This window comes from Lactuca serriola, chromosome 3 (genome assembly GCF_051521515.1).
Source record: "Lactuca serriola cultivar US96UC23 chromosome 3, Lser_US96UC23_V15, whole genome shotgun sequence".
NCBI classification, from domain to species: domain Eukaryota; kingdom Viridiplantae; phylum Streptophyta; class Magnoliopsida; order Asterales; family Asteraceae; genus Lactuca; species Lactuca serriola.
The window spans coordinates 306920960-306993048 of NC_136410.1; the positions used below are offsets into that span (position 1 = coordinate 306920960).

General features: G+C 38.7%; 1 protein-coding gene across 1 annotated transcript; it reads left to right on the forward strand.

The window, feature by feature from the left end:
- Positions 1-21606: 21606 nt before the first annotated feature.
- LOC145096331 (uncharacterized) lies at positions 21607-22554 on the forward strand. Its single transcript, XM_079034079.1, has one exon. It carries the CDS (start codon positions 21607-21609, stop codon positions 22552-22554), a length of 948 nt encoding a protein of 315 aa, XP_078890205.1.
- Positions 22555-72089: the final 49535 nt, after the last annotated feature.

Consider the following 72089-nt stretch of genomic DNA (forward strand, 5'->3'; position numbering starts at 1 on the left):
GATTTCCCAAAATACCCTTACATTATGTGTTATGAGATATGTTATGATATGCTATGTATGCTAGAGTAGGCTAGGTATTCATATTAGGACTAGAGTGGCCTGATTTATGATGCCTTAGCCTAGGAAGGATTTTGCTGCTATGTGATGCTTGAGAGCGAGTACGTAGCAGTGAGGAGCTGATGAGAGGTTACCAAAGGGTAGCCTATGCCAGTGAGATATAGAGTGCTTGTGATCTGGGATCCACGGAGGAGGACCTAGAGTGAATGTTGATGTGGTGTGGACGGTAGTATAGGGCCCGTACTACTGAAGACACCGGAGCAGTGCGCACCCTAAGTAAGAATCCTTTGGGTACCAAGGAACAAGTGGGGTGAGTTATCTAGTGCGAGTTTACTCGAGCGAGTCTCTGATATTGTTTATGAGACATCATGGTTGGGACACGTCACAGACCTGAACCGAGTGGCGTGAGTGACCAGGAGCTTCGTCAGATGATCCACGATGAGGTGGCGGCGGTGATCAGGGCCGAGATTCCGGAGATGTTTGGGTCTATCAAGACCACATTGATTGGGACTTTCGATGAGCGGTACGCCGCAGTGACTGAGGCTACTGCTGCTATAGCTACTGCAGCTGTGGCTGCTGCCAGACCTCAGGGAGGTGACTCATTGTTGCTTCGAGAGTTCAGCAACACGAAGCCACTGGAGTTTGATGGGACGCAGGATCCGATCACTGCGATGAGATGGATTGCTGATATCGAGGGATGCTTCTACACGTGTTCATGTCCGGAGCATCTGAGGGTACGGTTTGCATTGAACCAGCTTCGATTGGGAGCGAAGGATTGGTGGAAATTCGTGACAGCGCGCTTCACTCTTGCAGAGATCTTAGCGGTAACCTGGGAGAGGTTCACCACCATGTTCAGAGATGAGTATGTTCCCCCGGTGGAGAGGGAACGGTTGGTGCAGGAGTTCTTGACCCTCAAGCAGGGTATTGATTTGGTTACTGTGGTTACCAGGAAGTTTCATGAGAGGGCGATGTTCTGCCCTGAGCATGTGTCTACTGAGCAAGCACGCATGCGCCGGTATTTGGGCGTTTTGAGGAGGGATATACGGGATTTTGTGTCAAACTCGACTTACCGGACATTTGTTGAGCTCCAGGTAAATGCCCGGAAGAGGGAGATTGAGTTGGAGACTCAGGCCAGGGAGGAGCCGAGTCTCAGAGGATAGATCGGCGACCGTCACAGTCTTAGCTGGCAGCCAAGCGGGCCAAGTCCGCTGATACAAGATTTGGAGGCCAGAAGAGCCGCACTTGTAGAAAGTGCGGCAAGGGACATGATGGGGCCTGTTGATCGGGTGCTTGCTACAAATGTGGCAAGGTGGGGATATCGCCAAGGATTGCCCCAAGGGATTTATGGTTTGCTTTCATTGCAAAGAGACTGTCCATCGGAAGGCCGAGTGCCCACAGTTACATCAAGGATCAGCACAGGGAGCTACACATGTTGCTAGGGTTACCGAGCGTCGGCCAGCGAAGGCCGAGGCACCGAAGGCTCGTGGGAGACCTTTCTAGTTGATAGCGGAGGAGGTCCGCGCAGCGCTTGATGTAGTGGCTGGTACTTTTCCTGTGAGTTTTGTACCTGCCTTAGTGTTATTTGACTCGGGTGCGAGTCGATCATTTGTGTCGATAGCGTTTAGTCGGCACATTAGTAGCAGACGAGAGGCGTTGAGTCGATCTCTACGAGTTTCCATAGCTGACGAGCGAGCAGTGTATGCTATGGAGGTGATACGAGGATGTTTACTCGAGATCTTCGGCGTTGAGTTTTCGATAGATTTGGTCCCGATAGCGATGGGGGACGTGTGTGTTATAGTGGGCATGGATTGGCTGAGCTGATTTGGGGCTGTTATAGATTGCGAGCGACAATTGGTGACGATACGAGACCCTAGTGGTGGAGTACATACGGTGTACGGTGAGGGTACTCGTTTTGAGTCAACATTTTGTTCGGCTGCCAGAGCGAGACAGAGTTTACAGCAGGGATGCAGCAGGTTTGTAGCCTATGTGATGGACACACGAGGGGCCGCTGAGGGGCCAAGTTCAGTGGATGACGTTCCGATAGTGCGTGAGTTCCCGAATGTTTTTCCCGAGGGGTTGCTGAGTGTGCCTCCCGAGAGGCAGGTAGAGTTCCGCATTGATTTGGTTCCGGGGGCAGCGTCTATCGCCAAGGCACCTTATCGCATTGCGCTGCCAGAGATGCAGGAGTTATCCTCACAGCTTCAGGAGCTGCTGGGGAAGGGTTTGTTCGACCGAGTAGCTCACCATGGGGAGCGCCGATCCTTTTTGTCAAGAAAAAGGATGGTTCACACCGGATGTGTATTGATTACCGGGAGTTGAACAAGTTGACGGTCAAGAACCGTTATCCATTACCGAGGATCGACGATTTGTTCGATAAGTTGCAGGGAGCGTCTTGGTTTTCCAAGATTGATTTGAGGTCTGGATATCACTAGATGAGAGTGCGTGATGATGATATCTAGAAGACGACGTTCAGGACTCGTTATGGGCATTACGAGTTCGTGGTGATGCATTTCGGGCTCACTAATGCACCAGCAGCATTTATGGATCTCATGAATAGGGTGTGTAGACCGATGCTAGACATTCGGTGATCGTGTTCATCGACGATATACTGGTGTATTCGAGATCTAGAGAGCGGCACGAGGAGCATCTGAGAGAGATTCTCAGAGTATTGAGGACAGAGAGGCTTTATGCCAAATTCTCCAAGTGCGAGTTCTGGTTACGAGAGGTCCAGTTTTTCGGGCATCTTGTCAACCAGGATGGGATTTTGGTCGATCCAGCCAAGATTGAGGTGGTTATGAGTTGGGAGGTGCTGAGATCTCCCACCGAGATCAGGAGTTTTTGGGATTGGCCGGCTACTATCAGAGATTAATCAGAGACTTCTCCAAGATCGCCTTGCCTCTCACCAGGTTGACCCGGAAGGGTGTTGCTTTTTCATGGGGTCCAGAGCAGCATACCTCATTTGAGACACTTCGCCAGAAGTTATGCGAAGCCCCTGTGTTAGCCCTCCTAGAAGGGATGGAGGATTTTGTGGTGTACTGTGACGCATCAATATCAGGGTTGGGTGCGGTGCTTATGCAGAGAGGGCATGTGATAGCATACGCATCAAGGCAGTTGAAGCCTTATTAGGCGAGGTATCCCACTAACGATCTGGAGTTGGGGGCAGTGGTGTTTGCCCTCAAGATATGGCATCACTATTTGTATGGGGTTCAGTGTATCATATACACGGACCACAAGAGCTTGAAGTATTTGATGGATCAACCCAATCTGAATATGCGTCAGAGGAGATGGTTGGACGTGGTAAAATATTACGATTGTGAGATCCTATACTACCCGGGCAAAGCTAATGTTGTAGCTGATGCACTGAGCCGAAGGGTGGAGAGTGCCCCGATTCGAGGAACTTGTATGAGATTGATAGTTATGACTCTGGTCTTGGACACCATTCGGGAGGCCCAGGCTGAGGCCGTGAGACCGGAGAACCGCAAGAGGGAGCAGGTGATTGGACAGGTACCTGGGTTTGTTACCGATAGTTGAGGGTTGATGACCTTTCAATGTTGGATTTGGGTGCCGTATGCAGGCGGGGCACATACCATGCTAATGAAGGAGGCTCATAGATCGAGGTTCTCGATCCATCCCGGGGCCACGAAGATGTATTTGGACCTGAAGAGAGATTATTGGTGGCCCTGTATGAAGAGGGATGTCGCGTGGTTTGTCGAGAGGTGCTTGACCTATCACAAGGTTAAGGTCGAGCACCAGCGCCCGCATGGCAAGTTGCAGCCGCTTGAGGTTCCCCAGTGGAAGTGGGAACATATTTCCATGGACTTCATCACCAAATTGCCAAGGACCGCGAGGGGTGTTGATGCAATTTGGGTGATCGTCGACCAGATGACAAAGAGTGTGCATTTTCTTGCTATCCGTGAGAGCTCTTCTGCCGAGAGGTTGGCAGAGTTGTATGTGAGGGAGGTGGTATCGCATCATGGGGTACCGATATCGATCGTGTTAGATCGAGATGTATGTTTCACTTCCAGGTTCTGGAAGAAGTTCCACGAGGAGTTGGGTACGAGGTTGCATTTCAATACCGCCTACCACCCCTAGTCGGACGGACAGAGATAGCGGACGATTCAGACGCTCGAGGACATGCTTCGAGCATGTGTGTTGGACTTCAGAGGAAGTTAGGACACGTATCTGCCGTTGGCTGAGTTTTCGTAAAACAACAACCACCATTCTAGTATTGGTATGCCTCCCTTCGAGTTGTTGTATGGGAGGAGGTGTCAGACTCCCATTTGTTGGGTAGAGGTAGGGCAGCATGTGATGGGTAGCACTGAGATAGTACTTTAGATGGAAGAGTAGATACAACAGGTTAGACAGAGGTTACTGACGGCTCAGAGTCGTCAGAAGAGTTATGCGGATCGGCGACGATCCGAGCTGGAGTTCCAGGTGGGGGACTTCGTACTCCTGAAGGTATCTCCTTGGAAAGGAATGATCCGATTCAGGAAGAGGGGCAAGCTGGGGCCCCGGTACATCGTTCCATTCAGGGTGACCGCAAGGGTGGGCAAGGTAGCATATCGGTTAGAGCTACCTGCGAAGTTGAGCCAGATTCATGATACCTTCCACGTGTCATAGTTGAGGAAATGTATAGCCGACGAGTCGGCGGTGGTACCTTTGGAGGATATTCAGGTGGATGCGAGTCTGAATTATGTGGAGAGTCCAATCGCGATCCGGGATTGGAAGATAGGGGTTCTGAGGAACAAGTAGGTGTCACTGGTGTAGGTCCAGTGGCAACATCGGAAAGGGTCCGAGCTAACCTTGGAGCCGGAGTTGGAGATGCGGGAGCAGCATCCATAATTGTTTGCCGAGCAGGACTTTGAGGGCGAAGTCTGATTCTAGTGAGGGAGAATTGTAACATACGGATTCCCAGGTATCTTATTTATGTATTTATATTGAATTTTAGAGAGGGACTCGGCGAGTGGGCGTTGAGACTCACCGAGTGGGATTGCGCATGTTCTGGTCTGGTTTAATGAAGGACTCGGCGAGTCCATACGTGGACTCGGCGAGCCATGCTGTTTAATGAAACCCTAATTCCTCAGGTTTGGGACCTATTTAAGGACCCTTATAACCACCATTTGCGGCTACCAGACCCTTGAGAGAAACCCTAATAGTGCTTGAGCGTTTGTGAGAGAGAAGAAGCTAGTATTGGACCTTTGTGGGTTTGTTTTGCAAGAAGAAGTTGATTCCAACTTAGAGGAGGCCAAGGAGGTTGCTTATTTGTGGATTGCAAGCAAAGGAAATCATCCTTGAGGTAGCATATCGATCCTTTTTCTGTTTTGTTAAAGAATCCATGGATCTAGGGTTTTCTATACCCTGTATTGGGATGATTTGTTTGAGATATGGTCCCTTATCATGTTTAGGCTTAAGATCTTGACACATAGTGGTCCAGAGGACCTTATCCATCTTTCTTTATGGTGAGTTATGAAAGGATTGGACTTAGGATGTTGTATTTGCAGCTAAATCATCAAGTAGAGTCATTTGGACGTTGCATGAGTATCAAGTTCGAACCTTTACGTGTTTATTGAGCTTGGGAAGGTCAGATCTATGGATAAGAGGTCCATATATGACCTCAGAAGGTCATTTGAGTGTGAGCATGGAATGAACTCGCCGAGTTCATGAGTGGACTCAACGAGTCGAGTTAGGGTTGCCCCGCAATTCGTGACAGGTGTAACTCACCGAGTGGAAGAAAGACTCGACGAGCCAAGAGAGACCGAAAGGATTCAGAGGACCCGCATGGACTCGTCGAGTCACCTTTGTGCACTCGACGAGTCGGGTCAAAGTTGACCGTTGACTTTCGTTGACTTTAGGGTTCTGGTAAAGACTCATTCAGGAGAGTTCAGGGAAGGGTAGAATGGCCTTCTACCCAGTCTGTAGAGAATAGATCATGAGAGAGTATTGATCGGGAATGTTATTTGAATAATAGAAGGAGGCTAGGTCGGGACGTTGAGCACGAGATTTTATCCGACTTCATTGAGGTGAGTCTTCTCATTATACTGTACCTGGGAGGGTACCTATGTGTGACCGGAAGGTCTTGCATGCTATGATGTATGTGCTATATGCGGTTATGTGATATGTATGTGCTATGTATGTTATGTATGATAAGGACTAGAAGGTCAAGATGATATTTATGTATGTGCTATGTATGTTACGTATGGTAAGGACCGGAAGGTCAAAATGATATGGACCGGAAGGTCAAGAGGGTATAGACCGGAAGGTCGGTATGGGTAGGACCGAAGGGTCTATCGGGATTTGGGACGAAAGTCCCTTGAGACACATGGATCGGAAGATCCTACAGAGTCATGACCTGGAAAGGCGTATGTGGGGTATGTGGTATTTTGGGGAACTCACTAAGCATTTATGCTTACAATTGTTATGTATGTGTTTCAGGTACGAGCGAGGATCGCGGGAGGGCGCCGGCATGATCCGTATACACTTATAGAGTTTATGATATTGAGATCTTGGGACATGTTTTGTTATGTTACAGTGGACACATTATGTTTTTATGATTATCATGTGAATGAAAGTATGTTTTAAAATGAAAATTTGTTTTGAAAATTCATGTCGTTACAGAGACCCTAGTGGGGGTGTGCTTACGGTGTATGGTGAGGGTACTAGATATGGATCAGCTTTCTGCTCTGCTGCTAGAGCGAGACAGAGTCTACAACAAGGTTGTATGGTCTTTTTGGCGTACGTGATAGATACGCGGTTTTCTACAGAGAGGCCAAGTTCTATCTCCAAGTTTCTGACAATGTGTGAGTTCCCGGATGTTTTCCCCGAGGAGTTGTCGGGTGTGCCTCCCAAGAGGCAGGTGGAGTTCCGGATTGATTTGGTTCCGGGTGCGGCATCTATTGCCAAGGCACCTTATTGCCTTACGCCGCCTGAGATGCAAGAGTTATCCTCACAGCTCCAGGAGCTGTTGGGGATGGGTTTTATCAGATCGAGTAGCTCACCGTGGGGAGCACCTATCCTTTTGTTTAGAAAAAGGACGGTTCACACCAGCGTACTCGCTCAACCCAAGGACATTTCATTCTACGAGAAAGATCACAAAGACGCGTACAAGCACATCGACGAGGTCAACGACATAGCCGACTATTTCAAAATCCCGAACGTTCCTCGCGAGACTATTTTGCTTCGTATGCTACCGGTGACATTTAAGGGAGCCACAAAAGACTGGCTAAAATCACTCCCTCCCGGGTCCATTACCACATGGGCCAAAATGCGTGAAGAGTTCATTGACCAATTTTGCCCTCCTTCGAAAATAACAAAATTGTTGAAAGCCATTGCCAATTTTGAGCAATAACCAGGCGAGTCACTATATGAGGCGTGGGAGAGATACAAAAGCTTGTTGAGGAATTGCCCCCACAATGTGACATCCCCAAAATCTCCGCCAGAAAAGGCCGGTTTGTTTATGCTTTGTAAAAATCAGAGTACTTCATTTTATACAAGTGTTGCGGAATTTGTTCCCAGAAAAACATGGTAAATACGTTATTAAAACATTTTCGAAGAAACGTATTTATTTCATCTTAAAACGTTTGGGATGTCATCGTTAATACCGAAACATAAGCATAAACAGAACTTACAATGATTTACACTAGTGATCTACATCTCTTTAAATCTCTCAGTGTAATGTCACTTCACTTCGTCACCTGTGATATACATAAACTGAGTGGGTCAAGTTGGGAAACCTGGTGAGTACATAGGGTTTTCAACCCACAATAATATAATTGTTATGTTCAATCATCAAACAATTAACCCAATTACCCATCCCCGTTATCTTCTTTACTCTTAAGGATTTAACCTAAGAGTCATCTATCCTGGATTCGTTTATTCCGAAGTCCCTTACTTCCAGAGTTATAGGACTGGCACTAAATCCATAGCTGCCGATGTTCGTTCGTAAAGCACTAATTCCATAGCTGCTACATCCTACTCATCAGGTACTAAATCCATAGCTACCAGTGTTCAACAGGTACTAAGTCCATAGCTACCAATTCCTACAGGTACTAAATCCATAGCTACCAACGTCTAACAAGTACTAAGTCCATAGCTACCGGTGTTTGTCCCATAGGCACTAAGTCTATAGCTGCCAATGTATACTCACGTCATCTTCTATCTCTCATCATTCATCTACCCATCACATACCCAACATATTCGTATATATAAAATACGTATACAGTTTAAATCCTTTAAAACATGTATAAAACGTTCATCCAACATAGACAACAAGTATTCAGATAATATGCACACATAGCACGTAGTTTATATAAAATACTTCATATCTATGTGTAAGATGAAAGGGACTATGCACTCACCTGAGTAGGTGGTGACTCGGCACTCGGACAGCGCTTCGATACTCTCAAAACAATTTCCTTCGATAAAACCTAGTATCAATACCACTAGGGTTTAGTCTAACGATAACCGCGATTAATTAATAGTCTAGCTATTATTATTAATATTATATAAGCGTTAAATAACACTCAATATAACTCATAATAATATCCCAAATACTCATTATAAGTTCCTAATAATGTTACTATATCAAAACATAAGCTATACTAAAGATAGGATAGGTACAACTCACTTACAACGGGTTTTTTCGCAAAACTGGGCTTCGCTGGAGCAGCGTTCCCGAGCCGAAAGGCTCTTTTCTCGGGATTCCGGGAGCCTCGGGGCTTCCTTCGGGTGCTAGGGGGTTTAACTAGGCTTTTAGGGGGGTTAGGGAGGCTAGAGAGAGAAACTAGAGAGAGAAAGTGAGTTTGGGAGGTGTGAAGAGAAGGCTAGACCCGGCACCTCTATTTATAGTGCAAAATCTGATGGACTCGCCGAGTAGGGGGGGCCTACTCGCCTAGTTGGTCCATGTGGTGGCCTTCTGGTGGTGCCACGTGTCCAATTCTGGTGGTGCCACATCACCCCCTATCGCGTATCAGCCTTCGAACTTAGAAAAATCATAACTCTCACATACGAGCTCCGTTTTCGACGTTCTTTATATCCACGCGTAGGTAAAATCAAGATCTACAACTTTCATTTAGACTCCGTCGGGTAATTCTCGACCGATCTCAAATTTAACAGTAGGAGGCGTTTAGACTGTTAAATGACCGCGAAGAATTCGTAACTCCTTCATACGAACTCCGTTTTCGTCCAACTTTTTACCGTTGAGTTCCTATTAATGAGATATTCAACTCTCATTTAGGTCACGTAAGCCAAAAACCGCTCGAACTAAAATTCGAGTTTCGGGCCGTGCACTGCTAAGCCGAATCTTAGAAAAATCATAACTTCCTCATACGAAGTCAGATTTGGGCGTTCTTTTTATCGAAGCTCTTAGTTTAACATATTCTACAGCTTTTGTTTAAATTTCTAAGCCTAAATCTCGCTCTATCGTAAATTCACTATTTACGCTTCCTGGTGCCGTGTCGGTTTTGCCGTAAAACTTCGACGGGCCATAACTTCTTCGTTATAACTCGGATTTCGGCGTTCTTTATATGTACGGAAACCTTGAGACATATTCCACAACTTGGTTAAGATTATTTATTCTAAATAATATTTTGTCGAAAAGTCGTTTTCGACCCTTATTGCCTCTAAATTGACTAGCCCGGATCTGCGGGCGTTACACACAATGAGTTGAACATTCAACAAGAAGTCTGCATTTTCTATGATGGAGTAATTGTTACAACAAGGCAGCTCCTTGACTCCCAAGGACCACTCATGAAGAAAAACCCCATAGTTATAAAAGAGCTAATTGAAGAATTCTCTAAGCACTCTAGAGAATATCATAATTCAAGGAATGACTTGAATCGTGGGGCAGTGAACTCGGTGTCCAACAACATAGAAGCAGTGATGGCAAAATTGGATAGCTTAGACCGAAGAATGACAAAGATGGATCAATCCATCCATGCCATCCGGGTGGGATGTGACAATTATAGCGGGCCTCATCTTACTAAGGATTGTGATCTAGATGAGCATGGGAACCACAAAGCACAAGTATGCTATTCAAGTGGCGATATATATGACGAGGATTGGAGAAAACCGAAAGAGGAGTGGCTACCATATGATGAATACAAAAAGGCAAAGTAGGAAAAATACAAGATGAAGTCAAGAGGTTTCTATCAAAAGGAGGAGCCGGTGCAAGATAAAAAGATGGACTTTGAAGACATGCTCATAAGATTTTGATGGGTTTTATACAAACAATCCTATGTGTGTATGCAACCCTAGATAGGATCTATGTTTTCAATATTAGTTATATAGCATTATGAACATAAAAAAACCTAGCATGCTCCTAGGTAATTTCGAAAATCTTGAAGGAGAATGAATTACATACCTCTGGTTGTTATATTGTAATAACAACTTGTATCTTGAATCTTCTTGTCTTTAAAAGCAATTACCACAAGTATAGTACCTCTAATGGCTCATAAACACCAAGAAAAATTAAAAAAGTAAGAGAGAGAGAGGGGGGGGGGAGAGAGGTAAAAATCGGTTCTACGAACTTCTAGGATCAAGTGGTCGATTTTCTTATGCCAAAGGGTCTTTATATAGGTGTAGGAACTAGGCTTTAAGTACTTATCCTTATCTGATTACTTGCCCACCAAGCAGTCCAAATGATAACCCTAGAAACCTTATCATGGACGAATTCTAAGGCCTTATCCCCTTGAATTCGTCCACCCTATCATATAGGGCATCCTTTGCCCTACTTTGCAACTATCACATAATTACAGTTCAGCCCCCTTAGTTTAATTAACTTCTTTTGATCACAAAATTTATTCTTAATTAATTATTAACCAATGTTAATTAAACAAATATGATTTCTCTTTTAATATATTATTCTTATAATATATTAATAAATCATAATAACCTCTTTCCCTATTATTTCTCCAGTCAAGTTGCTTTGGTGAAGGCAACCCAAAAGGACCATGCACAACCGGGTCAAATACTTACCAAATATGGTTATGGGCTTAGACACTAATCCAACAGTGTCCCACTTGGATAAGTCTAGTAACCATAAATGCAAGTACAATCCAATTAGCAATCGTAGCTCTCAAAGACGCTGTCGAACTCTGATCTTACCAGTAACCTATCCTTTAGATAAGGGATCGTATAATCCTCATTCTAGATATCGTGTGGACAATCACATGGAGCATAGTCATACTTATTGCCCAGCAATTTGTTTCTCGATCTCAGATTCATTTGACATAGAACTTAATTGAACACATCAATTCAATCCTGACCGGGCCCGACACATAAGTCAAACCAAATCATCGAGGGGCCATGATATCGCTTTTACTCTCTTAGGATAAAAGGAACAGATAAACTTCGACTTATATGCATTTACTATTCAATAATCAAATCATACACAACAATGCATTTTATAACATCAAGTTACTGATGCGTTTACGCATTATCAGTGCACAACCAATTAGCAAACAATAAACCATATATCTAGGTTTTAAGACCATAACTATATTATCGTCTTGCGATCACTCGTGATGAATTCCATGAAGTGATTCCAGCAAGCGCGGGTTTATTCCAATGCTCAAATCAAACTCATAAGCACTCATGAACGTTGTAGCAATCTTTTTGCTATGTCTAATACACTTTAGACAATCTACACACTAATTCATGACAATCTTCATTCATATCTACTTCCAACATATGAACGATTGTGGACCGTTTGAATAATCTTATTATTCAGGAAGTCAAAACATGCAAAGTGAAACAATAGGTAAACAATTAACATAAGACAGTAACATTACTAATAAATAATACTCTTTTATTTAATCATTAAATGTTAATTACAATTTATCTATTACACGTTTCTAAACTTTCTAATCTAAACTAATATCGTCCTTCAGCCCGATGCTCCTAGCATGCTGCAAGTGCTTAACCCTGCTTAGTCCCTTCGTAAGCGGATCTGCTGGGTTATCCTCCGACGATACCCTCTTCACTACGAGGAGTCCTTCTTCTACCCGATGTCAAATAAAGTGATATTTTCCGTCAATATGCCGAGATCTACCATGATCCCTTGGTTCCTTGGTCAAGGCAACCGCTCCTTCATTATCACATAAAATTTCCATGGGCTCCTTTATGGTTGGCACAAATCCAAGGTCTCTAATGATGTTCTTCAACCATATTGCCTCTTTTGACGCTTTGCTCGCTGCAATGTACTCTAATTCGCATGTTGAATCAACTACGGTCTCCTGCTTGGAACTTTTCTAACTCACGGCTCCTCCATTAAGGGTAAAGACCCAGCCCGACTGCGAATAGTAGTTTTCCATGTCGCTTTGAAAACTGGCGTCACTGTACCCTCGCACCTTTAATTCCTCACTCCCACCGAGGACTAGAAACCATTCCTTGGTCCTACGAAGGTACTTAAGAATATTCTTGACTGCAGTCCAATGTGCTTTGCTAGGGTTCCCTTGATATCTGTTGACCATGCTCAAAGCGAAGGCCACATCAGGGTGAGTACAAGTCATAGCATACATAATCGAGCCAACTGTGGAAGCGTATGGTACTCAACTCATTTCTACTATCTCGACTTTGATACTCGGACTTTGAGTCTTACTCAACTTGGCATTACTTTGGATTGGTAATTCTCACTTCTTTGAATTCTCCATACTAAAACGTTTCAGTACCTTGTCCAAGTAAGTGTTCTGACTAAGTCCTATTAGTCTCTTACTATTGTCTCTCACTATCCTTATTCCTAAAATATAGTAAGCCTCTCCGAGGTCCTTCATAGCGAAGCACTTCCCGATTTAGGACTTAACCTCCTGTAGTGTCGGGATGTCGTTCCCTATGAGTAGTATGTCATCGACATACAATACAAGGAAGCTAACTATACTCCCACTGGCTTTGACATATACACATGATTCATCCTCGCTTCGTAGAAAACCAAACTCTTTGACTTTCTCATCTAAACAAAGATTCCATCTGCGAGATGCTTGCTTAAGTTCATAAATGGACTTCTCAAGCTTGCACACTCTATTGAGATGCTTCGCATTGACAAAACGCTCTGGCTGAGCCATGTAAACATCCTCGGCCAACTTCCCATTAAGGAAAGCAGTTTTGACATCCATCTGCCATATTTCATAGTCATGAAATGCAACAATGGCTAGCATCACCCTAATAGATTTTATCTTGGCAACTGGTGAGAAGGTTTCATCATAGTCAACTCCGGGAGTTTGAGTTAAACCCTTCGCGACCAATCGCACCTTATATGTGTGCACATTCACATCCATGTCATTCTTCTTCTTGAAGATCCACTTGCACCTGACCGTCTTACGTCCTGGTACATGGTCAACCAAATTCCAAACCTGATTGTCATACATGGATTGAATCTCGCTGTCCATCGCCTCTTTCCACTTTTCAGACTCTGGGCCTGCCATGGCTTCCTTATAACTGTTAGGTTCATCCAAATTCACTAATGTACTATCACTAATGAACATATCCCCTTCGGTAGTGATATGAAAACCATAAAACTGGGGTTGAACCCTAACTCTATCGGAACGTCTAAGAGGTAAGGACTCGTCAATCGGTTCAACCGGAGTTACCTCCTCGGGTTGAGTGCCAACGTTAGAGGTTCCTTCATCGCTCAACTCTTGAAGCTCTTCAAGATTGATTTGCCTCCCACTGTCCCCTTGGCTTATGAGTTCTCGCTCTCGGAAAACCCTTATCCTTGCAACGAAGACAACATTGTCACTCGGTCTATAGAAGAGATATCCAAAGGACTTCTACGGGTAGCCAATGAAAGTACACCGCTTACTATGAGGTTCGAGCTTGTCGTGAGTCTCCCATCTTACGAAAGCCTCGCAACCCCAAACCTTGATATGTGCTAACGAGGGAGCCTTCCCTGTCCACATCTCGTGAGGTGTTTTGGCAACCTTCTTTGTAGGGACTAATTTAAGGATATGAGCGGCAGTCTCTAAGGCATACCCCTAGAATGAGATAGGTAGCAAAGCACGACTCATCATGGAACGAACCATGTCTAGCAAGGTTTGATTACGCCTCTCAACCACACCATTCAAACGCAATGTCCTAGGTGGCGTTAATTGCGAAACGATTCCACATTCCTTGAGGTAGTCATGGAATTCACAACTTAGGTACTCTCCACCTCGATCAGATCGAAGCATCTTGATTTTTTTGCCCAACTGATTCTCCACTTCTTGTTTAAACTCTTTGAAATTTTCAAAGGTTTTTGACTTGTGCTTGATTAAGTAGATATACCCATATCTACTATAATCGTCGGTAAAAGTCACGTAGAAGTGGCTCACATCCTTTGTGGTGGATCTAAAGGGCCCACACACATCGGTGTGTATGAGATTGAATAAACTCTCACCCCTTTAACAAGTGCCAGTGAAGGTTGATTTGGTTATCTTTCCAAGTAAACAAGACTCGCACATGTCATCGTCCCTAAGGTCGAATAACTCCAACACTCCATCCTTTTGGAGTTGGGCTATGCATTTCTTGTTGACATGTCCAAGACGACAATGCCACAAGCATGCTTTGTCCATACTATTGGAAGAATCAACCAAAACACTTCATTTCCTAAGTTATCTACAACCATCACAATTTCATATATTCCATTACAAGGAAATGCTTCAAAATATAAAACACTATTAAGATAAGCATAAATAGAACCCTTTTCATTATCAAATGAATATCTAAAACCTTGTCTATATAAACCATGAAATGAAATGATGTTTCTAGCCATATCTGGCGAATAGCAACAATTGTTTAAATCTAAACCTAATCCATTACTAAGAACTAAGGAATAAGCTCCAATCTTGGTGACAGGTGACGATCTTCTGTTTCCCATGATTAGATTTATCCTTCCATGCTCCACATCCCTATTTCTTCTTAGTTCCTACAAATCAGAACATATGTGAAAACCACATCCTGTATCAAGAACCCAAGATATATCATGCGATGAATCATTAGATTTGATTATGTAAATACCTGTGAAAGATGGCTAGATCTTCCCATCCTTGATAGCTTGCAGATATTTTGGGTAGCTTCTCTTCCAATGCCCTATCTTGTGGCAGTGGTAGCACTCTGCCTCCTTTGGGTTAGAGTTGGGTTTAGCAGAACCAAATTTGGTTACACTAGAAGAGGTACCATCTTAGGATATTCCCTTGTGGTGGCTCTTTGAGGGAGCCTTCCTCTTCTTACCCTTCCCTTGCCCAATAGCCAAAATAGGGCAGCCGATGGAGCGGGAGTTGATGCAATAGACTTATCCTTGAGATTGCTCTCAGCAGTCCTTAACAAGCCTTGAAGCTTGCTCAAGGTGACCTCTTCCTTATTCATGTGGTAGGTCATGTGGAACTGGTTATAGCAGGGAGGCAAGGAGTGAAGGATGATGTCAATCACCAGCTCTTCATCAAAGTTCACATTCAACTTTAGCAGACAATCAACATATCTCCACATCTTTTGCAGATGGGCGGTAAGGGACTCTCCATTACCCATTCGGGTAGTGATCATCGAAGTGATGATCTCATACCTTTCTTGCCTTGCACTTTGGTGGTACCGGTCCAGCAAGTCTTGATGCATCTCATAGGGATACATGTCCTCATAGTACTTTTGGAGTTCGGAAGTCATTGTCGCTTGCATGATGCAACGGACTTTCATGGCATCACGCTCGTGGGCCTCAAAGGCAACGATCTTTTTGGGAGTGGCAATGTTCATGTTGATCTCCTTCAGCTCCTTGTCAAGGACATACTCTTTGTCCTCGTAACGGGTGACCATTGTTATGTTACAGATCCAATCATTGAAATTGTTTCCGTCAAATATCACCCTCCCACACAAGTTCTTGAGTGAGAATGAGTCGAAGGAATTCGAGCCGAAAGCGTTGTTGTTGTTCATGTTCGACATCTGAAAAGGAAAAGAACAAAGTTGATTAGAAGTGAATCCCTAATTAAACACCCAAATAAGAAATTAGGGCTAGGATCCAACAACATTATTTACATGTTAGAAAAGGGATGCCGTAATCTAACATGCAAATAATTTGAAGGTAAGTGAATGACAATTCACTAATTCTCCCCCATGAAAAAAGAAAAAGAGATTAAGTTTTAAATGTATTGAAAACTCCTAGATTCTTTTGAGATTCATTGAACTTTTCAATGGCATGTTTAAATCTCGATATGCCCCTCTAGTTTGTGACTGGGATGCCGAGGATCACAAAGCGGGTGTGAATAACCATGCAAATGTACATGGTGCGCTCATTGTTACAGTCACCTATTCTATGTGCCGGTTAGCCACACATGCTCCATCGAACTATGACAATACAATGAATCTCCCTTTGCCACCTTTATTTAGAACCCAATTAGTGTGCCGGTTAACCACACATGCTCCACTAACGTCTTATCAAGTGTGCAAAGTGTAATTTCATAAAATTGCATCAATTCACTTTTGCCTAAAGTTACTAAGATTGAAAATTTTGTAAAAAAATTTAGTTACTTTTGTAATTCATTATACTTATTAACAAGAGAGGGTTACCCTATCCTACCCGTTCAGCTAACGACCCTCCACCAATCAAGGAAACGGTGGATGAGAGTGGACACCCATTAAATGGCCATTTTGTAGGCCATAACCTTATACCCCCTTAGAGATTGGTTTCATGAATGAGGCCTACTAACGGTAAGACTAGCATTTAAACCTTTTAATTTTAAAATTTTAAATATTAAAACTTTGGTCTAAAACTTTGATTTAATAATTATCCCAAAATTAAACTATTAATTTGAATTATTATCTTATTAAATTAAACAGTTAACTTAACCTAATTCCTTAAATCCCTCTAAAATTCGAAAATATGGGATAGGGTAATTCAAAATCTTTAATTACGAAAGTAAAGTATTAAAGTGATAATCAAAAGATATGGAAATATCCAAATCACTAAAATTTAGGGATCTTATCTTGGGGAGGAGGCAAATTTCGAAACCCTAGGGTTGGATAACCCTAAAATCGAAATCTTGGAGGCTAAGGAAAGGGTTTGGGAAACCCTATCAATTTTCGAGATCTAGGGTTTATGAACCCTAATTTTGAAAATCATTCCTTAAGGGTTTATTGGCTATAAACCCTAATATGTCAAATTCATACTTTTGTATAAGACTAATTGAAAACAAAACCAAACAGCTCTGATACCACTGATGGGTTTTATACAAATAATCCTATGTGTGCATGTAACCCTAGATAGGATCTATGTTTTCACTATTAGTTATACAACATTATGAACATAAAAGAAACCTAGCATACTCCTAGGTAATTTCAGAAATCATGAAGGAGAATGAATTACATACCTCTTGTTGTTATACTGTAATAACAACTTGTATCTTGAATCTTCTTGTCTTTGAAAGCAAGTACCACAAATGTAGTACCTCTAATGGCTCACAAACACCAAGAGCAATTAAAGAAGTAAGAGAGAGAGAGAGAGAGAGAGGAGAGTTAAAAATCGGCTCTAGGAACTTCTAGGATCAAGTGGCCGATTTTCTTATGCCAAGGGGTCTTTATATAAGTGTAGGAACTAGGGTTTCAGTCCTTATCCTTATCTGATTACTTGCCCACCAAGCAGTCCAAAGGATAACTCTAGAAACCTTATGATGGACGAATTCTAAGGCCTTATCCCCTTGAATTTGTTCACCCTATCATGTAGGGCATCCTTTGCCCTACTTGGTGACTATCACATAATTACAGTTCAGCCCCCTTAGTTTAATTAACTTTTTTTTATCACAAAATTAATTCTTAATTAATTCTTGACCAATGTTAATTAAACAAATATGATTTCTATTTTAATATATTATTCTTATAATATATTAATAAATCATATTAACCTCTTTATCTATTATTTCTCCATTCAAGTTGCTTTGGTGAAGGCAACCCAAAAGGACCATGCACAACTGGGTCAAATACTTACCAAATATGGTTATGAGCTTAGACACTAATCCAACAGATTTGTAGCTGCATCCGAAAAGAGACACAATGAAAACGATGTTGCAATTAGGGAACAATAATCCATGATGAAAGAGCAACAATCATTGATGAGGAACCAGTAAGCTTTTATTCTTAACTGATATGTGCATATTTAGGCATATATTTAGTATAGATTTTTAGCAATTATTAGCTAATTATTTGCATATTAAGAACAAAAGGTACTTAAAAATGTTTAAATTGTATTTTCAGTCCAGAAGTCATGCTCAGAAACAAAAAGGAGGAAGGAGAAGCAATTAGAAGCTGGAGAACGAAGAAAGAAGTACAAACCTGAAGCTACTCGGCGAGTCCAAGCGTATACTTGACGAGTTTCCACTAATGTTCGCGAAGCAGTACGACGAGTCCTTTCCATACACGAATTTTACAAAGAAACTCGGTGAGTTGGGTATCTACTCGATGAGTTGCCCTTGTTTTGAGGATCTTATAAATAGAGGTCAGATTCCGAATCCACTATCTTTTCTGGCTTTTCTGGAAGATACTTTGCGACTAAGGAGACCCTTGGAGACCTGAGGAATGTGAGAAGAACCCTAATCTCTCATTCTTAGAAGATTCAAGGCAACTTAGGTTTAATTTTCCACTTTATCTTTGAATTGAACAATGTTTGAGTTGATTACCTTCGTTTTTAGCTTTTTAACTATTGTAATCATGAGCTAAATTTACTAGTGTCTGTTTAGGGAAGACAATTTTACTCCTATGAATTAATTTTATGGTTTGATTAATTGTTTATTGGTGATTTTGTTAAATTAAGCTTGTTAAAGATCCTTATGCATTAACCACAACTATTCTCTGTTAATAGGAAGGCAATTAGGCTGCATGAACATCTCTTAATTGTTTACCTCATTTGATTTATGTGAACACTTTGTTATGTGCCTAGGATTAGTGAATATGAAACTAGGATTAATTAGAGAATGGGTAAATTAATGTGTGAGCTTGTTGATAAACCAACAACAAGAGGCTAATTGAATTAGTAATTTGATTAAACAATTACAAGTCTTATTTAATCTGAATAATTGAACTAGGAAGTTAATTAGCTTAAACACTTGATCACTGCTTAAATTAATTGATCTTCTAAGGATTGGTAATAGCGAATGCGAATCTAATCACTTTAGTCGGTAACCAATAATAATTAATCTATTGCTTTGCCATAAAATTAACCATAGGAGTGAATGAGTTGAACCTAAGCAGAAACCTTTTATTAAATTTGGTGAATTTTTACTTGGTTTTAGTTGATTAGGTAATTGCGTGTTAGTTAGTGTGTCCAAGTTTTTAGTCTTGTAAAACTAGATAAAACCCTTTTACTTTTATTACTTGTTGGTTAAAATTAGTTATTAGTTTAATTTTAGTTCCTCGAGTTCGACACCCTACTTATTCAACTATACCACTAAAAGACGGGTTCACTGCCTTTATGTGTTTAAGTTATATTTTTAGATTAGGAATAAAACGTGTTGGTTTTACACACGTCAAGTTTTTGGCGTCGTTGCTGGGGAACGGTTCAAAAATCAATTCTAATTTCTAGTTTTATCGATCCTTTGTGTGCGTTTATCTTGCACAAAGTTATTTTTCAGTAATTCAGTAATTAGGTTAAGTTTTAGTATTTATTTGTTCTTATTTGTTTTTTATTTGTTTTTAGGCTTTTAGGCAGTGTACTCACCGAGTGCAGTCGAACCTACTCGGCGAGTTCAGTGCTGATTTCCAGTTTCGTTTTTATTTTCTTCCTATTTCGTTTTTATTTTCTTCCTGTTTCGTTTTTGTTATTTTTATGCATTTTTTCTTGCTTTAATTGCAGAGTGTTTATGAACAGAGGAGGCAATACACCTTTAATTCCACCACTTGAAGACCCGGAAGCTACTTTAAGGAAGAACAAAGGCAAAACCGTTGGAGAATCTTCATCTTCAAAGAACTCACCTTAGAAGAATCTAAAAGTTGTCTTTAGTAATAAAAAGGGCAAGAAAGTAGGAGAATGCAACTTCTCTTCAATGGCGGACGAAGACCTGAAAAAGGAGGACACCGAGTACGAAACCGAAAGGGAAGAATCCGAAACCGAGGAAGAAAGCGACTTTGAAGGCGAATTAGCTAACCCCATGGCTAACGTCGATGAAATACCCATGGGTGAATGGAAGAAGAGGATACGTGACGATACCGGCCCAGGACTAGTGCAACCCGTGATTCCCGCGACAACCACTTTCGAACTTAAAGGCCACATACTCACCCAACTTAAAGAAATTCCATTCTATGGAAAAGATCACAAAGACGTGTACAAGCACCTAGAAGAGGTCAATGACATAGCCGATTACTTTAACTTTCCTAATGTGGCCCGCGACACCGTTTTGCTTCGTATGTTATCGGTCATGTTTAAAGGCACTGCAAAAGATTGGCTAAAATCACTCCCTCCAGGACGCATCACCACATGGGCTAAAATGAAAGAAGAGTTTATTGATAAATTTTTCCTGCCATCAAAGATATCCAAGTTGAAGAAAGCTATAGCTAATTTTGAGCAACAAGCCGGAGAATCACTTTATGAGGCATGAGAGAGGTACAAAGGCTTACTAAGGAATTGCCCACAAAGAAGGCACCCCCGATGATAAAGCAACTAATTGAGGAATTCTCTAAGCATTCTAGAGAATACCACAACCCAAGGAATGATGTGACAAAGGAATCAGCTTATGCAGCTTCAGAAGATTTTTCGGCAGTTATGGCGATGTTGAAAAGCATGGATAGGAGGATGGATAAAATGGATCAAACAATCCATGCTATTCGGGTAGGATGTGAGAATTGCAATGGACCTCATCTTACTAGAGATTGTGATTTGGATGAGAACGGGAATAAGAAAGTGCAAGTATGCTATTCTAGTGGTGATAGATTTGATGACGATTGGCGAAAACCTATGAAAGAATGGCTTCCTTATGATGAGTACAAGAAGGTGAAGGAGGAGAAGTATAGACAAAAGGCAAGGGGTTTTTACCATAAGGAGAAGTCGGTACAAGAAAAGAAACCAAATTTGGAAGAAATGCTCACTAAATTTGTAGCTGCATCCGAGAAAAGACAGAATGACCACGATGCTGCAATACAAGATACAAGAACAATGTTAAGGAATCAGCAAGCATCTATTCACAACATTGAGAAGTAGCTGGGGAAACTTGCCCAAAAAATAAATCAAAGAGCACCGGGAGAACTTTCTAGTAATACCAAAAACAATCCACGAGGCGCACATATAAATATTGTAACAACTTGGAGTGGGAAGATACTCCTCTGGTCCCTATTTAGAACGAAGACCCGAAGCTGGTACAAGAGGAGGAGGCAGAAGAGCAGAACCAAAATCAGACCTAGCTGAACCCAAAAACTACTCGCCGAGTCCAGGATATGGACTCGACGAGTCCGACACCTGATCAAAATATTAAGTCTCCTGTTAAGCCATATCAGCCTCCACTGCCATGTTCAGCCCGAGCTAGATAAGAAAAGAATGAAGAAGAATACTAGAAGTTTCTAGAACACATAAAGGCTCTCCAAATCAATATACCATTCATAGAAGCGGTTGCACAAATGCCAAAATACGCCAAATATCTAAAGGAGCTTCTAATTAATAGAAAGAAGATGGAAGAAGTGAAGAAAGTGGTTCTAAATGAGAATTGTTCAGCTGCCATGTTGAACAAACTACCGAAGAAGAAGGGTGATCTGGGAAGCTTAACCTTACCTTGTGAATTTGGAAATCTAGCTACCATCTATGCATTGGCTGATTCAGGGGCGAGTGTAAATCTCATGCCATACTCATTTTTCAAGAAACTAGATCTCCCGGAGCCGAGACCAATTCGAATGGCAATTCACCTAGCAAATAAAACGGTTACATTCCCAAGGGGAATATGCGAAGATCTATTGGTGAAGGTTGATAAGCTCGTATTTCCTGTGGACTTTATAGTTTTAGACATGGAAACGGATCCTCATGTCCCGATCATTCTTGGAAGACATTTCCTTAACACCGCAAGCGCTATAGTTGACATGCGAGATTCCAAACTTACTCTACGGGTGGGGGATGAATCAGTCACTTTTGGGGTTGATCAAGCCATGAAGCACACAAGGAATAGTGATGACACAACATTTTTGATTGATATGTTGGAAGAATTAATGGAGGAATGGAGTAATGAAGAACCAAACAAGCCCACCATCACGTTTGATGAAGAATTTGATGTAGAAAGAGACCTACTGGAAATAGAGAGACTGCTTGAGGAAGCTGATTATAATGAGCTGACCAAAAGTACTAAACAGTCTACTCGCCAAGTAGACTCGACCTACTTGACGAGTCCATCCAAGGAATCCCGGTCAGTCGCGAAATTTTCCCTGGACTCGACGAGTCCCCTCATTGGACTCGATGTGTGCAACGTCCAGAACACGAAAACTAAGCTGAAAGCACTACCAGAGCACTTGGAGTATGCATTTCTTGAAGATGGTCAACAAAAGCCTATAATTATAGCTGCTGATTTTGGCCAAACATGAGAAAGAAAGTCTTGTGGGGGTACTAAAGAAGAGGCACGATGCTATAGCATGGAAGATAACCTACATCAAGGGAATTAGTCCAGCTTATTGCTCTCATAAAATTAACTTAGAAGATGGGGGCTAAACCTGTAGTTCAACGCCAAAGAAGACTAAACCCGAACATGCAAGAAGTTGTGAAAAAGGAGGTGGTGAAACTATTAGATGCCGAGATTATTTACTCAATTTCTGATAGCCCGTGGGCGAGTCCGGTGTAGGTGGTACCGAAGAAAGGAGAAATGACGGTGGTAGCAAATGAAAATAACAAATTAATTCCAACAAGAACGGTTACTGGGTGGCGTGTTTGCATCGACTATAGGAAACTAAATGATGCCACATGCAAGGATCATTTTCCATTTCCATTTATTGATCAAATGCTCAAGAGGCTGTCCGGGCATTTATATTATTGCTTTCTCGATGGTTTTTCGGGGTATTTTGAAATTCCAATCGACCCACAAGATCAAGAGAAGACTACCTTTACATGCCCAAGTGGAACATTTGCATATAGACGCATGACTTTTGGGTTATGCAATGCACCGACTACTTTCCAAAGGTGTATGATGTCCATTTTCCACGATATGATCAAGAAGTTTATGGAGGTTTTCATGGATGACTTTTCGGTTTTTAGGTCCTATTTTGAAGATTGTTTGTCCTACTTGGATCTAATGTTAGCAAGATGTGAGAAGACCAACCTTGTCCTTAATTGGGAGAAGTATCATTTTATGGTGAAAAAAGGAATTGTGCGAGGACACAAGGTCTCGAGGATGGGGATAGAGGTGGAGAGAGCGAAGGTGGACACTATAGCCAAATTATCACCTCCAACAAATATCAAGGGGGGTAAGGAGCTTTTTAGGCCATGCGGGGTTTTATAGGCGCTTTATTAAAGACTTTTCGAAGATCACAAGGCCCTTGACTAAACTTCTTTTGAAGGACGCCCCATTCAACTTTTCTAAAGAATGTCTTGATGCATTTCATTTGTTGAACGAAAAGTTGACTACTACACCTATTATCGTAGCTCCAAATTGGAGTCTTCCTTTTGAGCTTATGTGTGATGCTAGTGACTTTGCGGTGGGAGCTGTTTTGGGATAAAGAATTGACAAGCATTTTTAGCCGATCTACTATGCAAGTAAGACCCTGAACCCGACACAAGAGAACTACACTACTACAGAAAAGGAGCTTCTGGCAGTGGTTTTTGCATTTGATAAATTTCGCTCATATTTGGTTTTGTCAAAAACCGAAGTTTTTACTGACCATTCTGCCCTTAAGTATATTTTTGCTAAACAAGATGCTAAGCCAAGGTTGATTCGTTGGGTGTTGCTGCTAAGAGAATTTGACATTGAAATACAAGATAAGAAGGGGATGGAAAACGTGGATGCCGATCATCTATCGAGATTAGAAAACCCGCACTTGGAAGAGTTAGAAGAAAACAAGATTGGAGATGAATTTCTTGAAGAATATTTATTGGTTATAGAAGGAGAGATTCCATGGTTTGCAGATATAGGTAACTATTTAGCTAGTGAATACATCCCAAAAGACTTGACCCGCCAACAAAAGAAGAATTTCTTTTCAGAAATTAAGTATTACTTTTGGGATAAGCCATACCTCTTTTGTAGCTGTGCTGATGGTATGATAAGAAGATGTGTATCGGGGAAAGAAAGTCAGGAAATATTGAAGCATTGTCATAGCGGGCCCACCGGAGGACATCATGGAGCGCAATATACGACCAAGAAAGTTTTTGATTCTGGTTTTTATTGGCCTACTATCTTTAAAGATGCTACAAAATTTGTCAAAGAATGCGATTCATGCCAAAGATTGGAAACATTTCATCACGAAACGAGATGCCCCAAAATAGCATTCAAGTTTGTGAAATATTTGATGTTTGGGGAATTGACTTCATGGGACCTTTCCCAATGTCAAAGGGAAATAAATACATTTTGGTAGCAGTCGATTATGTATCCAAATGGGCGGAGGCACAAGCATTACCCACGAATGATGCTCGAGTAGTGGTACGTTTTCTCAATAAATTATTTTCAAGGTTTGGAGTTCCAAAGGCTCTAATTAGTGATCGAGGCACCCACTTCGCCAATGATCAATTAGCTAAGGTGTTGCAAAAATATGGTGCCCACCATAGATTTTCAACATCCTATCATCCTCAAACGAGTGGGCAAACTGAAGTTACAAATAGGGCGTTGAAGAGAATATTAGAAAGATCGGTTAGAAGTAATAGCAAGGAGTGGTCGAATAAGCTTGATAATGCACTTTGGGCGTTTAGAACAGATTTCAAAACACCTATTGGTACTACACCATATATGTTGGTTTATGGGAAGGGTTGCCACTTGCCAGTTGAGATTGAGCATAAAGCATTTTGGGCTTTAAAGTTGTGCAATTTTGATTTGGCTGAACTTAGGAACAATAGATTGATGCAAATGAATGCCCTTGAAGAACTAAGGAATGAGGCATACACTAGTTCCTTGATTTACAAAGAAAAGACCAAGAATTGTCATGACAAAAGACTCAAGGGTAATAAGGACTTTCATGAAGGACAAAAGGTGTTACTTTTTAATTCAAGGCTCAAAATTTTTCCAGGCAAGATGAAGACACGATGGGATGGTCCATTTATAGTGAATAATTTTTTCCACATGGAGCTATTGAGCGAATATCAAGAGATGGAACTCCTTTCAAGGTCAATGGTCATAGGTTGAAAAGATATGAAGAAGGAATTCCGAGAAATGAAGAACTTGAAGAAGGGCTGCTGCTGGAAGGGATTATAGAAACGTAAGCGGGAAGGAGTCCATCTAATGACTCCTAAAAAAGAAGCGCTTCCGGGAGGCAACCCGATTTTAGAGTTTGCATTCTTTTCCTTTGCTTTTTATTTTTGTTTTTTCACTTTTAGGATCTATTTTTATCAATCTTCTTCTGAAATTATGCTTAAAATGATTGCTTGAGGGCAAGCAATGCTCAAGTGTGGGGTGGTGGCTTAAAAATCGAATTTTAGTTAAACTGATTGAGCAACTCGTCGAGTCTGAAATTCATGCAAAGTCATAGATTCACGCTTCTACTCGGCGGGTAGTCACTCATACTCGGCGAGTCCACAAATTTAACTGAAAAAAATTACTTTTTTTACAAACTTTAAATAGGGTTCTCTTTTACCCTAATCACTTTCATTCAGCCGCCTCCCAGCCCACACTCACCGAGTAAAGTTCTCTCTCAAGCAACTTCTTCAAATTTTTGCTAGTTCTTCCTCTTACAAGCAAAAAGGAAACATTTTTTTGCTTTATTCTTACTAAAGTTCAAAACTCAGACAGATTGTAGTAAATAGTTTGTAGAAAATCAGATTTGGGGGTTTACTCAAAATCTGGGGTTTTGATTTTAGGACAAATTAGGAGGTTTTGGACAAAATTTCTTGTGAATTCATGCCTAATATACTTAGAATAGCAAACCCCTGTACAAATTATAGTGTTTGGATGGATTAATCTGGACCGACTGGAAAATGAACTCGCAGTTCATACTACTCGCCGTGTAGTTCATGAACTCGGCGGGTACATCTCACAGTGGACCTGTTTTGCTTATGTTTAATATCTTCTGGGTTTGGTTTGTTGTTTTCTTGATTTTCTTTTGTAGGAATTATGTCTATACGTGGCCAGGGCGCAAGAGGAGGTGAATATGGAGACATTCCATGGCTTAACTTCCCGCAAATTACCTCAAAATCTTTACAAGTCCGTGCAAAAAGCAAGCTTGAAACACTGAAACAGAAGGAGATATACCCAATGCAATTAATTGGGATTGGATGAATCAGATGGGGTTGGAGGAGGAACTAACCCCTTACTTGGTAAAATCCTACGTAATTAGGAGAACAACAATAATTTATGATGGGTGGGTTCGGATATTCAAGATGCAAGAACCCGTGTTCCATGAGCTATGCTGGGAGTTCTTTGCTACCATCTCATTCCAGGGTGGTAATGATTACTATAGCATGAATATTATAAGTTTTTGCCTTGGAGGAGGGCTGCACCAATGCAGCATAGCGGAGCTTGCGTGGAGGACTGGGATTTATGATCAAAACGTGATCATGTTGGAGGATTTCGAAGCATTTTTGGAGCAATGCCATAAGGATTTACCCGAGGGAGTTTTTCCCTCTACTTGGTGGAATACTGTTGCCAACCGGGTCTACATTCCATCTTCTGCCCAAGAAGGCTTTATCCGTTCAGCCATCCATCGTCTTATCCACCGTCTCGTTGCTAGCACCATCAACATGAGGAAGGATGATGACAAAGTTCCCACTCTCGGCATTTTCTATATGTGGAGTATTATCACACCGGACGTCTTTTGCAACTTGCCTTATTGCATGGCAAAGTACCTTGCGGAAGGAGCAGTCAAGGAGAAAATTACCTCTAAAATTACTGGGGGGGTATGTTTGTTACGAGATTGGCAAGGTCTTATGGGATTTTGGATAGGAAAGAAGCATGGGCATTGACAATGATTTCTCCCCCTCTGTTTAGAATTACATTATTTAGGAGGGCGAGGATTATTGAGAAGTTTGGTGAGGATACATTTGGGATTCTAAATGAGGACGAGGTGATTGTTCCCGAGGAACCAGGAAGGAGAGTTAGGCAAAGGAGGGATCGATCCCGAGAACACCCACCGGTCATCCTGGTGGAAGAGGAAAACACGGAATGGGATAATATGGAATTAAGGAGGTATTTGGATGACATTGGCCAAGGCATTAACTACAGTAATGAATCATTTGTTTATCTATTTGAACAAATGAATGTTGTGCCGAGGCTTGGGCCCGGATTCTCATATGTGATGAGTTGGGAGGAGCGTGCGCAGAGGAGGAACAATCAAGCAAGTGGGAGGGGAGTTGGAGGAGATGGTATTGAAGAAGATTAAAAGTTTATGTTTTTAATTGGGATGTTATTTTATTTTGTTGGCTTGGTGTTTTGAACTTTTATGTATTAAGACTTAATTAGGAGTGTGCTTGTTTTATTTTACTCGTGGTTGCCTTGTCTCTTTTCAGGATTGAAGATTAGGATGCAATATAAGAGTCTCATTGGTCAAGGTTAGAGTGAGGGTCAGGTCTAGATGAGAGTATGCAATTTCAAGTTTAAGATCGAGTCCGTTAGGAATAAGGGTGACAAAATGTGTTATTTACTGAAGAAATCAAAGAAGAGTCGCTGAATTGTCATATTCCAGCAGATTAGCAAAGGATCAGAAGCAGAACATTATTTTTTCTACTCAGTGCTCTACTTGCCGAGTGCACATATTGGACTCGACGAGTCCATCTGCAATATCACAATTTTCTGATTGGATTCAATTTACTCGCCGAGTTTCCGTTCTAATCGACGAGTCACTCAAGATTCTACTCTCATGATTCGGATTTTGAGCACATTCGCTGCAGTTTTTACTCATATTATCATGAAGATTAATTCATGTAGATTTGTGAGAGCTTTTTCCTTAATAATTGGAGCTATTTAGATGTTTTACCACATGAGACATGACACCCAAGGCATGGATAACTGTTCCCATGTCTAAAGTCATTTGAAAATGGACCTACATTGAAGATGATTAGCCTCGCCACTACTATTCCATGGGAGTTTGTTCCAATTCCCTCTTTATTTTTGCATTTTTCTTTTCATACATAACATGCAATGGAGAAATTGCATGAATTAAGTATGGGGTAGGGGGTTGGTTATATTAGTAAATTTAGAATCCTAAATTAGGCTTAATTTTTAAATTTTTTTTGCAGTAATATTGCTAGGATCTTAAATTAGAAAAATTTGGTAAAAGCAATTAGGATTCCACACTAGTATTATGTTTGATGATTTTATGAGGACCCAAATGTTTAGTTTAGCCTACATACGTTATAGTGCATTTGTGGCCCCTTTATTCTAGTGAAATCATGGGACAAAAACACGACCTTGCTTAGTTTGAGGATCGCAATAAGTTTAGCATCATGTACCAGAAATGTATCCAGGAATTTTTTTTTATCTTTAACCAATAAAGGTTAAAGTTGAGCGCCCCTGCTTAAGCATGTAGGTTTTGAGTGATAAAAAGTGAGCTAAATGTAATAAAAAAAAGAGCAAGAATTACAAGAAAAGTTGTAAGAATTTTGGAGCAGTCATAAAGTGAAGATCAAAAGATTAAAATTCCAAAGATTCAAAAAGTTGAAGATACCTAAAAATCAAAGAAAATAAAAAGGTGGCAAATTTGAAGAATTCAAAGAAATCAAAGTTCAAATTATCAAGAAAGTGAGGAATTCCAAAAAGCTACATAGTGGTATTGAAAATTGTAACTGTCTAGATTATGTATGCTTGGGTTGCTCAAACAAAAATACCTTGAGGTTAAGGGATTTTTCTGAAGATGGATTCAGAGGGATGCATGAAATGAGCGTTGTTCGAAAGAAGTGGCCAAGTGTTTATGAGGATTGTGAGTATTTAGGATGAAGGGGGTCATTTAGGAAAAATTTAGACACAAATGCATGCGTTGCAGTCTTGGCATAATGGTTGGGTTTGATTGGGATTGTCTCATGTGATTCTAGTGTGCTAAAATTCAGTTTTGCTTGGGGGCAAGCAAAAGTCAAGTGTGGGGTATTTTGATATGTGCATATTTAGCCATATATTTAGTATAGATTTTTATAAATTATTAGCTAATTATTTGCACATTATGGACAAAAAGTACAAATGTTTAAATTGTATTTACAGTCCAGAAGTCATGCTCGGAAACAGAAAGGAGGAAGGAGAAGCAATTAGAAGCTGGAGAATGAAGAAAGAAGTACAAACCTGAAGCTACTCGGCGAATCCAAGCATCTAATCGACGAGTTTCCACTAATGTTCGCGAAGAAATACGAAGAGTCCTTTCCGTACATGGATTTTACAAAGAAACTCAACGGGTTGGGTATCTACTCGACAAGTTGCCCCTGTTTTGAGGATCTTAAAAATAGAGGTCAAATTCCGAATTCACTATCTTTTCTGGCTTTTCTGGAAGATACTTTGCGACTAAGGAGACCCTTGGAGACCTGAAGAATGTGAGAAGAACCCTAATCTCTCATTCTTAGAAGATTCAAGGCAACTTAGGTTTAATTTTCCACTTTATCTTTGAATTTAACAATGTTTGAGTTGATTACCTTCGTTTTTAGCTTTTTGACTACTGTAATCATGATCTAAATTTACTAGTTTCTGTTTAGGGAAGACAATTTTACTCCTATGGATTAATTTTATGGTTTGATTAATTGTTTATTGGTGATTTTGTTAAATTAAGCTTGTTAAAGATCCTTATGCATTAACCACAACTATTCTCTATTAATAGGAAGGCAATTAGGCTGCATGAACATATCTTAATTGTTTACCTCATATGATTTATGTGAACACTTTGTTATGTGCCAAGGATTAGTGAATATGAAGCTAGGATTAATTAGAGAATGGGTAAATTAATGTGTGAGCTTGTTGATAAACCAACAACAAGAGGCTAATTGAATTAGTAATTTGATTAACTAATTACAAGTCTTATTTAATCAGAATAATTGAACTAGGAAGTTAATTAGCTTAAACACTTGATCACTGCTTAAATTAATTGATCTTCTAAGGATTGGTAATAGCGAATGTGAATCTAATCACTTTAGTCGGTAACCAATAATAATTAATCTATTGCTTTGCCATAAAATTAACCATAGGAGTGAATGAGTTGAACCTAAGCAGAAACCTTTTATTAAATTTGGTGAATTTTTACTTGATTTTAGTTGATTAGTTAATTGTGTGTTAGTTAGTGTGTCCAAGTTTCTAGTCTTGTAAAACTAGAGAAAACCCTTTTACTTTTATTACTTGTTGGTTAACATTAGTTATTAGGTTAATTTTCGTTCCTTGAGTTTGACACCCTACTTATTCAACTATACCACTAAAAGACAAGTTTACTGCCTTTGTGTATTTAAATTATATTTTTAGAGTAGGAATAAAACGAGTTGGTTTTACAGACATCATTAACATTAAAAAATAGTTGGGCCAACTTGCACTACAAATCAATCAAAGAGCACGAGGTGACCTTCCAAGCATTACCGAGAAAAATCCGAGAGGTGCTGACATTAACATTGTGATGACTAGTAGTGGGAAGATAATTACTCCTCTGGACCCTATCCAGAAAGAAGATCCTAAATTGGTGCAAGAGGAAGAGGCAGAAAACCATAAATTGCAAGAATCTGATGCGTCTCGCCGAGTCGCAGACATGGACTCGACGATTCCCTCACCTGAACTGAAAAATAATCCTCTTATTAAACCATATCAACCTCCATTTCTGTTTCCAGGTCGAGCCAGACAAGATAAGCACAATATTGATTATCAAAAGTCCTGGAACACATAAAAGCCCTTCAAATTAATCTGCCTTTCATCGAGGCGGTTGCATAAATGCCTAAGTATGCCAAATTCTTAAAGGAGCTTCTTACAAATAGAAAGAAGATGGAAGAGGTGAAGAAGGCGGTTCTCAATTAAAGTTGTTCAGCAGCCATGTTGAACAAATTACCTAAAAAGATGGGTGACCCGAGTAGTTTGACCTTGCCTTGCCAATTCAAAAATATCAACTATCCATGCATTGGCTGATTCGGGGGCAAGTGTTAACCTTATGCATATTTGTTCTTTAAGAAATTGGACCTTTCGGAGGCCAAGGCCAATTCGAATGGCAATTCACTTAGCAAATAAAACAATGACATTTCCAAGAGGGATATGCAAGGACCTATTGGTGAAAGTTGATAAGTTTGTGCTCCTGCGGACTTCATAGTACTACACATAGAAGCAGATCCTCAAGTCCTGATCATTCTTGGAAGACTTTTCCTTACTACCGTAAGTGCTATAGTAGACATGCGGGATTCTAAACTTTCCCTTCAGGTGGGAGACGAATCAGTTACATTTGGAGTTGATCAAGCCATGAAGCATGCAAGATATAGCGATGACACGACATTTTCGGTTCATATGTTGGAAGAATTAATGGAGGAATGGGAAGAAGACAAGCCAAGAAATTATACCAATTCCTTTGACGATGATTTTGATGCTGAAAGAGAGTTGATGGAGAGAGAGAGACTGCCAGAAGAAGTTGAATATAATGATTTAATCAGAAGTGCTGAAAGCCCGACTCGCCGAATCGCAGTCGCTGACTCGACGAGTCGATGTAAGAAATCGTGATCACACGGGACTTTTGGCCCGGACATGACGAGTCCTCTCCCTGGACTCGATGTGTTTAGTGTACAAAAAACGAAATCAAAGATGAAAACTCTACCTGATCATTTGGAGTATGCATTTCTTGAAGAAGGTGAACACAAACCTGTAATTATAGCTTGTGACCTCACCAAATCTGAAAAAGAAGAGTTAGCCTGAGTTTTAAAGAAAACAAAGAATGTCATTGCATGAAAAATCACCGATATTAAAGGTATAATTCCTTCCTATTGCTCTCATAAGATCAACCTGGAAGAAGGAGGAATGCCGGTAGTGCAACATCAAAGGCAATTAAACCCGAACATGCAAGAAGTGGTCAAGAAGGAGGTGGTCAAGCTTTTAGATGCGGGGATCATATATTCCATTTCCGATAGTCCATGGGTTAGTATCGTTCAAGTGGTGCCTAAGAAAGGAGGGATGACAGTAGTGACAAACGAGAAGAACGAGCTGATACCAACTCGAACGGTAACCAGTTGGCGAGTGTGCATCGATTACTGAAAGCTAAACAATGCTACTCGGAAAGACCACTTTCCTCTTCCTGTTATTGATCAAATGCTTGAACGATTATCTGGTCATAGCTATTACTATTTCTTAGATGAATTTTCAGGTTACTTCCAAATACCCATTGACCCAATTGACCTAGAAAAGACAACTTTCACTTGCCCAAGTGGGACTTTTGCCTATCGACGCATGCCTTTTGGGTTATGCAATGCACCCGCGACTTTTCAAAGATGCATGACGGCGATATTCCACGACATGGTGGAAAAGTTTATGTAAGTATTTATGGATGATTTTTCTGTTTGTGGCTCTTCTTTTCATGATTGTCTTACTAACCTTGACTTGATGCTTGCTAGGTGTGAAAAGACCGATTTAGTTCTAAATTGGGAAAATGCCATTTTATTGTGAAAGAGGGCATAGTCTTAGGTCATAAAGTATCCAAGGCGGGGATTGAGGTGGATCGGGCAAAAATTGAAACTATTGCTAAGTTACCCCCACCGACTAATGTGAAGGGTGTTAGGAGTATTTTAGGGCATGTTGGCTTTTTACTGCCGTTTTATAAAAGATTATTCTAAAATAACTAGACCTCTAACTCAATTACTTTTAAAGGATGCACCTTTAATTTTTCTAAAGAGTGTATGTGTCACACCCCCAAACCTGAACGGCGGAAACATTCGGGGCGGAGGACGTCATGTCAAGTATTATAACAAATGAATAGTAAAGAAAATACACACCACCATAATATAAATATATTTGAAAAGTTTACATGATTGTATGTGTTACATGTTTGCAAAAGAAATCAAATACAATATGGTGATCCAAAATATATTACTAACGCCAGCGCGTTAGTCTTCAAAAGTAGTTGCTACCTGGTTTAGCGGTTTCCTGAGAATACAAGTTATTTCAAAGAAAAAGTGTCAACAATAAAGTTGGTGAGTTCATAAGTAGTGTTTTGAGAAATGAATGTCATTTGAAAGTTCGTGTATGTTTTCCAGAAAATCCCTTATTTTCTATTAAATGTATGAAATGAGTATGAAAGATCGTTGTATAAACTATATGTATTCGAAACAGGAAAATCCCTTATTTTCCTAAAAGTGAAATGTAGTCTCAAATGACCAAGACCGTAAGTTGTAAGCAACTATGACATGCTTAAAAGAATGATGTATAGTATTATTATAAAACAAAACTATAAGAAGATCGTATTTGTAAATGAAAAGTGACTGTAATAGTCACTTTCCAAGTGAAAACATAATACCATAATAATTGTCTATCTAGTGAGTCTTTATAACCGTACTATCATAATTTTCCTATAGCGACGTTCTTCAGGTGTCAAAATGAGATGACACTTGTCACCCCCGGGACTGTAGCTAGCAGTCAGGGCGCGAGATCATTAGTCCCGTATAGATCTATACACACTTGTCACGTTCTTCGGACGGGAGATTCTGGTTATAAACAGGACTTCTAGCAATACCTTAATAGGTATAATGAATATGAATGTCTCACTGATTCTCAATTAAGTCCCGTATTAAAATGAATAATGTTGTGTCTGAAATTATTATCCTTTTTCACAATGTTAACAAAGGCATAATAAAAGGTGGATGTTCTTGTATGTATAAAATGGTATACTGAAAAATAGTTACCCTTAATATGATGTAAACGTATAAATAAGCTTATAGTATTTATAATCATGTTTTATTCTGAGAGGGTAAGGTAAGGTAAGATGTTTTGCATGTTAACAAATCCATATGATAGTTATTAAAAACAATCTGAAATGTATAACGAAAGATAGATGTTTTCACACAAGATTAACCGTGTGTTTACTTGTATTCTCCCCCGTAATATGTTAAAAGCATTTAAAAAGTATTTAAAAGCGTAGAAATGGGGGTATGAACTCACTTGGTTGAAGAGGCGGGTTGAAGAAGATAAGGCAATAATCGAGCAGAACTTCGACAGGGGAAAGCGGATTTCTTAGGATTCTCTGGAATCTCAAGAGTGTAAAACTTCCTTCGGGGTTTGGATATGAAAACCGGGACTTCGGGATATTACTTGCACGCAAAACGAGGTAAAAACACGAGAGAAGGAGAGAAAATGAGCAAAGGAACCCAAAACTCTCGCATCCCTTTTATAGGGGCTGGAACCCTCGCGTACACGGGGCTTACCTCAGGGGTTACATGGCGCGTACCGGACGTCATGCGTGACCGCATCCTTTGTCTTCGTTCTTCAGATTGGAAAGGGGCATAGAGGCATAGGGGCGACATGGACGATACGAAGCCTAGCACCCGAGTACGTTAGGTGTACGAGGGTACGTTGGGCGTAAATCGTCTTGGTTTGTGTACCTCGAACTTGTAAAATCCGTAACTTTTGAATACGAGCTCTGTTTTTTTTACATTCTTTATATCCACGTGTAGATGAGACTTTACTCTATAACTTTCATTTAGACTCCATTAGCTAGTTTTGAATTTATTTTTAATAATATATTTTTAACAGACCGGGACTGGAAAAGTCCGTTAAAAATCCATAACTTCTTCATCCGACGTCCGTTTTCATCTGTCTTTTTACCGTTGTATTGCTATTATCGAGACCTTCAACTTTCATTTAGGTTGCTTTGGCTAAAAATCACTCGATCTCTGTTTCGAGTTTTTAGTTGTCTACCGCTATCCCGAAACTTCGAAAAATCATAACTTCCTCATACAAAGTCAGATTTGGGCGTTCTTTTTATGTATATTCAGGGTTTAATGATATCTACGACTTTTATTTAGATACCTAAGGCTAATAAGTATTTTATTGAAATTTCTCGTTTTATTGGCTTAACAGTGTTTTACTGGTATTGTTACGGATCTTCAAATGGTCACAACTTCTTCGTTATAACTCGGATTTTTGTGTTCTTTAAATTTTTGGAAACCTTGTTACGATATCTACCACATAGTATACTCAAACTGAGCTTTTTGAACATTTCATTTTTTTGATGCTATTTTATTATTTCACAAAGAGATTACCAAAACTTGACTTTTAGTCATTACAATGATATGAAATAACAGGTTGTTACAGTCTAGCTGCATTTGAGGTTTTGAAAGAAAATTTAACTAATGCCCCAATCATTATTGCCCCGAATTGGAACCTGCCCTTTAAAATAATGTGCGACGCAAACGATTTTGCCTTAGGAGTCATGCTTGGCCAAAGTGTTGACAAGCACTTTCAACCCATTTATTATGCAAGCAAGACTTTAAATCCGACCTAAGAAAACTGCACCACAACCGAAAAATAATTATTAGTTGTGGTGTATGCCTTTGACAAATTCCGCCCCTATCTTATTTTATATAAAACCACTATTTTCACTGACCACTCTGCTATTAAGTATTTGTTTGCCAAGCAGGATGCGATGCCAAGATTGATCAGATGGGTGCTTTGACCACAAGAATTTGACATCGAGATCAAGGATAAGAAAGGGATGAAGAATGTAGCTGCTAACCATCTTTCTAGACTAGAAAATCAAGAAAGGGAAGAGATAGACAACATGGGTATTGAAAATAGCTTCCAGGAAGAGTATTTGATGGTGATCATGGGGGAAGAACCCTGGTATGTGAATATTGTAAATTACTTGGCTGGCGACTACCTTCTAAAAGGCCTCACTCATCAACAAGAAAAAGCTCTTCTTAGAAATTAAATATTATTTCTGGGATGAGCATATCTTTTTAGGAGCTGTGCGGATGGAATCATAAGAAGATGTGTTTTTGGCAAGGAAATTCGAGACATATTATATCATTGCCACAATGGACCGGCAGGAGGACATCATGGGGTACAATACATTGCTAAAAAAGTGTGATGCGGGTTTCTATTGGCCTACTATCTTCAAGGATGCTGCTACTCACGTAATTGGAATGTGATGCTTGCCAAAGAACGGGCAATATATCGGCAAGGAATGAAATGCCCCAAAGGAATATTCAAGTTCGTGAAATCTTTGATGTATGGGGTGTGGATTTCATGGGACCATTTCCTTCATCCAAAGACAATAAATACATACTCGTAGCGGTAGATTATGCGTCAAAATGGGTAGAAGCGCAAGCATTACCAACCAATGATACAAGGGTTGTGGTAAAATTCTTAAAGAAATTATTTTCTAGATTTGGAGTGCCTAAGGCGTTAATTAGTGATAGGGGTACCCACTTTGCTAATGATCAACTAGAAAAAGTGTTGCAAAAATATGAGGTACGCCATAGATTTTCAACACTTTACCATCCACAAACAAATGGGCAAACTGAAATTACAAATAGGGCACTAAAAAGAATATTGGAGAAATCGGTGGGGAATAATAGAAAAGATTGGACGAACAAATTAGATGATGCACTTTGGGCATTTAGGACCGCATTCAAGACACCAATTGGAACCACACCCTATAGGCTAGTGTATGATAAAAATTGTCATTTACCCGTGGATATTGAACACAAAGCCTATTGGGCTTTAAAAGTATGCAATTTTGAGCTGAGTTGCGTGCAAATCGACTTTTGCTAATGAATGCTTTGGAAGAATTAAGGAATGAGTCTTACACTAACTCATTGATTTATAAAGATAAGATCAAAAGATGGCATGATGGAAGGTTAAAGGGTAATAAAGAGTTTGAGGAAGGACAAAAAGTTCTCTTGTACAATTCAAGGCTAAAGCTCTTTCTGGGAAAATTACGCACTTGTTGGACCGGACTTTCTACAATAAAGCATGTATTTCCATATGGGGTGATTGAGCTATGGAGTAAACATAGGTCAAGCTTCAAAGTCAATGGGCATCAGGTTAAGAGATATGAAGAAGGAATGTCAGAGGACAAAGGACTTGAAGAAGGGTTAGACTTGGAGGAAGCCGCTGAAACGTAGAGCGGGTAGGAGTCCAACTAAAAACTCCTAAAAAAGAAGTGCTTACGGGAGGCAACCCGATACTAGATTTTGCTTTCTTTTTACCTTTCTTTTTCGTTTTATTGTTCGTCTTTTATTGGTTTTCTTAGGATTTGTCTATCTAAATCTTCTTATTTGTCTAAAATGATTACTTGAGGACAAGCAAGGTCTGAGTGTGGGGTGTGGTGGTTTTATTTTAAACAGAGTAAAATTTTTGAAAATTTTTTCAAACAGCTCAAATGAATCGCCGATTCCGGTTACGATGAGTCCGTGTGAAAACTCTGAAAATTTTGAAGAATCACGACTCTACTCGATGAGTCGGGGAACCTACTCGATGAGTAGGTCTATTTTCGAAAAATAATAATAATAATTTTTACTATTCTGTAAAATTAGGGTTTTTACCCTAATTGGTAAACATTTGCCTCATTCATTCCAGCCGACACAACCTACTACCACTCAACGTGCCAAGTTCTTCTCAAGCAACCATCTCTAATTCCTTTGATTTCTTCCAACAAGGTAACATTTTTATGTCTTATTTCTGATAAAGGTTCGATCTTTAGTGTTTTGATGGCCTTAATTTGTTAATTTGTGAAAAAATCCGATTTTTGAAATTTACTTGAACACGAGGGTTTCGATTTTGGCAAAATTAGAGTGTTATAGTTAAACTTCTTTTGTGAATTAACACTTGATATACAACCCTAGACAAACCCCTAAAACAAATTTTGAGTTCTCACGGTTGATTTGGTCCGAATCAGGAAGGCGACTCGAACAGTTCTTCCGACTCGCCGAGTCAGTCATGGACTTGATGAGTCCATGTGCATATTGTGATGATTCTGTGGTTTTTGTGTGTTTTTCCTTGTATTATTCTGCAGAAAATGTCAAGCAGGAGGGGTCAAAGTTCAAGGGGCAACCAAGGGGATTTCTCTTGGTTGAATTTCCCCTAAATTGAGTCCAAGTCAACAATGGTCCGTTGGAGAAAGAAGTTGGATGTGGTAAAGAAGAAGGAGATTTATGTACCAAATGAAATAAATTGGGAATGTTTAGGGCAGGTTGGATTGGAAGAAGAATTAACCCCATATATTGTCAAAACTTTTATGCACAACGGGGTGACCATTACATGTGATGGGTGGAATAGATTGTTTAGGATTTAGGAATTGGTGTACTAGGAATTATGTTGGGAGTTTTTCTCAACTATTACCTTCCGAGGGGGTAGCAGTTATTTTAATCTGGGTATCCTTACATTTTGTCTTGACGGGGAGTATCGCTAATGTAGTATGGCGGAGCTTGGATGGAGGATGAATATTTATGACCAATCTATGCTCATGTCTGGGGCTTTTGGTGCTTTTCTAGACAACTGCCATAAGGATTTACCGGAAGGTACAGTTGGTTCCACATGGTGGAACACAATAGCGAATAGGGTTTACATTCCCTCGGCAACTCAAGAGGGAAACTTTCGTTGGCCTATTCATCGGTTGATTCATCGTTTGATCGTTAGCACCATAAATATGCGAAAAGACGATGATACAGTCCTGACCCTTGAAATATTCTATTTATGGTGCATCATTATGCCAAACACATTTTACAACATTCCTTATTGTTTGGCAAAATATTTGGGCGAGGGAGCGGTGAAGAATCAGACTACTTCAAAGATAAATGGTGGGCTGTTTGTGACCCGTTTAGCAAGGTCAATGGTGTGTTGGAAAGAGGAGCCGGGAATATGCTTACTATGGTGCCTACACCTCTATTTAGTATTATGCTTTACCGGAGGGCAAGAATAATTGAAGATTATGGTGGTGGTCACTTTACAATCCCAAGTGATGATGCGGTTGTGACACCTGAGGAGCCGGGTCGATGCGTTAGGCCAAGACAGGAGAACGTACATGAAGACCCACCGGTAATTTCGGTGGATGATGAGGTGCCGATGGGTTAGTACAACATGGAAGTAAGGCGGTACCAAGATGATTTGGGTTATAGTTTGAACTATAGCCACATGACTCTTGCTCATATGATGAGCCATTTGCAAATACCGCCAATGGATGGACCCGGGTATCCTTGTGTTAGGAATTGGGATGAGAGGATAAGCTAAAGACAAAGTGGAGTCAGGGGAAGTGGAATGGGAGATGAAGATTAGATATCTTTTATTTTTATTTGTGTGGTTTAGTTTGAGACAATTTTCATTTGTTTGCTTTTGGTTGATGTTTGAGCTTATAGTAATCAGGACTATGTAGGATGTTTTATTTGTTTTCCTTTCCTATCACTTGTGTTTGTTTTGATCTTTTCAGTTTGAGGGTGAGGAATGTATGCGAGAGTATAGAGTCAATACTAACCAAGAAAAATCGAGTCTAGGCAAAAAGAGAAAAAAACAGAGAAGAAGTTTTAAGTCTAATTACGAGTCCGATAATGAAAGGGGTTATTGAGAGCTTATTTACTGAAGGAAAATGAGGGAAAGTATTAATTTGATATTAATCAGGGAAGTGTTGTAAGTTTGCGATGTAGTTGTAGCATTCACCTGAATGAGGTAGACCATTGTAAGAGTGTTCATCGGGCTGAAGTAGGATTAACAGATGCCTGAGTCGAGACAGGTAGTATTGATGAAGGACTACTCCTTTATTAGTAAGATCTGTTGGGTTTTATGTACTTTAACAATCCTATGGTGCACCTACAACCCTAATGCTTTGGATCTAAGTTTTCTCTAGTTATACATGCAATAATATTATCCAAAGCATAAAGCCTACAACTAGCATACAATTTGATATTTGAATCATAAAATAGATTAGATGATTACCACTTTGTTGTAGCGTGATGTATTTGACCTTTACGAACTTAGCACCTCAAATTTGATGGCTCTAATAAGTCACAAACACCACCAACAATTGGCTGACTTTAGAGAGAGGCTCCAATGCACTAAAATCGGCTATAGTATCTCTAAGACAAGTAGTCACAAATTTTAGGCTAAGGGGTGTCATATATATATATATATATATATATATATATAGTGTAAGAATCCAAGAGTCATGGGTAAACCCTCATCCAAAAACTTGGGTTATGATCCATATCTCATGTGGGCTAACTCTTCATGGAAACTTACATAAACTAAGCCTACCATGGATCAATAGCCCAAACTATATACATATATATATATATATATATATATATATATATATATATCATTGATTTACATAATCAGTCCTCGTTAATTTAATTAGTCTCTTTTGATCACCGAATTAATTCCAAATTAATTCTTGATCAATACTAATTAAATGACATGATTTCATGTTAATATATTATACTGGTAATATATTAATAAATCATAAATAACCTCTTTCTCAAATGTCCATCCTATCAGATTGTTCGGGTGAAGCCAACCCAAAAGGACCATGCTACTCTCGGGTCAAGTACATATCAATTATAGTTATCGGCTTAGACACCTAATCCAACAGTCTCCTATTTGGATATGTCTAATAACTATAACTTCAAGTACGAATTAAAAACCGACTAGCAATTGTAGTTCTTAAAAGTTGTTGTCGAACTCTGACCTGGTCAATGACGTGTCTTTTAGATAAGATATCATATATTCCTCTATTCTAGATATCAACGCCTATGTTTCTAGAACAGACATTAATGTTGATGTAACAGTCTAGGTTAACCTTTCTAAACCATTTTGAAATAATAAAAATGTATTATTTGAGTATTATGTGTTTCATGCTTAATTGTTGTGATTTAAATGAATCAAAGAATAATTATGAGTGTTAAAATAAAATATTAGATAAGCCCAATATCTATACTCAAAGAGGTAGTGGCCGTGACAAGGATTTCAGATATATAAAGAATGCCGAAATCCGAGTTATAACAAAGAAGTTATGACCTGTCGAAGTTTCGCGACAGAATCGGTACGACACTGCATGATGTAAATAGTGAATTTACGATAGAGTGATATTTAGCCTTAGTGATCTAAACGAAAGTCATAGAATACGTTAAATCGAGAGCGTGCATAAAAAGAATGTCTAAATCTGACTTCGTATGAGGAAGTTATGATTTTTATAAGTTTCAACTTAGTGGTATGCAACCCAAAGTTCGAATATGAGATCGAGTGATTTCTAGGTGAAACAATCTAAATGAGAATCGAAGATCTTGTCGATAGTAGGGAAACGGTAGAAAGACAGACGAAAATGGACGTCAGATGAAGGAGTTATGATTTTTTAACGGAGTTTTCCTGTCCCGACCTACTAAAATTAATATAATAAAAATAAAGTCAAAATTAGCCGACGGACTCTAAATGAAAGTTGTAGAGAACAACCTCACCTACGCGTGGATATTAAGAACGTCGAAAACGGAGCTCGTATGCGAAAGAAATGAATTTATGAAGTTCGGGGCACAAAATTCAACACCTATCAGTACTCACATCATGAGTAAGGTGTTCACGACGTGAACAGGCTGATTGACACCTTCCAGAGCAAGTGGACAGATGACGAACGCCATGAGCGGAGCATGACCAAACTCACGACGTGAACTAGTGGTTCACGACGTGAATATATGATTTCCAACCTATAAATAAAAACTGAAGGGCAGCCGAGTTTGGTTGCTAATTCTCTCATTCTCTCACTCTTTATACCCTCTCTAGCCATCTTTTAAACCCCCCTCCCCCCCGAAGTCCCGGTATCATCCTGAAACCCGAAGCGAGTCCCGAAGCTCTGAAGATCCCGAGAAAAAGAGTTTTCAAGCCGAATCTCTTCCCGCGAGAAGCCCGGTTTTTAGAGAAAACATCCCGGTTTCATTGAAGAATATTACTTTAAGAGCCATAGTGCTATCCGAGCATCGTCTTATCAAATGAGTGAATAGTCCTTTTCATAAACACAATTTTAATACAAGTATTGTTTGAATGTATTAAATGTATGTTTTGTGTTGAGTGTATATTCATTTTCTTCTAACACATAGTACGAAGTATTCTCTATAAAATACGTACTATGTGTTTAGATATTATTTGTTTATTTGAGATAAGTGGTGAATGAATGTTTTATATAGGTTTTAAGTTGTATATGTATTTTTATCTACAATTATGTTGGGTGAAACATGGGTAGATAATGGATGTGCGATCAAATAAAATGATGAGAGGCCTCGATGTTGTTGGCAGGCTCGCCACCTGTAGGTGTTATTGAATTTGGGTGTTCAATTGTTGTACTCCATCCTCCACATGGTTGCCTTGGTTGACATATATTTCTGAGGAACCCCCGAAGCATGTGTTATCGCGCCGATGAAAAATCCTTAGACTAGGTCCCTTGTGATAGTTGTTTTAGGGACGTAAAGTGAGGATAACGGGAATGGGTAATCGGGTTATTGTTGATTGATGTAATTAATATAATTATTTATTGTGGGTTGAAATCCCTATATGCTCACTAGGCACCCAAGCCTGACCTACTCAAATTTTCATTGTATTACATGTAGTTGCACCAGAGCGTAAGTTGGATGACTTATCAAGATATTTTGGATTATAGGCCAATAGCTGTAAATAATTGTTGTATGGCTTATAATGTGCCGTTTATGCTTTTAGTCTGTATCGGAACATGACATCCTGAGATATTGTTATATAATGACAATACATTTCTTTAAAGAAATGCTTTGATAAATTTTTATCATATTTTCTTTTGGGAACAAATTCCGCAACTTTTTTAATCAAAGGATTACTCTGATTTTATTTTAAAAGCATAAATTAAATCGGTTTTTTATGGCCGTGAAATTGGGGATGTCACAGTTGGTATCAAAGAATCAGTTTAAGCGAACTAGGAATTTGAAGGATTTCTAGACTTAAACTTAGGATGCTAAGTAAAGATTGTGAAATGAGTGGTTGTTGTATTTTAGACACGAGCACTAGTATATTTTAGGAAAGATGCCTAAAATGCTTTTATGTGCAAATGTTATATGTTTGCCATATATGATGTTATTTGTTCGGATCTATGGTTTGTTGCCAACCAGATCTGGAAACCTTATGTGTTTAGGATTCTAAGCATAGGCTTACGGTATTAGAACTAGCTTGTAAACGTTTCGGAGTGATTTGGATAATTTAAATATCTATCATGAATGAGGATCTAAATTCACCTTATTCGGTGTATAGATCAAGAATGGCAAGAACTAGAAGTGGAGTTGGAAATGCGAAAGAAAACAGGAATCAACCACCTGTAATTGAGCAAGCACCTGTAGTAGCAACAACACCTGAGCCAATGACAATGGCTGGTGTACAAGCGATGATTCAAACAATGTTGGATCATCAAATGGAAGAAACTAGACGTCTAGTTCAGCAAAATGGTGAAAAACTTTCAATGCCGATTGAAAACTTGAGTTGAATGAAGGGCAGTCAGAAGGAGGTAACTTCAGTCGGATTTTTGGTCAAGCCAACCCACCGATAGTTAGACAAAATAACCAAGATGGAGGAAATTATGGACTTGGATGCAAGTACAAAGATTTTCTGACTTGCAAACCATCGACCTTCACTGGAAAGGAAGATCCGATCGGAGTCATGGATTGGATGTCGGATATGGAGCTAGCCTTCATGACGTATGGTTGCAGAGGCACGTTGCAGACCACGTTCGCAGTACGTCAATTTAGAGGTGGTGTTGTTCATTGGTGGAACACTCTGGGGAAGACCCTAAGCCCTAATGAGCCACTGCAACTGACTTGGGAAGAGTTATTGGTGCAATTCAAGTGCAAGTTCTGCTCGGCCCAAAATCTGCTAGAGTTGGAGAACAAATTTCTGACATTGAAGAAAGACAACATGTCATTTGATGAATACACCAATGCCTTTACAGACAAAATGGAGTTTGCTTTGCGCATCGTCCCAGGCGAGCTGACAAAAGTTGACCGCTATGCAAAAGGACTTCCATGGGAGTACGTTGTGCCAGTATGACAGACACCTACTCTGGAGACAACTATTTGGGCTGTCAAGTCTGTTAAGGAGATGATCAAGGGGAGGACCACCACCAAGGTTGAAGTTGGCGAAAAGATAAAGTTTGAAGGAACTTCAGGTTCCAACAAGAAAAGTAAAATTTTGAAGTCTAATTCGAAGAAGTTTGGAGGAGGAGGAGGAAGAGGCGAAGCGAAATGGTGTGAAAAGTGCAAGAAAAAGCACTATGGGAAGTGTAGTGAGGAGGTGACCTGCTACAAATGTGGAAAAACTAGGCATTATTCCAACGAGTCCGTCCAACAAGAGGGTGTGCTTTGGATGTAACGAGGAAGGACACATTTTGAAAGACTGTCCGAAAAAGAAGGAGTCAGCAAAAACCCAACATTCCACCAAAACCGAAGGCGAGATACTTTCATATGACACTTAAAGCCGCGAAAGATGAAGCTGATGTTGCTTCAGGTACCTTTCTCGTAAAAAAATTGCCTACCCAAATTTTATTTGATTCTGGAGCCAACTACTCCTTTATTTTGCATGAATTTGGTAGAAAACTAGCTTTGCCTGTCGATAAACTAGATAATGCTTTATTAGTCAAAGTTGCTAGTGGCAAGTTTGTACTTGTTAGCCATCTTATGAAAAACATCTTCATTTACTTGAATGGGAATAAGTTCCACGAGGAATTATTTCCTATCGAACTAAACGGTTTCAACATCGTGCTGGGAATGGATTGACTTAGCGCCAATGATGCTGAAATATTGTGCAGGAAGAAGATAGTAAAAGTAAACCCGCCGGGGAAAGAGTCATTTATAGTGTATGGGGACAAACGCAGAGTAAATTATGGGATTATTTCTCTAATGAAAACCATAAAATGTTTGGCCAAAGGATGTACATCATATTTGACATTCGTGATTGATGCAAAGAAGGAGAAAAAGGAGATGCAGAGCATTCCTGTGGTATGTGATTATCCGGAAGTATTTCCCAAAGATCTTCCTAGATTACCGCCTGATAGACAGGTGGATTTCAGAATAGACTTGTTACAAGGAACCAGACCAATAGCAAAAGCATTGTATCGATTAGCACCAACGGAGATGAAGGAGCTGATGATGCAACTTCAGTAGTTATTGGAAAAAGGTTTCATTAGACCTAGTTCATCATCCTAGCGAGCTTCGGTGTTATTCGTAAAGAAAAAGGACGGGAGTATGAGGATGTGCATTGATTACAGAGAGTTGAATAAGGCTACAATAAAGAATAGATATCCATTACCAATGATTGATGACCTGTTCGATCAACTACAAGGTTCAAGCTATTTTTCCAAGATCGAACTAAGGTCAAGATATCATTAGTTGAAGATGAAAGAGCAGGATATCGAGAAGACTGCATTCAGAACATGATATGGACACTACAAGTTTTTGTTATGTCGTTCGGACTAACCAATTCTCCAACAACATTCATGAATTTAATGAACAGGGTTTGTAAATCGTTCCTTGATAAATTTGTGATAGTGTTCATAGATGACATTATGATTTACTCAAAAATCCATGAGGAGCATGGCATACATTTGCGAGAAGTGTTGGAAATCTTGAAGAAGGAGAAGTTGTATGCCAAGTTCTCCAAATGTGATTTTTGGATTCGAGAAGTCCAATTATTGGATCACGTGGTCAACCAAGAAGGAATAATGGTTGATCCAGCGAAGATTGAAGCTGTGATGAAGTGGGAACAACCGAAAAGTCCCACGGAGATCCGAAGCTTTCTGGGATTAGCCGGATATTAGCGAAGGTTTATCCAAGGCTTTTCTTCGATCACTACTCCATTGATAGCTTTGAACCACAAAGTAACTACTTATACTTGGAGTGATAAGCACAAAGAAGCATTCGAGTTGCTAAAGAAGAAGCTATGTGAAACACCGATTCTTTCTCTACCTGATGGAGTTGAGGACTTCGCTATCTATAGCGATGCCTTTGGGGTTGGGTGGGTTGGGTTGTGTTTTGACCCAAAGAGAAAAGGTGATAGCATATGCATCTCGATAGCTGAAAGAGCATGAAAAGAACTACCCCACTCATGATCTGGAGTTGGCAGCGGTAGTGTTTGCTCTAAAGATATGGAGGCATTACCTCTATGGCACGAAGTCAAACTTTTCACTGATCATAAGAGTCTCCAATATCTCTTTAATTAGAAAGAATTGAACATGAGGCAAAGATGCTGGCTAGAGTTACTTAAGGACTACGACTGTGAGATACTTTACCACCCCGGTAAAGCCAATGTTGTTGCTGATGCTCTCAGTTGGAAAGTCAATATTGAAAGAAAAAGGCCAAGAGCGTTGAGAATAGAAGTTGCCTCGACAATTGTGTAGAGTATAAAGAAAGCTAAAGAAGAAGCTTCTGAGAAGAATGACCGAAAGGAAGAACGTTTGGGCAAAACGTTAGTGTTCGATATAAACACTCACGGACTGAAGGTATTACAAGATCGAATTTGGGTGCCTAAGTTAGGAGGAATAAGAAATATGCTAATGGAATAATCTCACAAAACCATGTACTCGATTCATCCCGATAGCACTAAAATGTATAGGGACCTAAATCCCTACTACTGGTGGCCGACGATAAAGCTTGATATCGCAAAGTATGTGGCCGAGTGTGTGACATGTGCTAGAGTTAAGGCACAACATCAAAAACCATATGGGAGTTTGAACCTTTACCTGTACCTATGGGTAAGTGGGAAGACATCGCTATCGATTTTGTCAATAAAATGCCTAGAACAAAGAACAGTCACGACATGATTTGGGTGGTCGTGGATCGCTTCACTAAGAGTGCGCACTTCATAGCAGCCAATGAGAAATAGTCTATGGATAAGCTTGTGAATTCTTACGTGAAGGAAATTATGAGGGTTCATGGTGTTCCCTTAACGATTGTATTGGATTGTGATAGCCATTTCACCTCAAGGTTTTGGAAAAGTGTACAAGAGGGATTGGGTACGAAGTTATGTGTGAGTACAGCTTACCATCCACAGAGTGATGGTCAGAGCGAACGGGCGATACAAACACTTGAAGATATGCTAAGAGCATGTACCTTAGAATTCCAAGGCAACTGGGATGAACATTTTCCTTTGGTAGAATTTTCCTACATAAATAGTTTCCACTCGAGCATTAAGATGACACCTTATCAAGCTTTGTACAGACAGAAGTGTCGTACACCGTCTTGTTGGCTTGAGGCTGGGGAAAAGCAGTTTATGGGACCTGACATAGTCCATCAGACTACTGAAAAGCTAAAAATAATTAGGGAGGGAATGTTAGCGGCTTAGGATCGCCAAAAGAATTATGTTGTCAAAAAGCGAAGACCAATGACATTTGAAGTTGGGGATTCGGTTTTGCTTAAAGTCTCACCGTGGAAGGGACTTATAAGATTTGGAAAAAGGGGAAAGTTATGTTCAAGATTTATTGGACCGTTTAAAGTTCTTCAAAGGATTGAGAACCAAGCTTACAAGCTAGAACTACCAGAAGAACTGAATGGTATTCATAACACTTTCCATGTGTGTTATCTAAGGAAGTTCACAGGAGAAGTTCTCGACGTAATTCCAATTTATGAGTTAAGGATGGATGAAAACAAGAGGTTAATTGAAGAACCAGAGACAATCGTTGACCGTACGACTAAGAAGTTGCGATGCAAGATGGTCAAATTAGTGCTTGTCCGTTGGAAACATCCGAATGGGCCAAATCTCACCTGGGAAACAGAGAGTGACATGATGAGTCGCTATCCGCATTTGTTTGTTGATGTGTGATTCCGGGGACGGAATCATCCTAAGGGGAAGAGAATTGTAACGCCCGTGTTTTTAGGCTAACCATTAATGTTGATGTAATAGTTTAGGTTAACCTTTGTAAACCGTTTTGAAATAATAAAAATGTATTATTTAAGTATTATGTGTTTCATGCTTAATTGTTATGATTAAAATGAATCAAAGAATAAATATGAGTGTTAAAATAAAAAATTGGATAAGCCCAATATCTATACTCAAAGAGGTAGTTGTCGTGACAAGGATTTCAGATATATAAAGAATGCCGAAATCCGAGTTATAACAAAGAAGTTATGACCTGTCAAAGTTTTGTGACAGAATCAGTACGACACTGCGTGAGGTAAATAGTGAATTTATGATAGAGTGATATTTAGCCTTAGTGATGTAAACGAAAGTCATAGAATACGTTAAACCGAGAGCGTGCATAAAAAGAACGTCTAAATCTGACTTCGTATGAGAAAGTTATGATTTTTATAAGTTTCAACTTAGCGGTATGCAACCCAAAGTTCGAATGTGAAATCGAGTGATTTCTAGGTGAAACAATCTAAACGAGAATCGAAGATCTCGTTGATAGTAGGGCAACGGTAGAAAGACAGACAAAAATGGACGTCAGATGAAGGAGTTATGATTTTTTAACGGAGTTTTCCTGTCTCGACCTACTAAAAATAATATAATAAAAATAAAGTCAAAATTAGCCGACGGAGTCTAAATGAAAGTTGCAGAGCACAATCTCACCTACGCGTGGATATAAAGAATGTCGGAAACGGAGCTCGTATGTGAAAGATATGAATTTATGAAGTTCGGGGCACAAAATTCAACACCTACCAGTACTCACGTCATGAGTAAGGTGTTCAAGACGTGAACAAGCTGATTGACACCTTCTAGAGCAAGTGGACAGATGACGAACGCCATGAGCGAAGCATGACCTAACTCACGACGTGAACTAGTGGTTCACGACGTGAATATAGGATTTCCAACCTATAAATAAAAACCGAAGGGCAACCGAATTAGGTTGCTAATTCTCTCATTCTTTATCCCATCTCTAGCCATCTTTTAACCCCCCCCCCCCCCCCCCGAAGTCCCGGTATCATACCGAAACCCGAAGCGAGTCCCAAAGCTCTGAAGATCCCGAGAAAAAGAGTTTTCAAGCCGAAGCTCTTCTCGCGAGAAGCCCAATTTTTGGAGAAAACATCCCGGTTTCATCGAAGAATATTACTTTAAGAGCCATAGTGTTGTCCGAGCATCGTCTTATCAAGTGAGTGCATAGTCCCTTTCATAAACACAATTTTAATACACGTATTGTTTGAATGTATTAAATATATGTTTTGTATGAGTGTATATTCATTTTCTTCTAACACATAGATACGAAGTATTCTCTATAAAATATGTGCTATGTGTTTATATATTATTTGTTTATGTGAGATAAGTGTTGAATGAATGTTTTATACAGGTTTTAAGCTGTATATGTATTTTTATCTATAATTATGTTGGGTGAAACATGGGTAGATAGTGGATGTGTGATTAAATAAAATGATGAGAGGCCTCGATGTTGTTGCTGATTCAGTCATCTAGCGGAGTTTAGATGACGACCATAGACTCTTCTAGACAGTCCACTGGAACGCTGACAGGCTCGCCACCTATAGGTGTTATTGAACTTGGGTGTTAAATTGTTGTACTCCATCCTCAACATGGTTGCCTTGTTTGACATATATTTCTAAGGAACCTCCGAAGCATGTGTTGTCACCCCGATGAAAAATCCTTAGACTAGGTCTCTTATGATGGTTGTTTTAGGGACGTAAAGTGAGGATAACGGGAATGGGTAATCGGGTTATTGTTGATTGATGAAATTAATATAATTATTTATTGTGGATTGAAATCCCTATATGCTCACCAGGCTCCCAAACCTAACTCACTCAGTTTTTCTTCGTATTACAGGTAGTAGCACCAGAGCGTAAGTTGGATGACTTATCAAGATATTTTGAATTATATGCCAGTAGTTGTAAATAATTGTTGTAAGGCTTATAATGTGCCGTTTATGCTTTTGGTCTGTATCGGAACATGACATCCCGAGATTTTGTTATATAATGACAGTACATTTCTTTAAAGAAATGCATTGATAAATTTTTATCATATTTTGTTTTGGGAACAAGTTCCGTAACTCTTTTAATCAAAGGAATACTCTAATTTTATTTTAAAAGCGTAAATTAAATCGGTCTTTTCTGGCTGTGAAATTGAGGATGTCACTTGAGATATGGATTATGATCATTCTATCTATCGACATGTTGTTTCCCAATTTCCGATTTATGATGACTGACTAATTGAACAAATCAAATCAGTCCACGCTTGGCCAAGCGCTTACGGTTGTCATCACTAAATCATCGAGGGGGCGACAAATATCGCTTTTATCCCTTTAAGGGTAAAAGGAATGGATAAACTTTGACTCATATGCTTGCTATATTTAATTTTCAAATCACACACAGCAATGTGTTTTATAACACCTAGTTAATTGTGCGTTTACGCATCATCAATGTGCAACCGATTTGTAAGCTACAACTCACATGTCTCTGTTTTAAGAATATAATATATTATATTATCACAATCACTCGTGATAAAATCCATGAAGTGATTCAGATGTGTATGGGTTTAATCCAATACTCGAATCTTATTCCAGGAGTACTCATGAACACTGCAGTAAACTTGTGCTATGTCTAAAACACCTAGACAATCTACAGTCAGATTCATGACAGTCTTGCCTCAATACCTACTTCCAAAGTATGATTGACTGTGGATAGTTTGAATAATCTTATTATTCTGGAAGTCAAAACATGCAAAGTGAAACACAAGAATAATCGAATCCAATCTGGTCTCAGAACTTATGAATATAAATAAAACACCTTTTATTTAATCCATATTGATTACACATTATGCATTGTATAATGTTTCGATTAATCAACTTAATACTTGAATTAAATCAATAGTTATGCCATGCTCCAAGCATGCACACTACGTTTGCCTATGGTCCTCTCTTTATGAAATAGATCAATCGACAACATTTCAATGATGCTCATTTCACAATTCCAAATCCTTATCGTAAATGTAAGAATACCAAATTCTTGCCATTTGCTAAAATCAGTTAGATTCTAAACTTATATGCAATGATCCTCTTGTAATGACTATGCACAAAAGTCATAGAGACTTGGCAACAAACATTACAAAGTATTGCAATGGAGAGAAATTCCATGGAAACGAAGTCTCATATTCAAAGTACATTCCTTTGACCATCCTTCTTGCATTAAGTTTTCTAATCTTACATAGATTTTATTATTAACTTCCACTTATGGTAACATTTTCATATTCTCATTTTGACTTTCACTTCTGAACTAGATTTACCTCTTCTCAGAGTATGTCAATATGGTCCTTCCAAAATTTACACTATACTTCCAACTGTCCATGAGCAGCCAATCTTTGGTAAACCTCAGATTGTCCTCAATAATTGCTTAACCATTTTAATCCTATCTCGTTGTAGTCCCTTTTCCCACTTAATGCCCTAGGCATTTGGAAAATTAGAACAGATTAATATTATAGCTTATGTAATCGATCCTATATCCGAAGCATATGGAATACGATTCATAATGTCTCACATAAATACATGATACTTTACTAGTCTTTCGCTATAATATTTCCACAAATAGAATTTCCTTATGTTGAATCATTTCAACATAACATTCACATATGTCCATGACTAAATTCGATTAAAATCTCAATCTAATCTTTTAGATTCGAAATGAAGTATGAATTCATCTCCCTTAATTATAGCAAAACACCTTTTCAAACCCTGCAACTTGGTGAATTGAAAATTTTCTTTTCTATAATTAACATTGCCAACTCGCAACACTTACCATGATAATTATGCTCCCACTTGCATGATAATTATTATCTTACTAGCATAACACTTATGCTCCTACTAGCTTTGACATTTACCCAAAAATCAGTTGGACTTCTAGAAATCAATATTTGTTGACTTTCTTACCAAAGTTTAGATTTCTGATACAAGATGCTTCGATAAGACTTTATCTACGCTCCTGAAACTCATACACCTTTCCTTAGATAGCTCACATGTGTGTCTAAATAATTTTAGAACTTATAGTAATAAGTCCTGAATGTTTAGACCTTTTGCCATTTCTCACAATTCGAACTATGAAGAGGGATGCCATAATCATAATCGAATTTGAGAATGCAAATATCACAAATGCTATCTCCTTAAAATCTACTTAGTGAAAGAGTTTCCTCACAATCATTTTCAAGAATTAGAGAGAAACCTTATGATACTTAGATTTTATGGTGTATGTGTTCCTATCCATATAAATCTTTCATTCCCAACCACTATCACAAGAAAAGGTTTATGACAAATCCAAACTTAGATGGACTGAACTTGTTTAATCTTAATTTCTTGCCATTTGGAATGGTCACAGAAACAAGAATATGTCAACACGATAGGTTACAAACCTCAGGTCGTGTACTAGTGATAAACAATAGGTTCATTCTTGATTAGTTCTTGAAGCTTTTCAAGGTCTTTAAGACTCCCACTGACCTCTTGACATATAAATTATCTTATCCTTGACGAACAAATATTCAAGAGTTAGTGTGGATTCTTATCAAGAATAACACTTCATATAATTGGTCTTAGTTGGTCTTTGTTTTATCCAAAACATCACAACCACCAATTTCAAATGTGCATGAGCAAGAACCATTTCTTACTCCATATTTCATGATGTGTTCTAAACCTATTTAAGATGTGTCACTCAAGTCAAATCTTGGAGAATGACTCTAAGACTCATTTTTGGAACGAAGTAACCATTTCAACAATTCCCGATTCCTCTTCTTAGCCATAAAAGTGCACTTAGAGGATCAATTATGATATGGTTCCATAATCACTAAGATGATCATAAAACACAATACTCAAGTACTCTCCTTTCTTTTCAGATTGGAGAAAGTTTTATCTTTCTGCCTAATTTGATTCTTCTTATTCGTTCTGCTATACATTGAAACTTCTTCAATGATTCATAACTACACTTAATCTTGTAAGTATAACCATATTTACTGATGTGCGTAAACTCAACTAGTTTTAATCCTAATTTTAATTATAAAATTGACACACAAAGGCAGTGGACCTATCAATTGTGGTGTAGCTAAATAAGTAGGGTATCGAACTCAGGGAACGGAAAATTAAAACTAAAAACTAGAATTAACTAAAAACAAGTAACAGAAAATAGGGGTTTCTCTAGTTTTGCAAGACTAGAAACTTAACTAAAACTTAACTACTCAACTAAAAGCTGAAAACACGTAAAGACAAACTAAATTCAATGATCAAAAAGGGTTTCTGTTTAGGTTCAACTCATTTACTCCTATTGTTAATTTTTATGATAATATAATAGATTAATTGTTATTGGTTACCGACTCTGGTGATTAGATTCGTGTTCGCTATTACTAATCCTTAGAAAACATACCAATTCAAGCAGTGGCCATTTGATTAAACTAATAGATGTCCTGGGTTAATTATTCGGGTTAAAGAAGACTTGTTTTTAGCTAATTAAAACTGGTGATTCAATTAACCTCTTGTTGATGGTGTATCACACAAGCTCACACATTAATTTACCCATTCTCTAATTAATCCTAGTTTCATGTTCATTATTTCTAGGCATATGGTATTGTGTTCACATAAATTATATGAGATAAGCAATTAAGAGATGTTCATGCAGCTTAATAACTTAGCAATTGACAGAAAATAGTTATGGTTAATGCATAAGGGTCTTTAACAAGCTTAATTTAACAATATCACCAACTAACAATTAATCAAAAGAGTAAATTAAACCATAGGAGCAAAATTGTCTTCCCTAAACAGAAGCTAAAAAAATTAGTTCATAATTTCAGTGTATGAAAGCTTAAAAACGAATGCAAATAAACCTAACATAATTCTATTCAAAGGAAAAGTGGAAAATTAATCCTAAAGTGCCTTAATCTCTTAAGAATGAAGGATTAGGGTTCTTCAACGTTTTTCCAGAGCTCCAAGGGCTTCCTTGATCACCAAGTGTTTCCACCAAAAAATACAGAGAGTCCTCAATTCGGGTTTTTGAAGTCTATTTATAGTTTTCTCAAAACATGGGCTACTCGTTGAGTCCCCCTTGAGGAATTCGTATACGGAAAGGACTCCACGTGTTGCTTCGCGAACCTTCGTGTCTACTCGTCGAGTAGACGACCCTACTCGCCGAGTAGCTTGAAAATTAAGCCTTTTTTTTCTTTGTTTTGTTCCCGAGCTTTCGTTTATATCTCCTGCTTCCTTTTGCTTCCGAGGTTCTTTTTTGGACTGAAAATATAATTCGAACAATATTAAGTATCTTTTGTCCACAATATGCAATTAATTAGCCAATAAATGATGAAAATCAAACATAAAAATATAGCTAAATAAACTTTTAGTAAATCATAACGAATAGTCTTATCGTTTTTTGTGGTGGACCTGACCAATGCACAACCAAGTGTACCTGATCCCCTAGTCCTTCACTTGACTCACATATACATGTGTATAAGGAATTAGTCTTAATTTCCCAAAGATGAAGGTTCTCATTCATCACACAATACAAGTTGCATGCTTCCAAGTTTCTATCCCACTGAAACTTTGGTGATGAGAATCTTTCCTTTTTTGGTAAATCTTAACACTACCACAAATGAAAGAATCAAATCTATTTTCCAATATTGCTATCAATGGAAACACATAAACAACAATTTTCACAAATATCATTGCAAGGAAACTTAAAATAAGATAAAATCAAAAAAATCTTTTATTTATAAAATTACGGAAAAACTTTTCCTTACAATGCAATTACAAATGAAAACTATGTTGCTATCTATTTCTAAGCAATCTATCATAACTCTTAAGAAGCATCTCAAAATTCTGATCATCAAACCATGCGATCGAAATCCATCTCTTCGCAATCAGAATTAGCTTACTCTTCCTTTAATCTTCCTTTCTTTTCTTCGATCCTACAAAATATCAAAATGTAATTACATTAAATCATATATTAAGAATCTCCAAATAGGAAATTAATCGAGTTAGATTGTGGGCTTACCTGAAGTAGAGTTAAACATTTTGACTTTACCATCCTTGCGATTTTTCAGGTAAATATGGCAGCTTCGCAACCAATGCCCCTTATCTTGGTGATAGAAAGAAACAGAATCTTTCGGAATGGCACATGAGACAATCTCAGACTTAGCCCTTCTCTTTAACATTTGGTTAACCGGGTTAACTATGGCTGATCCCTTTCCAATGGGAAGAGAAGGCTTTTATGGACTTCTAATGTTTCCATTGTCAATGTCCATGGAAGTTTGGGAGGTAGATCTTCCAATCAAATTTTCATGACCAGTGCGCCAAATTATTTCTGATTCAGTAGCAATTAGCAAATAGGTAAGATCAATAAGGGTCACATCGCGGTCTGTTATATAGTAGTCTTTAACAAACTAACTATATGACTCGGAAAGTGACTAAAGAACCAAGTCAACAACGACTCCCAACATTCCCAGTCTGTCAATATGTGACTTCATCTCCAAGACATGTGCACACACAGACCTTCCATCTTGGTGTTTGCTAGCCAATAGGGCTTGAGTTGTAACAACCCGAAGTTGTTCATCGCCGAAAACCCATTCTACCCGTATAACTTGTCGGAAATCGAAATGTCCCGATATAGTTTTTGGGTTTAGATAGTAAAATTTATATGTTTATTTTAACTCAATGAGTGTCCAATCCATTTAGGAACTCAAGAATTAGCCCAGAAACAATCGTTACATGAGTTTTAGAAACGTCCCCACCGGGTGACGGAAACTCAATCGGGTGCGGCCTAAAGCATCGTTTAAGGCCGGTATCGGGTAGAATTCCACCGTGTCCAAGTTTTAGGAACTATATAAACATGTTTAAGCACTCATTTGAAGCTTTTTCCTTCTCTCTCTACTCTCTCTCTAACCTCCCTCCTAAATCCAAGGATTAAGTGTCCAAAACTCAAATTTAAGGCTTCAAATCCTTAAGGTACCTTCCTAGCCTTAATCTATAGCATGTTTAGCTTCCAAATTAGACATTTAATCATGAAATGGGACTACATATGTGAGTTTACGGCCCAGGAGGCTGCCTAGGCCGTAAACACCATTTTGAAGAGTTTTAAGCCCTTAAACTCCTTCCTAAACTCATTTGGACTTTAGATATGGCTAAGGGACTTCAAGATATGGACTTGGAACACTTAAATCATGGATTTTGAGTCATTTAAAGGAGTTTACGGCCAAGGCATAAGCTTGGGCCGTAAACTCATGTTAATGGGGTTTTTCATGCCTTTAAACCCTTCCAAATCACTTATATGGCTTAGATATGAATTATAGGACCTTGGTAATAGCATTTGGACACTTGAAACATAATTTTTGGGGGACTTAGATGAGTTTACGGCCAAGGATAGTGCTTGGGCCGTAAACTCCCCAAAAACTTGACATAAATCCAATTCTAAGGTGTTAGAAAGCCATCCAACACCACCAAAAGCCTTGGAATAAATCAAGGGACCAACCAAAAATACTTTAAGGGCCTTAAACACATCATTCATGGGATTTCTAAGAGTTTACGGCCAAGGCTTGTTCTTGGGCCGTAAACTCCAAAATTTTTGGTGTTAGAATGCAAACTAAACACCCCTAAAGCCTTTAGATGAATTTTAGAAGCCATTCTATGCAAGTTTTAGACCTTGAAACACATTGTAGCACCATATAGTAGAGTTTACGGCCAAGAGGGGGGTCTCATAGGCCGTAAACTCCATAAATCCCTCATATGTCCCATACAAATTCATGTTAGGCTTTGGAATAATTCTATTAATCACATGTGATTTGTTCTAGCAACATTTAACTCCATTTTCTTGGAAAATAGGAGTTTACGGCCATGGAGCCATGCTAGGCCGTAAACTCCCATATAAGGGTTTATTTTATGATTTAAAACTATTCCAAGTCCCTAAACCAAGTCTAGAAATTATCCCCTAAGTGTTTGAAGTCATTTAGCACCTTAAACCACACCCACCATGAGTTTACGGCCGTAAACTCATGGGGAAAGGGTGTTTTTAGACCAAAACTCTTATATTAGTTTACTCATGGGGAGTAAACTCAAGTCCCAAGTCCCAAGTGTCATTTCACGTCCTTAAACGCCACCCGGGTCCCTCCAAACACTCGTATCGGAGTGTTTTCGCGACTTGAAGCAAGTGTCCCTAACAAATAGCTAATCTAAGTCCTAATTAGATACAAATGTGTATCTTTAAATTATACTTAGGAACCTTGCGCATTTACAAGCCCCGGATCAACTCTTAGCATCCAAATCGTCATACTTCTCGTCCGGTGAGTTCATACCCCTACCCTTTTTCACTGTTTTTAACTGTTTTCAGGGGGGAATACAAGCAAAAGTACAAGTGTTTCTTGTACTTAAACTGATTTATAATGTAATGATTTTAGTTTCTAAATGTCATGATTTTCAAAGATTATGATAACTGATGTTTCGAATTGCAGGTTAATTGTAGATTTCTTTCGAAAAGTGTTTTGATCTACATTATCTTTTGTAAAAGAAATTATACTAATAATAACAAATATAACTAATAGGATAGAATGAATGCGAATACGGATATAACTAGGTACGAATACGAATAACGAATTTGAATACTAATAGGAGTACGAATACAAATACTAATACGAATACGAATGTAATTTAGAACGAATATGTCTATGAATACGAATACGTCTACGAATACGAATACGTCTACGAGTACGAATACGTCTACGAATACGAATACGACTACGAATACGAAATAACGCCTTTGGTTGACACTAAGACTTCGAATATACAGTTAATGTACTCCTTGAGTGTCACCAGAGTTTCGAATTTATTACGAAAATACTCCTCTGGACCTCTACTGAGTTTCGAATATATCCGCCTCAGAATGTCGACAGAGCTTCGAAATTACAACTAAGTTAGTAGACTATAGTCATCCGATCGTAGAATAACTAAGGAAGTAGAATACATAATTAATACTACTCATATAGTAATTACTGGTATTTCGAAATCAGACTTAAGATCAAAACACCACACACATAGGAAAATATGGGATTTTCCTGGGATAGCGTTAAAATCATTAACGAACCTAGATACGAATAGACAACTCAACATATAGGAAAATATGGGATTTTCCTGGGATAGCGTTAAAATCATTAACGAACCTAGATACGAATAGACAACTCAACACATAGGAAAATATGGGATTTTCCTGGGTAACATAACAGCACATAATCGAATAAAGAAACAAACGAATAACTATAACTATAAGGAAAATATGGGATTTTCCTGAATGTCATAACCAACCGTTTTCGAAATTTTATCAAGGGATAACTAAACTGTTTTCAATAAGAAAATATGGGATTTTCTTCATCAACAACTCTTCTCGAACGTAAAGGAATTCGTCTTTTCAAAAACTAAACTGCTTATGAACTCACCAGATTTATGCTGATTTTCAAACTGCTTGTATTCTCAGGTCAACGTTAGACAGGTACACCGCAACTTTTTGGAGAAGACGGAGCGTTCCGAAGACTCGTCTTTACTTTTGTCTATATTACATATGTATATCACATGTACACCTTTACTTTCGATCAGATGTAAATAATATTATGTAATGTAATGTTTTGTGATTACTGCTTTACTATGTGCATTGGATTTGATACTCAACGTGGAGTCAACCCCGGGAACGTTTCCGCCTTTGGTTTTCGGGGTGTGACAGATTGGTATCAGAGCCCTTGTTTATAGTGAACTGGTATACCAAAGCTTACATGGTATAAGACTATAAACATTAAAGGGCCTAAGTGCTCTGAACTAAAAGTATCCTACAATATATATAAGTATTTTCAAAAGTATTTAAGTATGCCGAGCCGTCGAAATCCGTATCTATAAGTAGAACAAAACATAAGTAAATGGGTGTTGTACCCTGCGGTTAAACCTGGGCAGTTATGTAGTCGTGTCTAGGGTCAATATAGCCTGGCCAACTATATTCATTCGAGACACGGCCAACATGTGCTTGGGAGTGACTGTGGCATGCGGCATACCTAAAACTTACCCAATATCCCAAACAACGAATCGTCGCTGCAGCGAACCATGAAATACTATGGGAGTATTTCTCGAGCCGATCCTTTGTAGAAAATCCTCGTGTACGCGTTATTCCTTGATTATTCCTCTAGCGATAAAATGTTCTATCTTGATAACTCCTTTCTGCTTTATCGCTTTGAATGATGCTATATTTGCCCTGATGAGATATCTCATGTCCCATATCTCTCGATTTAATTCAGAGGACTTATGATCCTCTCTTTCCTGATCTTTTTAGATCAAGATGCCTCCAAGAAAGAGACCCAGCTCAACGAACAACAACAATCCTCCTCCGCCACCACCTCCTATTCAAATCGATTTGGAAACACTTCAGGCAACCATTTCCGCTACCATATCAGCTCTCTTACCTCAACTGAACTCTAGGGGTTCGGGAGGTGAAACCCAAAACCCAGATGATAGCCAGGGACACCAAAAAGGGGGTTCCTATAAAGACTTCATGAACGCAAAACCGACATTCTTCGATGGCACAGGGGGTGTCATTGCCTTAACCCGATGGTTCGAGAGAATCGAATCAATCTTTGAAATATGCAGCTGTTCGGAGTCTGATAGAGTCAAGTTTGCTGCCTGCACCTTCCTAGACAAAGCTTTGACTTGGTGGAACGGCCGAGTCAAATCCCTGACCTTACCGGTAGCTAATGCTATGGGATGGGAAGTAATGAAAGAACTCCTACGTGCGGAGTATTGCCCTCGGGGAGAAATCCAGAAGCTAGAAAACGAGCTATCGCCTCTTACACTTCAAGGTTTGATGACCTGGCACTCCTTTGTCCGGGAATGGTTACCCCGGAAAGCAAAAAGATAGAAAGATTCATCTGGGGATTAACCCAGCCAACAAAGGGGAACGTTATAGCAGCAAAGCTAGATACCTACGATAGTGCAAAGTGTCTGGCTCAAACTTTGATCGATCACAGTGATGTGCAAGAAGAAGCAGACACCACCCCCGAGCTCACAGAAAAGAGTGGCGAGAAAAGAAAATTTTGGAAGAAGAAGAAGAGACAGTCTTCCCCAGAACTCTCAAAGAAACAGCAAATAGTGACAGTTCAAGCTGCCACTATCCCTGCTGCTGTTTCTGTTGTCAATTCCACGTCTCAAGCACCTGTCACCGGATATGCCGGTATCCTCCCATGGTGTAACCATTGTAGTTACCACCATTGCATCCCTGGCCCTTGTCGTGCAAAGTTTTGTAGAAGCTGTGGCCAGGAAGATCACCTCGCACGCACCTGCAAAACCCCAACCCCGTTAACTAGTCAGGCTTCCGGAGCAGGTATCGGTCAAACCTGCTACAGTTGTGGAGAGGTAGGACACTATAAACGAAACTGTCCGAAGACAGTAACATCTGGCAACACCGGTAGAGTCCTAACCATGGGACAAGAGAGGACAGCCGCCGATCCCACCGTTGCTACAGGTATACTACTCTTTGATAAATCTCGTGCCTGTGATCCTTCTCGATTTTAATGTGGTAAAATTTTCTAAATCCTTTGTCAATAATCGAAACGCGCACCGTCAAGATAACTAATCAATGAGATAGAGAAACGGGAAGTAACAGTTCTTACCTCTCAATGTCTATCCCGAAGGATTTCCGGGAGTTTCTTTCGAACGTCTTGTTTAGTCTCACATCTGACCCTCCGAGATCTTTGTAGAAATCGATTCTATAACCCTTAGATTTCGGATACTCTTAGAACTTGGTAACATTTATCTAGACCACCACGTCTCAAATCCTTAGAAGCGTCTGCACAACGAAACCCTAGTGATTCCTTGAGGAAACCGAAGTCGTTCAAGGTTGAAACCTCCATGAGAAAACCGATTGATATCGTAGATTGAGAGAGAGTCAAAGTACAAAACCAAGACATGTCCCGATAATGAGAATTCGTTAGAACGCCCAACAGAGACCAGACTCCGCTTGAGATAGTGAAGATCCGAAGCAACAAATCCATTCGTATCTCATTCCAATCCATGACCTGTATCTTATTCTTTGAATTTCGGGACGAAATTCCCTCTAACGGGGGGATAATGTAACAACCCGAAGTTGTTCATCGCCGAAAACCCATTCTACCCGTATAACTTGTCGGAAATCGAAATGTCCCGATATAGTTTTTGGGTTTAGATAGTAAAATTTATATGTTTATTTTAACTCAATGAGTGTCCAATCCATTTAGGAACTCAAGAATTAGCCCAGAAACAATCGTTACATGAGTTTTAGAAACGTCCCCGCCGGGTGACGGAAACTCAATCGGGTGCGGCCTAAAGCATCGTTTAAGGCCGGTATCGGGTAGAATTCCACCGTGTCCAAGTTTTAGGAACTATATAAACATGTTTAAGCACTCATTTGAAGCTTTTTCCTTCTCTCTCTACTCTCTTTCTAACCTCCCTCCTAAATCCAAGGATTAAGTGTCCAAAACTCAAATTTAAGGCTTCAAATCCTTAAGGTACCTTCCTAGCCTTAATCTATAGCATGTTTAGCTTCCAAATTAGACATTTAATCATGAAATGGGACTACATATGTGAGTTTACGGCCCAGGAGGCTGCCTAGGCCGTAAACACCATGTTGAAGAGTTTTAAGCCCTTAAACTCCTTCCTAAACTCATTTGGACTTTAGATATGGCTAAGGGACTTCAAGATATGGACTTAGAACACTTAAATCATGGATTTTGAGTCATTTAAAGGAGTTTACGGCCAAGGCATAAGCTTGGGCCGTAAACTCATGTTAATGGGGTTTTTCATGCCTTTAAACCCTTCCAAATCACTTCTATGGCTTAGATATGAATTATAGGACCTTGGTAATAGCATTTGGACACTTGAAACATAATTTTTGGGGGACTTAGATGAGTTTACGGCCAAGGATAGTGTTTGGGCCGTAAACTCCCCAAAAACTTGACATAAATCCAATTCTAAGGTGTTAGAAAGCCATCCAACACCACCAAAAGCCTTGGAATAAATCAAGGGACCAACCAAAAATACTTTAAGGGCCTTAAACACATCATTCATGGGATTTCTAAGAGTTTACGGCCAAGGCTTGTTCTTGGGCCGTAAACTCCAAAATTTTTGGTGTTAGAATGCAAACTAAACACCCCTAAAGCCTTTAGATGAATTTTAGAAGCCATTCTATGCAAGTTTTAGACCTTGAAACACATTGTAGCACCATATAGTAGAGTTTACGGCCAAGAGGGGGGTCTCATAGGCCGTAAACTCCATAAATCCCTCATATGTCCCATACAAATTCATGTTAGGCTTTGGAATAATTCTATTAATCACATGTGATTTGTTCTAGCAACATTTAACTCCATTTTCTTGGAAAAATAGGAGTTTACGGCCATGGAGCCATGCTAGGACGTAAACTCCCATATAAGGGTTTATTTTATGATTTAAAACTATTCCAAGTCCCTAAACCAAGTCTAGAAATTATCCCCTAAGTGTTTGAAGTCATTTAGCACCTTAAACCACACCCACCATGAGTTTACGGCCGTAAACTCATGGGGAAAGGGTGTTTTTAGACCAAAACTCTTATATTAGTTTACTCATGGGGAGTAAACTCAAGTCCCAAGTCCCAAGTGTCATTTCACGTCCTTAAACGCCACCCGGGTCCCTCCAAACACTCGTATCGGAGTGTTTTCGCGACTTGAAGCAAGTGTCCCTAACAAATAGCTAATCTAAGTCCTAATTAGATACAAATGTGTATCTTTAAATTATACTTAGGAACCTTGCGCATTTACAAGCCCCAGATCAACTCTTAGCATCCAAATCGTCATACTTCTCGTCCGGTGAGTTCATACCCCTACCCTTTTTCACTGTTTTTAACTGTTTTCAGGGGGGGAATACAAGCAAAAGTACAAGTGTTTCTTGTACTTAAACTGATTTATAATGTAATGATTTTAGTTTCTAAATGTCATGATTTTCAAAGATTATGATAACTGATGTTTCGAATTGCAGGTTAATTGTAGATTTCTTTCGAAAAGTGTTTTGATCTACATTATCTTTTGTAAAAGAAATTATACTAATAATAACAAATATAACTAATAGGATAGAATGAATGCGAATACGGATATAACTAGGTACGAATACGAATAACGAATTCGAATACTAATAGGAGTACGAATACGAATACTAATACGAATACGAATGTAATTTAGAACGAATATGTCTATGAATACGAATACGTCTACGAATACGAATACGTCTACGAGTACGAATACGTCTACGAATACGAATACGTCTACGAATACAAATACGACTACGAATACGAAATAACGCCTTTGGTTGACACTAAGACTTCGAATATACAGTTAATGTACTCCTTGAGTGTCACCAGAGTTTCGAATTTATTACGAAAATACTCCTCTGGACCTCTACTGAGTTTCGAATATATCCGCCTCAGAATGTCGACAGAGCTTCGAAATTACAACTAAGTTAGTAGACTATAGTCATCCGATCGTAGAATAACTAAGGAAGTAGAATACATAATTAATACTACTCATATAGTAATTACTGGTATTTCGAAATCAGACTTAAGATCAAAACACCACACACATAGGAAAATATGGGATTTTCCTGGGATAGCGTTAAAATCATTAACGAACCTAGATACGAATAGACAACTCAACATATAGGAAAATATGGGATTTTCCTGGGATAGCGTTAAAATCATTAATGAACCTAGATACGAATAGACAACTCAACACATAGGAAAATATGGGATTTTCCTAGGTAACATAACAGCACATAATCGAATAAAGAAACAAACGAATAACTATAACTATAAGGAAAATATGGGATTTTCCTGAATGTCATAACCAACCGTTTTCGAAATTTTATCAAGGGATAACTAAACCGTTTTCAATAAGAAAATATGGGATTTTATTCATCAACAACTCTTCTCGAACATAAAGGAATTCGTCTTTTCAAAAACTAAACTGCTTATGAACTCACCAGCTTTATGTTGATTTTCAAACTGCTTGTATTCTCAGGTCAACGTTAGACAGGTACACCGCAACTTTTTGGAGAAGACGGAGCGTTCCGAAGACTCGTCTTTACTTTTGTCTATATTACATATGTATATCACATGTACAACTTTACTTTCGATCAGATGTAAATAATATTATGTAATGTAATGTTTTGTGATTACTGCTTTACTATGTGCATTGGATTTGATACTCAACGTGGAGTCAACCCCGGGAACGTTTCCGCCTTTGGTTTTCGGGGTGTGACATGAGTGACCTTGAACTTTTCAAGTTGACGAAGTTGTGGGACATCATCTTCACGAGGAAAGTTTTTTCCATAAGATTTAGGAAGACCATAGTTGTCAGAACTAGACATCTACAAGGGAGAAATTCAAGTTAATTTCATTTAAGTCCTTAATAAAACACCCAAATGACATATTAAGGCTAGGACCCAACACAATAATTTACAATTCGGAAGAGGGATGTCGTGATCCAATTGTAAACTATTTGAAGGTAGGTAAATGACGATTTACCAATTTCCACCATGAAAAACGAAATTGAACATTAGGTTTTAAATGAATTGAAATTCCAAGATCTTTTGAGATTCATTGAACTTTTCAATGGCATGTTTAATCTTGATTATGCCCTTCAAGTTTGTGACTGGGATACCGAGGATCACAAACAAGGTGTGAATAACCATGCAAATTAGCTTGGTACTCTCGAACTCATTTATCACCTAATCAATGTTGTGGTTAACCACACACACTCCATTGATCTATGACAAACATCGAGCTACCCTTTGCCACCCTTACTAGTCCAAGTTAGTGTGTCGGTTAACTACACACGCTCCACTAACGACTTGACAAGGTGCAAAGTACAATTTCATGGGTTAGCATCAAATTCACATTTTCTCTAAAGTAACTAAGATTGAGAATTTATAAAATATTTAGTTACTTTATAATTCATTATACTTTTAATGAGGGTTTACTGTCCTATCCTACCCGTTCGGCTACCGACCCTCCACCAGTCAAGGAAGCAGTGGGTGAGAGTAAACACCCATTAAACCACCATTTTATAGGCAATAACCTTATACATGCTTATAGACCTGCTTCGTGAATGAGGAGGCCTACTAACGGTAAGACTGACCTTAGTTTTACTTATAAATATATAATATATTAAACTTTTAATTTTATATAGTATAAGGGTGTATTTTAAACTTTTAAAATACTTAGTGGTTTAATTCTATTAATATATTATACTCTTAATCTAATTAAGCTCAAACCATGTTGTTATGGATTTATTAATCTTCTCCTTTAATTAAACACTTTAACTAATTTAATACAATCAATAAGAGGTAACTTGAACTTATTCAAAAGACATTAAGGTTCTAAACATAAAATACAAAATTAAAACTATTTAATTAATTTGAAGTTATGAGCCCAAGAGTTGTACCATTTAATTACAAGAGTTTTAGAAATCAATGTTTTATAATTTGAGACTTTTCAAATACCAAAACTTCAGGGCAGTTTTGTAACTCTTGAAAACCTTTTTGAATTCCAAAGTTGATGACAAGATTTGTAACTCCATAAAAAACTTTTGAGTTTCAAACTTGATGGCAAGTTTTGTAACTCCTAAAAACATTTAGATCAAATTTTAAAACCAATAAAATAATCATAATTTTATCTTTTACAAATTTGACTTAATGCAACTCTTATAGTAAGATAACTTCAAATCAAATTTTACAAACAATTTGCTTATCATATAAACTAGTAAATTTTTTTCAAGATTTGACAATTTATCTTTTAATTTAGATGAGGATAATTATTTTCATAACATAAAATTTGAATTTTGATCAACAAAACAACTTATAGTAATTATCCAAATCCAAATTAAGCCAAGGAATCCGAAAAATCTGCCAGACCCATCACCACCTCATGGTAATTTTGACCACCTCGTGGTGATTAGGCAGAGTAAAAAAAATTGATTTTTTCAACTTTGAACAAACAACAATTGCATCAAGTAACAGAAAACACCCATGGCTCTGATACCACTGTTGGGTTTTATGTACTCTAACAACCCTATGGTGCACATACAACCCTAATGCTTTGGATCTAAGTTTTCTCTAGTTATACATGCAATAATATTATCCAAAGCATAAAGCCTACAACTAGCATACTATTTGATATTTGAATCATAAAATAGATTAGATTATTACCTCTTTTGTAGCTTGATGTATTTGACCTTTAAGAGCTTAGCACCTCAAATGTGATGCCTCTAATAAGTCACAAACACCACCAATAATTGGATGACTTGAGAGAGAGGTTCCGATGCACTAAAATCGGCTATAGTATCTCTAAGATAACTAGTCACGAATCTTAGGCTAAGGGGTGTCTTATATATAGTGTAAGAATCCAAGAGTCATGGGTAAACCCTAATGCATACACTTGGGTTATGATCCATATATCATGTGGGCTAACACTACATCAAAACTTACATAAACTTAGCCCATCATGGATCAATAGCCCAAACCATATATATGTCATTGATTTACATAATCAGTCCCCGTTAATTTAATTAGTCTCTTTTGATCACTGAATTAATTCCAAATTAATTCTTGATCAATACTAATTAAATGACATGATTTCATATTAATATATTATACTTGTAATATATTGATAAGTCATAAATAACCTCTTTCTCAAATGTCCATCCTATCGGATTGTTCTGGTGAAGGCAACCCAAAAGGACCATGCTACTCTCGGGTTAAGTACATACCAATTATAGTTATGGGCTTAGACACCTAATACAACAAGAGGATGGTTGGACTAGAGGCAATGTGGGGCCTATACAAAATCCAATTAGGTGGGACCTGTGGGCAAGGCCTGTTTGGTTATGATAGTGTGAGTGAGACCAAGTCGAAATTGACTCTAGTAAGGTATTGGATCATGTTTAGAGTAGGATGACTCTGTGGTCATCGGTTAGCATCCGTGTGGTGGTTAGGCTAGGGTAGCCCTTATTAGTTAGACTCTTCGTCGGAGCCTTGTAGTGGGACCAGGTGTGAGACTGTCAGTCTCTACGGTGAATTGGGGATTTTATATCTCAATTTAGTGGAAGGTCGTCGTGGAATCGGAATAGAATGCAAGGGTAGATCTTTGGATTTTAGGATGTGAGTTATGTTTCTGGTGGACACAAGGGGTTGAGACTCACGTTGACAATCGCCTTTGTTTGTATGAAAGATCTTTTCAACAACAAGGTACGGTTAGGCTTCTGTCAGCTAGAAGTGTCAGCTAGATGATTTAGGACCGAAAGGATTTCTTTCAGTTCGGATTGCAGAGAAAGTTTCTATTGATAGAATTTCAGAAAGGTTTTCATGTCGGGAATTCAGATAAGGTATTGGATTCCTAGATTTGAGTTGAGTAGTGATGGCAGTCATTTATTGGTTAAGGTTAGCGGGAGCAAGGATTCGTTCGTCATCAATATGTAAGTTCTGCTAAGGATGGGTTCGATTATTGGAAGGCCATCATATGTTAGAGTCAATTTTTATTAAGGATCGGGAAGATATAGTCCGATCTTCTGATTGCCTGGAAGTAGTAAGGAGTGATTTTGAGGACGAAATCTAATTTAAGCGAGGGAGAGTTATAACACCTGGTTTCGAGTCATTTAATAATTCGAGGCCATAACCTGAAGATTGAGTATCATAAGGCTTCGAGTTTTAGGGAAAGAGTGCTTTAAACCCATTTGGATGTGGGTAAGGTAGATTATGTAATCCAAGAGTTCGGTTTGTGCTTTGGAGTCAAAGGGTATAATGGTAAAAAGGCGATGGTTCATGCCTTTCATGAAGTAAGGATTTTAGTTCGAGATGGTTTTAGTCATAAATAATTAGATAGGGTTGTAGAGCTCACCAGTAACTTTTTGTGGATACAAGGATCGTCAAAATCGGAGTTAGAACGAATAAATTATAGCCTTTGGAAGTTAGGAAGATTATTAGGCTAAGCCGAGTACATGGGGCGTACAGGGCGTACGTCGGGCATACTAGGTTGATATGATCGCGAAACAGCTTTGAGTACGCTAGGCGTACCTGGAGTATGCTGGGTGTACTCCAGTCAGATGCAAACCCTAATTTAGGGTCTTGGACCCTATTTAAAGACCTTAACTCATTGATTTTGGTGGATTTTTGGTGCATTTAGAAGAAGAAGAACACATTTGAATCTTGAGAATGTATTTGATAGATCTAGCTAATCTTGGGTGTTATGAGCTCATAGTCACTTTAGTGCATAAAGTTTAGATATTGAAATTTTGTGACCTTGTTATGGATAAACTTGGAAACTTTATCCATCTAAAAATCATATTGATTCAGATCTAAAGGTTTGAGACTTGGACTTAATGGATTACGTTGAAAAGATGCACTTTTGGTCCCTTTGAGACTTAAAGACTAGATCTTGGTTGTTTGGACCATTCTAATGGATAAAGTTGGAAACTTTATCCATTATGGAGTTATTAGGAACCTTAAAATGTAACCTTGGACCTTAGTTTCCTTCCATGCATGAGCTAGGATGTCTTAAAGAGTTAATAAATGAGGGTTTTGGTATTGAGTACATAATAGCCATGCAAGACCATAAAGTTGGAATCTTTATGGTTAAGGACATCATTTGAAGGCTAGATATGGAATTTGGATGAAAGAGCTTCAGGTATTAAGCTCTTAATAGAAGGAAATGATGGTTGAACGTATGTTGGGCATAAGCTATTGTACGTAGGGCGTATGAGGTCAGCACCTTGTTTTTGGTCAAGGCTTGAGTACACTAAGCATACAAACTGAGTATGCTAGGCGTACTCAGCTGAGTTGACTTGGTTGAATTTTTTAGTTTTCGACATTGACATGTTTAACGATCTTTCAGATAGAAGGTGAGTTCCTTCACTATACTCGCATGTTGAAGGCACCAATGCCAGCCCACTGGATTATGTTTGTAGGATGATAGTTATCTTTGTGACAATTTCTTGTTATGTCTTTATTTGCTTTTTTTATTTGACTATTGCTAATATGATTGTATGCTAGTTGTAAGGGTGAAATAGACCCGATACCGGTTGAAAAAGACCGAAGGGGTGAAATATACACAGTACCGGTTAAAAGAGACTGAAGGGGATGAAATAGACCCAGTAGCGATTAAAAGAGAGGGAGGGGTGTAATATACCCAATATCGGTTGAAAGAGACCGAATGGGGTGAAATAGACCCAATTAAGTTTTGACTGTTATATATGCATGGTATGAGCTATTTTGGGGAACTCGCTGAGCTTTGTGCTTATGGTTTACGTTTATGGCTTCAAGTACTCCTGATCCGAAAGGGAAGGGCTGACTTGATCGAAGCGCATCCACCCATGTTTTCCGTACTTTATGATTTTGAGATTGTACTTTGATAACAATTTTCAGTATGACATGCTTTTAAATGGTTAATAGGAACAAATGGTGTTTGTATGTTGAATTAATATATATATATATATATATATATATATATATATATATATATATATATATATATATATATATATTAAAGTGTGCACCCCTTAGGAACAGTAAACTTCCTAAGGGATTGGCAGAAATGGTCCCCTATTTATGGGTATGAGTGCAATTCCAAATTGGTTTTTGTAATGCGTATTTTTTGACGTATTGTATATTCTTTGTCAATACGTGTTAGCAATCTACCATGTCTTTATCTTCCCCCACTGCTTCTCTCATCTAGTATCTTCCACTATCTTCTCGATTTTGTTTGCCTCCTCTCAAACGTTCTCACTCTTCGTCTCCACCGCTTCTCCCTTCTTCTTCACCATTGATCCAGACTGCTTCACTGACCTCTACCATGCTTGAGGTTTCTTCCTGTTTGCTCTGTGAATAGGAACAGTACCTGACCATGGTACTTTTCCTCAGCTTACGATAGGGGTTAGGGCTTTTACTTCCCCGATCCATCCACCACTCACTTACTTTACCTCCGCTTCTGGTTACTCTTCTATATCTTTTTTCCTAGATTGTTCCCACCACTATAACTTCTCTACCTCTGATCGGTGGCTTCCAACATCGTCTCGATCTTCATTCTTCTTGATGCCTCCACTGGACCGGAATCAACCATTGGTACACTGTGCGAGTTCAGCAATCGATTTCAACCACAGATAAAGCAGATGCCCACATCACACTTCTAGTTGTCTGCCCTCACACGCGTACATCGTTTTTTTCGCTCATCACTATTTGCTTCCACCGTCTCACCAGCTTTTCGGCCAGCATCAACACCGCCGTTGTCAACCAATCAGGCTTTGCCCCTGCTCTCTTTCTCTATATCTTTGTACAGATGATTGATTTCTCCTAATTTTTTTTCATCTGATTTTTTATCTTCTATATTCTCAAGAGGAGAGTCAGGTTTGCTGTATCATGAATCCGACTTCGAAAATTGCAAGTTCATTTTGTTTAATTTTGCTTTAAATCATATGTTAAATGATTTTGTTTTGGTTGTTGATAGAGAACTTGGTTTGTGCTACGGTTGGAATTAGGTGATTAGGGTTGGGTGTGATGTGTACTCGACTGGAGCCATTACTATTATGAAAGGTTATTGTAGACAGAGTTTGAGTTTCCACTGTGGTTTGATTATCGTTTTCACTACTCAGGTAATTTTATGTGGTTTGAATTGAAATTATATCTTTATAGATTATTATAATAATAAAGAAATACTTTTTTAAAAATTAATGATATTATTATTATTATTTTAAATTTTATTTTTAAATATTAGGGTATGGATGGGCAGGAATGTTGATAAGGTATTTGGTTGATCCAGTGGAGATGTGATGGCCAGCAAACCTAGCTCAGCTTACTCTCTTTAGGTCAGTAACATTTTATTTTATTATTTACAATTAATTAGTTACTATTATATAATAATTAATGATTAATCAATGAATGTATGCATATTCTACTTTATGGTTCAGTGGAAAGTGGAAAAAGTTACAGGCTATATTTGTATGCCAAATATTCATTTTGAGAGCTTGAAAAGTTTATATACATAAACTGAAGATATGTGGATGTCATTTGGAGAATAATAATTAATTACGATAAAGGGGACACATATAAATATGTGTCATTCATTGCACAGTGGTTGCATTATGTATTTATGGATCAATTACAAAATAGTCTATTATTGCATCTTATTTTTATTAAAAAAATGATTTTTAGTTTTTATAATATAGGAGCGAAAAGAGTGTTTATCGGTTTTGAATACAAAAATCTTTGTTGAAATGGGTTTTCACTGGTTGTCTCCTATACTTCTATTTCTTCATGCCTTTTACAGCCTATTAAAAGCCCAACGACACTCTGTTGGGATATTCATGGACAATTTCATGATCTTGCAGAGCTTTTTAGGATTAGTGGAAAGGTGTGTTTTATGTAATGATATGATAAATTGATATGATATAACTTATAAGAGCTAATTATGTTGTTCTTTATATAGTGCCCTGATACAAACTACTTATTCATGGCAGATTATATTGATGGTCGCTATTACTTAGTTGAAACAGTGACTGTAAGTGTTACACCAATACTTTTTTGTAAACTTATGAGGGCATTTTTGTAATTTCATCTATTTTCATACGAGTATTTTGTCCATTCAGCTCTTGCTGACTCTCAAACACCTTTAACAAATCATATCAGATGTTGTTGTGGTTCCGTGGAATTTCCCTTTTGTTGTTCTTCAGGTTAGGAACCCTCTATTTATACTCAAATCAACCGACATGAAGAAGAAAATGACCTAATGGCCCTTGATCCATGGATCAACCTATTTGACCTCCTTCACTTAACTTAACCCATTGATTTGCCCTTTCTTTGCATATTTGATCCTTATATGAAGTACACCATAGTTGTATCATTAATCACCATACATTAAGGGAATAAAGATTGTGGTGATTTACTTATATCACCATTGGAGGCAAAAATGTTTACAATTCCTATTTTTCTATGGAACTAAAACTAGGATGATTAGAACAACAAACTCAGGCATAACTGTATTTTTTTTTTTACATTTTGACATGTACAATGATAAGTTGGGCTAAATTACATCAGGTATTTATCTGTAAACATAA

Bases quoted from the DNA above. Each gene is read 5' to 3' on its own strand.
- LOC145096331 (XM_079034079.1), top strand. From the start codon at position 21,607: ATGCCAAAATACGCCAAATATCTAAAGGAGCTTCTAATTAATAGAAAG.